General features: G+C 42.8%; 1 protein-coding gene across 8 annotated transcripts; it reads left to right on the forward strand.

The window, feature by feature from the left end:
• The first annotated feature begins 887 nt into the window (after nt 1-887).
• Nucleotides 888-25090, forward strand: KCNA6 (potassium voltage-gated channel subfamily A member 6). Of its 8 annotated transcripts, XM_030478588.2 has the most exons (6): nt 1227-7601; nt 7910-7996; nt 9564-9760; nt 11658-11899; nt 20389-20561; nt 22732-25090. In XM_030478588.2, exon 1 carries the CDS (start codon nt 1463-1465, stop codon nt 3017-3019), a length of 1557 nt encoding a protein of 518 aa, XP_030334448.1. In that variant the 5' UTR covers nt 1227-1462; the 3' UTR covers nt 3020-7601; nt 7910-7996; nt 9564-9760; nt 11658-11899; nt 20389-20561; nt 22732-25090. The 8 variants fall into 8 exon arrangements, with proteins under 8 accessions (XP_030334445.1, XP_030334448.1, XP_030334446.1 ...); XM_030478586.2 differs by lacking the exon at nt 20389-20561; XM_030478591.2 differs by lacking the exon at nt 20389-20561 and having other exon boundaries at nt 9585-9760.
• The last annotated feature ends 46999 nt before the right edge of the window (nt 25091-72089 follow it).

The raw sequence follows: 72089 nt of genomic DNA on the forward strand, positions 1-72089 counted from the left end.
GGGCAGAGCCAAACAAGACAGCCACAGTCAGCTGGTCAAAATGTCCAGAGTCTGTAGTAACTGAATATTGCCAGCTAGTTAGAGAGGAATTGGGAGGAGGGGTAATAAGGGGAATGTTTTCTTCTAGATCTGTGCTGCTAAGACATAGTGTAGGCTAAGCATATGGCTCACAGCCAGCAAAGGCATCAGATACTATCATGCTAAAAGCCTGCTTAATAATATTTAGCACCGACAAAGAGCATTCAAGGGAAAAAAAGGCTTTTGTCCTGGGCACGATGGAAGCAGCCTCACCTGTTAGACCCATTTTCAGAGGGAGAAAGTACACTGTCATGACTCTCTCCTCTCTTTCAGATGCCAAGCATGACAAGACGGAGCAAGCCACAGGTTTCTAAAGCCAAAAGAGCTGGTAGTCTGGTTGCCTGTGAAATTCAGTTTTGGCTCCCAGGGAGACTAAACCCTGACCGTGTGGTAGTCAACAAAAAAATGAGCAAGCTCATGGTACCTGGGAGAAGGGGCAGCTCTATCCACCCCAAATGAGAGGAGAGAAGCTGTTTTTACCTGTGTCTTTCCCCAGCTGCACTGTTCACTGTGTGACAGGTTGTCTCCATCTGTGGATGGTCTGATGCCACTGTCGCGCTTGCATCATATGGCAATGACATTTATAAAGGGAGGTCCGCGAGCCACCGGCATGGAGTGACTGCCTCAAGGTCAACTACAGCCTCCGGCACGGACAGGAGCAACACTGAGGTCTCCAGACTCCCACGGCTGAGCACTGAGCACTGACCGGAGTGGGCGGCGTTTGACAGTCCCCGTCGAGGTTTTGGCCGAAGGGCAGGGGCAGATTTTCCAGGTGGAAGGAAGGGTGGGGGAGAAGGAGGGCGGGTACGGTGCCACCCCTTGGGCAATCTGTTGCGAAGCGCCCGTCCGGCTAGCTGCAGCCCGCAGCCGGGTCCCCTCGGGGGTACTCCCCCCAGAAGCCGGGCGGGAGCTGCCGCGGCGAGGTCCAGAGGGGGGACGAGCATCAGGCTCCGCGCACGTCCACGGGTGGGTGCGTGCATCTCTCTCTATCTGAGCGTGTCCGTGCTGGCGCTGCCTCTGTCTGCCTCCCTCTGTCCTTCTGTGTGTGGCTGCGCGTACCTCTTCTCTCCCTCTGTGTAACGTGTGTGCACTTGTACACCTCCCCCCTTCTCCCCGTTCTCTCCCCCCTCCCGTGTGTGTGTGTGCGCGGCGGGGAGGGCAGTGCCGGGTGCGCCGTTCAGCAGCGCGCCAGGGACGGAGCCGGGACCGCGGCCGGAGGAGGAGCTGCGCCGAGCCGGGAGCCCCGCGGAGCCGCCGGCCGAGCGCGGCCGCACCGAGGTGCAACAGGCGGGGCGGCGGCGGGCGATGGCAGCCGGCGGCGAGGCCGCCCACTGAAGGCGAAGCGGGGCGAGGCGGCGGCGCAGAGCGGGGCAGAGCGGGCGGGATGCGGGCGGAGGAGCCGCTGGCGCTGGCGGCCCCGCGGGCCGGCGGCGGCGAGGCTGAGGCGCCGGGCGAGGAGCGGAGCGGCGGGAGCTGCTGCAGCAGCGAGCGGCTGGTGATAAACATCTCGGGGCTGCGCTTCGAGACGCAGCTGCGGACCCTCTCCATCTTCCCCGACACGCTGCTGGGCGACCCCAGCCGCCGGGTACGCTACTTCGACCCGCTCCGCAACGAGTACTTCTTCGACCGCAACCGGCCCAGCTTCGACGCCATCCTCTACTACTACCAGTCTGGGGGGCGGCTCCGCCGGCCGGTCCATGTGCCCCTCGACATCTTCCTGGAGGAGATCCGCTTCTACCAGCTGGGCCAGGAGGCCATTGAGACCTTCCGGGAGGACGAGGGTTTCATTCAAGAGGAGGAGAAGCCCCTGCCCCAGCATCACTTCCAGCGCCAGGTCTGGCTGCTCTTTGAGTACCCCGAGAGCTCCGGGCCAGCCCGGGCCATCGCCATTGTCTCCGTGTTGGTCATCCTGATCTCCATCGTTATCTTCTGCCTGGAGACCCTGCCCGAGTTTCGGCAGGAGCCCAAGGGCCCCCAGCCCGGCTTTGGGGAAGCGGCGCCGCCCGGCGACGAGGCGCTGCTGCTGCTGCCACCGCCGCCGGCGCCGAGCGGGACTCCGCCGCCCCTGCGCCCCGCCGCCGGCGCCGGGCCCTTCTTCACCGACCCCTTCTTTCTCATCGAGACCCTGTGCATCATCTGGTTCTCCTTTGAGCTCCTCGTCCGCTTCTTCGCCTGCCCCAGCAAACCCGAATTCTCCCGCAACATCATGAACATCATCGACATTGTGGCCATCATCCCCTACTTCATCACCCTGGGCACTGAGCTGGCCCAGCAGCAGCAACAGAAGCAGCAGCCTGGGAGCAGCAGCAACAATGGGGGCCAGCAGCAAGCCATGTCCCTGGCCATCCTCAGAGTCATCCGCTTGGTCAGAGTCTTCAGGATCTTCAAGCTCTCCAGGCACTCCAAGGGGCTGCAGATCTTGGGGAAGACCCTCCAGGCCAGCATGAGGGAGCTGGGCCTCCTCATCTTCTTTCTCTTCATTGGAGTGATCCTCTTCTCCAGTGCTGTCTACTTTGCGGAGACTGATGACCCTGACTCCCTGTTCACCAGCATCCCTGATGCTTTTTGGTGGGCTGTGGTGTCCATGACCACTGTGGGCTATGGGGACATGTATCCCATGACAATTGGTGGCAAGATTGTGGGCTCCCTTTGTGCCATCGCGGGTGTGCTCACCATTGCTCTCCCTGTCCCTGTCATCGTGTCCAACTTCAACTACTTCTACCACCGAGAGACTGATCATGAAGAGCAGTGCCAGTACACGCATGTCACCTGTGGCCAGCAGCAGTCACCCTTCTCTGAGCCCAAGAAGGGGGACAGTAATCAGTCTCTCAGCAAATCTGAATTCCTGGAAGCAGAAGACCTGGAGTCCATGAAATATTCCAACTTCATTCCTCCCAACAACCAGGGGTATAAGGAGAAGAAAATGCTGACAGAGGTGTGATCAGTTTTGTTAGCCTGGGTCCAGACATGGAGCTGCAAGCTGCTGCACAGCCGTCTTCCTACTAGCAGCTGGATCTATTCAGCATTTACATGCCAGACTGTGAACTGTGATACCATAAACAGAATGATTGTGATAATGGGCTCTTCTGTCCTGATTTACTGTTTCTCATTACCGTGTGCAGTTCTTGCTTTATTCTATGGAGTGCTAGCTGTCATCCTCCACTCCCTTGTGAATTTCTTTCTCTGTTTTTGAAGACTGCTTTAATTCAACATTTGCTGTGAAACTTAGCCTATCTACTCCACTAGCAGAGAAGCCCTTGCCACTACTTCAGCTGAAGGATTCAGCAGGGAGTAAACAGTTAAAGGGGCTACAAACATCTGGCTCAAGCTGTGCCCTTGGTTCCTGTGGCAGTGCAGTGCCTTGTCTGTGGGATCAGTCACGCCTGCCATGCCATTGCCTTTGAATAATGGAAACGCTGTAGCCAGCATCACAGTGAGTTCTGCAGCTGTAAGAGAAAGTCAGCAAGCAGATGCCTGCCTTCTTTGCAACCCTTGGCATGCTGAAGATCCTCTTGGTTTGTGTTTCAAGAAAGATGCATAGATCTAAAAGCTCTTTGCTACTTGTGACCATATATGATTTATCAAAAACAGGCTTATAGAAATCAACAGGCTTGGTGAAGATTTTCTGTGTTTTTCAGCTTATTTCAGCCTTATTTTTGCCAGTGTCCTGATGTTAATTGGCTTTTATTGTGCCAACTTAATCTTCACAGTGGTAAGTGCCTTCTGACGCAAGGCACATTTGAGTAAGTTCATTTGTTATCTCTGCAGTTTATCTCCACACAATATCGTTTAATGAAATGTGCTTTGTGCTTCAGATACCCAGTTCTGTAGTAAGGCATGTGAGAGCAATTTACTCCACTGTGTTTTTACTGAAGCATTTGTATAGGTTAGGGAAGTTTGCCTGTTGGTATTTTGTTGACATGGCTAAAAAACCTGGGCCACAGGCAGCTGCACCTCTGCTGTCTGAATCCTGCACTGATTTAGCAGGTCACAAGCATAAATTGCCCCAGGGTAAAGTGTGTCAACATTTGAGACTGAGATTGGCACAGATACAAAGTTCCCTAAGCCATCTGCACAAACCCAGCAGCATACCCCAGACCTTTCAAATGAGGGGAGAAACAGCTAGCCTTGAAGAGATGCTTTTGCTGCATTACTCATTTAGCCAGTTCTGGGTATTTCATGGTCAGAAGGCACAGGAATGTCTTTTGCATGAACTAGGTTTTATGAGAGCAATCTATGTTAGCAATGCAAAATGCATAGCTTGTCCTGCAGTGCTGGGTTTGCCAAGGGACCAGGGGGTTGCATCTTAAAATGCACATCTTGCTTCCTAGATCATTTCAGTTTTTTTAATCAGCTTTGCCTTACCCCAAACTTTAAAATGTTCCGAATGCTGCCAGCAGGCGAGAAGGAGAAATGGATGCTTTCAGATTCTATGGGCAAATTTTCCTGCAAGGGAAAGTCTTTCTTGTTTTAAATCTAAGTGTAAATTCTGCATTCACGTGTGTGCATGTGTATGAAAGCAAAGGCAGCCATTAATGCCTTGCATCATACTGTGTGATATGCGTATTAGAATGTACTACATATTGCATGTGACTCATGTAATACATAAACCAGACATAATATCAAGGTGCAAAATATATAGAATACATTTTATGTATATTTTATGCTTTTCAACCATAAGGCTAAGAATGCTAAAAGCATATAATTTAATATAATCAGAATAGTCTATAGAACTGGTTGTAAGACGGGATCTGTTTGCATCTTTGTTACCCTGCGTGTTTTTTGTTGTCTTGAGATCTGGCTCCATGCCTAGAGTGCTTTTATTGTGGCCTCTCCTCATCTGGGCCCTGATCATATGGTAGAAGTTGTTTGTGTAAATCCTAACTGCTGTATTTCTTCAGAGTCCCATTGTCTTCTCAAAGGTTTTTAGTGTACAGGGATCTCCCCTGGGGTCAGCGCACAACCTTTATATTAAAACCTCTGTTCTCTCTTGCTGAAATCAGTAGCAAAATGTCACTTGTCTCAGTTACTGCAGATCAGTCTGGGAGACACAACTGTGATGTGATGAGGGATCTATAGCTGAGAGGAGTTTGCCTGAATACATAGGTGCCTAATTCCTCTTTGTTTCATTGGGACTGAGGCAAACGTCTGAAGGTCTGGGCTTTGGGAGCCATTCTGCATCCCTTGAAGCATGTAACCAGCTGGTGGGTAAGTAATCCTGATGGATAAGTGGGACTGAGGAAGGGTTAGCACAGTGGCATCTCTGTAAAATGTTGTCTTGGTCATTGAGTTAGTTTAGTAAAAGGCTGTTGTTGTTCTGAGTTGTGTTTCAGGATCACTATAATGAAATCTTTTATGTGAGTGCAGGAGAGCGACTTCTTTTCGCATTTTGTGTTGCTCAAGCAGATGTTCTAGAAACTAGCAAAAGAATGTGCTATTTAAGAGGGATGTTTCAAGGCTCCTGCTGTCTCCTAGTAGAATGCCCATGTTTGGGGTTATTTTATGCCTGAGTATATCAGCTGATAAAAGTTTCCCCAAAGTAAGATATAAAAAACTGAGGTTAAGCACAAGTTCAGGAGGAGCCTACGTCAGAAAATTCCTGTGCTCATTTCTTCCCTTGGGCCTGACCCCATTGCCCCTGCCAGGCAGGAAGGAGCCCTCCCTGCTCATAGCAGGTTGTTCTTCCAACCACCATGACAGACGGCTGGGCACGGAGCCTTCGGCAAAAGAAAAGATGAGAGATAAGTTACTGGTAGCATAATCCCAGCATGTCTTAGAAAGATGAGCTTGGAAAGAGATTTCCTGCTCTCAGGTGAAATTCAGCACTGAGTTTGTAGCTGGAGTATTGTGGTTTCTGAAAATCTCCATACAGACACATGCATGCTTGCAGATGCACACACAAATCACTGCTGCGAATGAACTCTGTTGCAACCAGGCAGCTTTGTGTAATTTTTGCCATCCACATTTTCCAGTTCTGAAAAGAAAGTGCAAATGAAAATGTGAAAACAGGAATGGTGTTTGCTCCCTGGGTTTTCTGTGTTAGAGCCAAGAGAGATATAAAAAGCCAACAGAAGCTTGGAAACTGTAACCTTGGGACTTCATTTGGCCCTGCAAATCCTTCTCTAAGCACCTTCTGAAAAGCAAGGCAGTGAAATCCCGGAGTAGGCAATAACATTATATGCTATAGAACTTCTGGAATTCAATATTTTTATTAAGGAGCCTTCAGATTTTGTTTGCAAGTGACTGAAGGGACATAGTGGCACCACTGCCACTGGCTTCAGAGAGGACTTTTGTCGCCAAATCACAGTGTCGCTTTCAAAAATCTTACCTCAAGTTCTCAACCCTTAGCACTCATTCCTGGATGTCCAGAATCCAAATCTGTCTGTCTAGCTGTTTCCTTCTGAAGGCAGAGCACATCCTCATGAAGCAAAGTAGGCACCTCCAGGGACTTGTTTCCATAACAACCTCCCAGACTGTTTCTCTTTAGCCTGTGACAGTGGCTACAAGCAAAAGCACTCATTGCGTATTTTCAGCTTTCAGATGTTAGCACCTTGTCTTTATAGCTGTTTCTTTGCTTACTGAACATGATCCCACCACCTTATATCATGTACAACTGTCCTGTCCAACTTCAGACAGACAGTTGTCAGCATGTGAAAGCAAAGAGTGCAAACCAGGAGATGGGAAGGGATTGTATTTGTATATCCTTGCACAGAGAGAGGTGGGGAGTGTGTGAAGGACAATCTGAGCACTCACAGTCAAGGATCTGAGGGGCAACTGGCCTGTGAATGTAGAGTCAACTGGGTGCCCAGTGACAAGGAATACAAGCTAAAGCATCACATTGAAAAACCCAGAAACTCCCCTTTCAACAATCTTGCTGGGAAATAGTTTTGCTGTGGAAGAGTCCATGGCTCTTTCCCAAACCCTTGGCTGTCCTGCAACATCAGTTCCCCAGGTAATTTCCCCATGGGATGTTTTACACCAAAGCAGGACAAGGCAGAAAGCATCTCACTGGAGGTGGGGAAGGAAGGAAAAGAAGAATTTTACTGAGGACACCTTTTTTTTTAGTCCGCAACTCATTGACCACATCAAAGACTGTAAGTGTGAAAGGCATGAAGAGCTGTTTTGTGATATTTCAAAGCCTGCATTACTGGTGTATCCCTGCACTTACCTCCAAGATGAAATTCCTATTCTGCTCCTGCTTGGAAGAAGTCACAGTTCAGGATTTCTGAGTAATTTTCTGGTTTGGCCCTGTTCCTTTTGATCCAGCTTTCATGGATAAAAATTCACTGCTACAGGAGCTATGGAGGTGAAGGTGACCGGACTTGGTGTTCTCTCCTAGGCCCCCTTGTTCAGTGTACAGAGATCCCTATGGAGGTGAAGAAGAATGAGTATAAAGGAAATTCAGGGCAGCAAAAGACAGGGTAAGGACTGAAGTGTCTTCCATACTGTGATGGAAAAAGCAGCATCAATCCTAAAAGCAAAGGAACAAACAGCTCCAGCGTCTGCTGCTTTAGCAGAAGTAGGTAAGGTTTCTTTTTCTTCTGTGAAATTAGTGACTGAGAGTTTCTTGGGATTATTGAGGAAGGATTTCCTAATTAAGATTTGCAGCCTAAAGGGAGAATCTGGTTCTAGGTGAAAAAAGAAAGATAATAATAAAATACATCAATGTAGTATGAGCCAGATTCTCACCATCTGCTGATTCAAGTTGGCAAAACTCCTTTTAGTCCAACTACCTTGGTTTATATTGGGCTCCAACTTCAATCTTTTGCATCAAGTCAAAGCATATGTACTATTTTTTAAAATGCTTATTTTTGTGTTTTCTTTTCTTGAGGTCCTGTTTATATCAGCGTAAGATCTGCAGATCACAGCAGGAGTTAACCACAGCATTCCCAAAAGCTCTTATGTGACTTAAGTCCAAGTAAGTCTACCAAACTTAGCAAAGTTAAGCTTCTCTTTATGTTTACATTGACAAAAATAAGAGCAGCAGCATTTTATTTATTTATTTATTTTCTCAGTGATGGAGATGTGCATACAAATTTGTAGAGAAGTTTTAAGACTAAAAAAGATTCTGCCCTCAGCTGCAGCCCTGTAAGCACAAGATACCTCTATTCACATTGCTGTAACCCAGAGCACAGTCTGAGCTCTTCATCTTTGCTTTTCGGTGCTCACACTCTAGACAAATCCTATTCTGGAGACAATTGTATCCATGATATCAGCAGGCTCACAGTCAAATCCCTGACTTGCAGTCATCTGCTTTATGCATAAAGTTAAGGAGAGGAGCAGGTGCTTGCACAATGAAAAGACTTAATCCTCTGATAAAATGAACCTGTGAATGTTGAGTGTCCTTAGCTGCCACCAAAGACAGTTGGTGATGAAATTGCATGCCAATTACAAGGTGGAGTTATTCTTCTGCAGAGTCAGGTCTTAAATAAGGCAAGACTCTAATCAGGGAAATAAACCCAGAAGAACGTTTTTGGGGAATAGCAGACAGGGACTGCAGTAACTGTGATTTTCCAGTGCAGCTTATGCTATTACTACAAATTAATTCTGTATGCCTTGCCTAACTGACTGGGTTTTACTTGCTCAAGGGAAATCTGGGGCTTGTTGGCTGGTGCAAGAGCTTAAATATTATAGCATAGTTTTAACCTTTGGGAAACCCATAACTGTGATCTGTGTGGGGTTTATGTTCTGAAACCATAAACATTCATTGATAAACACTCCAGGAAATAGCCATGTTGTCTGTAGTGCAGATTAAAGAGGGTCTGAAGTAATAGATTGAGCTTCCCTGTATACGACTTTTTCTTAATGAAAGAAAGGCAATGATTTATAGGAGCGAAAGTGCTCATCAGCTTACTGGTCACCCTAAAATACCAAAGCCATGTTGTCTATTCATTAAAGACAAGACTCATGGGAAACTTTTGTTGTTTTACAAAATGTAATTGAAAGTTCAGTAAGTCCTTCTTTGGCTTCACTTCCACTAAATGAATACAAAAATATTTACTTAGTGGTGTAAAGTTTCAGAAGACCCTGAGTCAAAAACTGCTATAAATCACAAATTTCTCAATTTAATTACCAAATGTAGCCACTAAATAACCAAATTTAAATGGTATTGTAGCCACTGCTTGTTTAAAGAGAACAGGGGTCCCAATTCTGCTCTCTACCCAAGGCTAGATAAACATATCCTTAAGGATATGAATGGTGTGATTCCTGATTTAGGTAACTGTGAGAGAAGAATCAGTGCCAAAAAAGAGGGCTGTAAATGCAGATGTGTAGAGTAGATCTCTTTAGGTGTTGTACATACACATTGGTCCATTCACCTAAAAGGCTGTATAACTTTTACACCAACAGAAGATTTCGCTTTTAGAGTACATATTGGTTTATTCTCTTACATTCTCTGGAGATAAATTAAATGGTATTTTACAAGAAAACAGGAACATTACTGTCTCCTCTTGCTGTTTGTTGATGCATCTGTTGTTTTCAATTAGCTTGATGGCATCCATTTTCAGAAAGCAGATGCTGCCCTCTTTTACACTGGTGCAATTCTGGAATAACTCCACTGACGTCAGTGAAGTGACTCCAAATTTATCCCTGGTGAAAGCAGAATTGGACCACAATCTTTTTGTTTGCTTATCCACTCTGGTGTTCTCAGGAAGGTGCACCATTGCCATACCATAAGGGGAAGGTGAGTGCCTGTCTGCTGTGCCGTGCTCAGCTATTTTGTGTCCTTGACATTGCACTCACATGCCTGGCTGGAGCAGAATTCAGGCTGGCGTGGGGTGTACATGGTCACCAGATTGCCCATGTTGAATGGAGCAGTTGCTGGCCCTAGATTCCTGACCTCTTTCCTCTTCCGATTTCCATCAACTGCCTCTTGCTTGGATATGTTTTCCAAGGAAAGAGAGTTTTTTAAGGTAAACAAATGTAATTGCAAGTCTTCAGTAATACCATAATAGAAGGGTAGCAGAGGTAGGTATGGAGACAAACTCTACCCCTCCTACAGTTTTTTGCTACTATGGCTATGTGAAAATTGTTGCAGTCCTGGCAGGTTGGCTATACATCTGTTGGTTTCAGAGTCTCCATTTTCAGGGGATACTAACTTTAAACAAATTTGGCTACTTCTTTCCTGCTCTATCTCTGCTGATCTCAATCATGCCTTCCCTGAAACTGGACAAAGAAAGAGCTTCATTTAAAGGCGACTAGCATGCTGTATGGAAAAATACCACTTCAGATGCGGAAGATGAGGGTGAAGAGAAGATACACAATAAGTAAAGAACAGAGTAAATATACTGTGTGAGAGAGGAGGGAGCTTCTTAAAGGAGTTCCTCAAGTATTAGTTCTAGGATTGTTTAAAACATTAGTGGTAGAGCTGAGAGTATGAAATTTAGCAATGAAACAACTTAAGTATCATCATCAAGATTGTGGATTAGGACACAGAACTAGATGACTGAATAATCGACTTAAAGAAATGGAAATATATTAAACAGCACTGAAATTAATGTTGTGATAGGGATTTTTGTGGCAAGCTTATCAGCTGGAGAAGTCAGACAACAAGAAGGATTGGGGATGCTAAGATCAGCCAGAGTGCCAGTGCCACTTCTGAACCATCGGAGTAATGCAGCCATAAAAGCTGCAGATGCAAGTCGTCTTTGAAAGTCTCAGAAGGAGCACATTCAGTGCCACCTGGAAAATGTTAATTCTGTAAGGCCTTATCTGGAATGCTGTGTGCATTTTTGGTGACCTAAATTTGGTCAGGAAAGATGCGCAGAAGAACAGCAAGAATGATCAGGTGAATGGAAGCTGCTTTGCAAGAGGCAGCTGGAAGAGCCTGACTTTTCTAGGCCAGCAGAAGATTGACAAGACCTATAGTTACAAAAATACTGGGGGCAGAGTAGCCAAAAAGAGGTAAGATCTATTTAAACTGAAAGGCAGTGTTGGTATTTGACCAATAAAGCACAGTCTGGCCGTGAATAAATTTATCCTGGAAAGAAGAGAATTTCTAATGTGACAGAGAAGGAGAAATGAAAGCTCATTTCAGGTTGAATAGGAGAAATGAAGACAAAAGACATTTAATTTTTTTTGTTTTCCAGATGGACTTTGTTAAATTTATGAAAGGGGTAATATGGAAGTAGTTACATGCAATGGAAACAGCCTAAGTTCAGTGACTTGTCTATTAGAATCCTCTCCTACACCTGAGATGTGTTTAAGATGCTGAATAGATGAGAAATTTGAAGATCTTCCCTCATTTCTTGTGCCCTCCCGCTCAGCCATACTGCACCCATTTAGCTATGGAATGCCAGATCCTGGTGATGTTATTATTTAATAGTCAGGGGGTGTGGGTAGGAGGGAGAACTAGGGGAGGAGCTGTGAGTCTTGGGAGATGTTTTTTCTCTATCGCACTGGGGAAGGCGAAAGAAGTCCTAGGAGTGGGTAGGATGGGCTAGAGGGTACCAGATCACGCTACGAGCTAGTCTGGAGGCAGAGGGTAAGTTCATGCCCTTAAAAAAAACACCAGTCTCTATTCACTGCTCTTCTCCTCAACCTGGAACCTCTGCTGACCTTGTCTGGTCTTTTCTCCCTAGTCATACCTCTCTGTGATGACCTTCCTTCTTCCTGGGAAGTCCTCGCTACCATGAGCTCCCTGGAATCATTGGAACAGTGCATTGCACCTAATTTTGAGAAAAGTCTTGAGCCAGCTCTACTACAGCTTAACCAGGTTATCTGATTTGGATGCGGAAATCAACAGAAATGTATGATCTTCAACAACTTTTGTTGAATGGAAGGTCAGAGCAGTTGGTAACAATGGCCACTCTGGCCTGAAGAGGTTAGCAGAATAATTTCCTATTCTAGGCTCTGTTGTGACAGACAGAATAAAGCTTCACGTTTTCTTGCTTACCTCTTTCATTTCATACCGTGGAAAAGTCACAAAATACCCTGTTAAGCTCAGCAGATAGAATAGACATTGACCAAGGTGGAAGCTTCACCCATCCATCCAACTCCATGTCAGAAAAGCACCAAGAAGAACCTGTCCTTATACTTTGTTCTTGAGCCTTCTAGCTTGTTGCTGCTCTTTGTTCACTTTTATGAGGAAACCATTCTCTTGTGATTTGTATCTATATTTTGGCTTGCTTGTTCTACTCTTTAAGAGAAGAAATAGCTCTGCTTTTTCTCCTTTAAGTAAAAACTAGGAAAAAGAAAAGCACAGGAGATTTTACGGATAACGATGCAGATTATGAAAGCATGTGGATATGTACACCATTTGAGCTTTATCAATTACATTAGAAGGATGGTGTACACAAATCCAGTTGTCTGTAAATTGTCTTAAGGGCTTGTCCCCAGTGCTAGGCATAATTTCTTGAGTTATGGCAGTAGGCCAAATTAGAAAGGAATCAGAAGAAATACAGAATGAGGCAATGAGTTTCATCTGAACCATGAACGCAGTGTCACATCTGTTTCTGAGCTCAGTTCACTTTGAAATCGATGAAAGAAACCACCATCAGCATATGTCTATGTGCTTCTTAATTTATTGTTGTTATATCATGTGCAATGCTGTAATGTGTACAGCGTTGGTCTTGAGGCTTGTAACACGTTAATGGTGAAGATCCTACTGCAGCAGTCATCACACAAACACAGAGCAAAAAGCTGGTCAGAGGGTTTGTACGATTAAAATGGTGTATACCTCTTTGGAGCTTGAAGATGTCTCCAATGGTGAGAGAGCATTATTGCATTTTGATTTTATAATAGGAGCAGAATAAGGTACAGTTAGCTGTTGAGAGTGGTGGGAAAGCAAGCATCTAAATGAACAGAATCCATAACTCTTTCTTTAGCGCTGCTTAACAAATTTTCATATTCTTTGCCCTGGCAACCATATCTTTTAGCAAGGAGGTGTTGACTTTGACAGGGAGTACAGTTAAAGAGCACAGGAGCAAATCCTACAAGTAAATTTATGTTGATTTATGAGGATATGTAAGAAGCATGGGAGATGCATTTATTGTGACTCTTCAAGCCAGTCTGATTTATTTATGCATAAATAGTGTTTACATATATTCTCTTTTTGTGGTTTTGCATTGCAAAATAAACAGTTCAAGAAGACTCTATCCAGTGTGTGAAACACTAACATGCTCTTAACTTGTGACCGGGTTCTGACCCTATTTGCCCTTTCCACCATCCAGTTTTAAACTTTCCTTAGTCAGGATCTGCATTCTCATAATGGGTTTATATTTTTAAGGGTAGAGCTGCCATTAGCAGTAAGGAGCTCTGTGTACAAGCTCTCTTGTCAGTGATGGAGGAACAGCCCTACTTTGTGTTTGAATCCCACTTCATCATCAGTACATAAACCAGAAAGGTACAATATTTATCTCTTGGTCCTGTTTAGTGTCAGACGGCCAAACTTAGAACCTCTACTTTATCACTGCAATTTTATTTTTTTAGATAAATACCACAGATATATTGTATATTTCTCAAGCTCTCAATTATGCTCATATTTTAATGTATCCAAAATAGTGCTGTCAGGTACATTCCTTTTAGTACTGTGGACTATAGTCTTTTATGCTTATGAAATAATACCCACAAAGCAATTGATCTTTGTAGTCTGTCCTTGCAGGTGGCACAGTGACTTTCAGAAAGATTTTTTGGGGTATTCACAACTGCTTATCCATTAGTCTGTTATTTGATGATCTAGTACAGTTTTCTGTGGTGGATTACAAACGTTTCTGTTGGATGCATTTCCATGAAAAGATGCCTCTTCCTCAAAATCAGCAATATTTGTGAGAGGAGTTCCATTTCAGCTCATTTTGGTATTTTTTAGAAAATGCATGTTTGGAAAATTTTGCAATGTGCGTGATCATTTTCTTAATGTTCTGAATGTTTTTTGCTTTTTAAAATTATCTTTTTAAAGGAAATATATGTAAAGAAGGTAAAATATGAAATTTTTTGAAGCAATGTAGTGGTAGCCATTGGTTGTTCCTGGTTACAAAGCAGTGTGGCTCTGGTGTCAGCTCCAATACTTTCTTGAATTCAGTGAGGTGATATTCAGATGCTCCTAAAGAGATGAAACGACAGACCAAATGGTATGGGTACCTCAGCATGTATTAGTAGTCACAGAAGGGATGTTCCAGTGCTTTGGCTATTGCTGAGGCAAGCCAGTTGTTCTTTTCTGCAACTGGAAAACCTGTGCAGGTAAAAAAGTTGTTTAATGAGTCCAGACTGCTTTTACAATGCAGTCTGACTTGCTGGAATGTGTCATTATGAATTCTGATCTGCCCCTGTTTCTGAGCTCCCCCTGTTTCCACTCAGCAGGTGATCTTTTAGGATCTTTTTACTCATAGAATATGTAATAGGGAAAATAAAGAAAAAAAAATAAAAAGAAAAAATGATTACTGATAATTTCCTGGGCATACTGGGAAGAAAGAAAGTAGAAGGTGCTATCTGCAGTGTGCTATAACTCATCTCCTTACTTACCTTTTTCTGTTGGCTCTTTAAAAACCAACTGTGGGGATTTGTGAACTGCTATTAGCTAAGTGGATTTCAGAAAAGATGACTAGTGAGCTCTTCTTTGCATAGTAACCGTTAATCACCATTTCAATAGAAGATGTCTGAATACATATTGATCAAGCCAGCTGCAGCTGCAATGTAACTGTGATGGGTTTTGGAGACTGTTGCAGCTTTCCTCTCTATTCTCTATCCCCCAATCATGTAACTTACTCAGCACAAAAAACACCCGCTGGTACTTCTGGCCCTGGCATTTCTGCTTATTACTGAGTTGCAACAATCAAAAGGTTGTGTGAGGTTTTTCATTAGTTAAAAGACCACTTAATAAGGAAGGTCTTGTAATTAAATATTGGACTTGGAGTCAAGGGGGTGGTCCCCAGTACTGTCACATGGGCTTTGGATGTCCCACATATCTCAGTGCCTCAGCAATAAAATCATAGAATCCTATAATTGTTAGAGTTGGAAAGGACCTGAAGATCATCTAGCCCAAACCTCCCTGCCATGGGCAGGGACACCTCACACTAGACCATGTCTCCCAAGACTCTGTCCAACCTGGCCTTGAACACTGCCAGGAATGGAGCATTTACTACTTCTTTGGGCAACTTGTTCTAGTGCCTCGCCACCCTCGCAGTAAAGAACTGCTTCCTTATGTCTAATGGGACAGTATTATGTCATTTAGTTGCTCCTTTTCCCTAAACCATTTAGACAGGGAGATCTTTTTGAGTATGCCCTATCTCTTAACTAATACCTATATAATATCAGGCACAGATGGGGACTCCTGCTCCCTGAGACACTGTGTGGTATTACTGTCATAACAGTAGTAACTGACATATGGAGGGAGAGGATCAAACCAACACAGAAAAACATTTGGCCCTGTGCATGGTACTCATGGTATATCCAAATGCTAGCAAGTCCTGCTGTTACCTAGCTTTGTGTTGGCTTTGGGCCAGTGCTTTGGCCATGCTGATCTGATTTCTGCTTTTTTCAGGCTCAGACCCAAAATACTCAGTGCAATCCCCTTATTCATGACTCTCTGTTCCCTTACAGGCTGCCTTATAATTAAAGGCATGCAAAATATTTCTATCTGACAAAGCCCAGAGCTGACTTACTGCAAGGTAAATTGAAAGCCCGTTGAATGTGCCACAGAGATAAGAAGCTGACATCAACTTCTCACAGCTAGTCCAAAAGAAGTAAATTTATGCAGGTTTTTCTTTTTTCACCCCTTGAATTGCTATCGGGGAAGAGAAAAAATGCTGGAAATGGGAGGAGTTCATCTCTCTCATATATTTGTATTAGCTCTCCAAGCACGAAGGTGATTTGGATGCCAGCAGCTCACTGGTACTGAGCAGTCAAATCCGCACTTTGAATCTGGCAAGATCTTTTTTTTACAGATTTTCACTGGCATTGTTAAGAACTAATCCTCTTAAAAGCTTTGCTAGTTGTTGTTCCTTTGTGGCTTTTCAGAGGTATACGAGGATACATAGAATAGCAATCATGGCTCTTCGTGTTTTATATTTAGTCATATATTGGTGATTCAGAAACAAGCATATGTGAAAAGGCCGAGATGAATCCTCTTGCAAATTCCTTACTGTCCTATAGTGTATTTAGGTGCCTGAGTCACATTTTTGGAGAGGGCCAGTTGTCATGTCTTTGTGCCCACTGTAATGCATGAAGAGTTTTCTTGATGGCTGAAATATTTTAACACCTCTGCTGACGCAGAGTCAGTTTCAGGCAAGTGGAGCCAAATTCTCAGCTGGTATTCATACATCAGCACAGTTTTCTTCTGATGCCAACTAGGCAGGGTGGTACAAAGTGTTTTAGAAGTCTAGTTTTTGAGCTGGTCAGTTTTCCATATGGTTAGGAAATGAGACCTGTTATTTTGAGAATTCAGTGTTTTGAAGCATAACTAAAGTTCCTATTTGCATGTTTTTGAGTTTTGGCTGTTGAATCTGCCACAGCGCCATACCAATCTGGAGATAGACTGGTGCTCACAGAAACATTCTGGGTCCGGATCTGACGTTTCATTTTTCCCTATGCCTCAGTTTCCACAATTGTAGAAGAGAAAGTCGTCTTCTCCTCAGCATGCAGTTGGGTGTATATCAGGGATAAGGATCTATAGGAACAATCAATGTGTTCATTGGTAAACTCATTTTTCTCCAGATAATACAAATGACCCTTTTTCCTACAGGGAATCATAAACAGATGGTGTGAGGCAGGGATGGTTTGCAGCTGGGGCACCTGGTTACTGTGGGATCTTCAGTCAGCTTCTCCATAAGCCTCTTGCCAATTTCACATGGTTGTAACTTCCATAAAGGGTATCATTCTTTTCACAGCTGGGAACAGGATAAATGGGATGTTGACCCTCTTTACTTGCTTCAGTGACATTGTCTCTGATAGTATTTCCCTGTGCCCATACACCTCTTTCCACCAATAATCGTAAACCTGACAACTGGGTCTTCGGGTGACTATAGTGGGAATACACATACTTGACTAATCAGCCAGGCATTCAGAAGATACCAAAAATCTCACTCCCAGAAGTTAGCATTTTAAAAAATGCCTCTTAAAACCTGAACACACCATGGCCATTGTGATTTTTTTCTAGTGATTTTAGTGAAACAGAGCTGGACTAATAGCAAGCACATTTGAAAATCCTGCCTCTTTCTCTAAACTGGGTTAATACTTGACAGCGAAAGAGCGACTGGAGCAAAGGATCCTTTGAACCCAAATTACCCGCTTCTAAGGGACCGGTGAGCTGTAAATGAACTTGCTGCTTGTATTTCTCTTCATCAGGGACTGTAGTGATAGGACAAGGGGTAATGGGTTTAAACTGAAACGGGAAGTTCAGGCTAGGTATAAAGAAGAAGTTCTTTACTGTGAGGGTGGTGAGGCACTGGAACAGGTTGCCAAAGGAAGTGGTAAATGCTCCATCCCTGGCAGTGTTCAAGCCCAGGCTGGACAGAGCCTTGGGCAACATGGTCTAGTGTGAGGTGTCTCTGCCCATGGCAGGGGGGTTGGAACTAGATGATCTTAAGGTCCTTTCCAACCCTAACTATTCTATGATTCTATGTATTCTATGATTCTATGATTTACATTGATGGTTTTGATCACACTCCTTGTGTCCAGGCAATGGTTGCTCTGGTGATCCCTTGAGTATATGACATGCACCATGCCACCTCCATTCATACTTCCACGTGTGAAGTCCACCAGACCAATGCCTTCCCTCACAGTGCTTTCCTTTAACTCCATGACTTCATCAAAGCATGACAACTTTCCTACAGATTGATCTGGTTGCTTTCAGTTTATTAATGTTTTATGCCAGCTGATGTGTCTCAGCTATGAAGGCAAAATTAAATATTGCTGCATATGTGGGGCCAGAGTTAAACCTTCGGGAGGAACAGGGAGAGAGAGATAAAGGAAAGCTGAGACACAGGTGCCATGGGGACCCCTGGGAGGAGGGAAGAGGTAAGGAGCAAAGATGTCTGTTACCATTGCCACAACCATGGCAGCAGTTTCCTCATCCCCAAGCCCCTTTCCACACTTCTTGTGAAGCAGCTGCAATTGTACTTCCCAGGGCTTGGGTATAAGCAGAGCAGAGGGCAGGACCATGGCTATTTTGCTGTCCCCATCAGCCTGTTGTCCTTGGCAACTGTTCTCTTTGCCTCTGCTGCAGACCCAGCTCTAATATTTTGTTGTGATTTTGTATGCTGGCTCCCTGGGTATATCCATACTGCAAAAGAAGCATTTAAACCAACAATGAAGATGAAACAGATAAGGCTTTAACAAGGGCAAGCAACTGAAGTTAAAGCTGATACAGAAGGTTAGACTCAACTTGAGTAACTCTCAAGTTGCTTCATCAGCTCAGATACTTTAGGCTGAAATAATTGACCTCAGTGACTCCTTTCAAAAATTTTGATAAGGACAAGCATATCTTGTTGAATTTTAATTTAAAGTCATTGACTCTGCAGTTCTCCCAGAATATTTTTCTTGAAGGGATGCTTTGTGGGTCTAAGGAAAAATCTAAACCCTGTGTCATAGGATCCTCAAACAGTGATGAGAAGGCTTTGAAATCTGATCCACAGTCCAAATTTTAATGTCTGTGGTTTGTCTCCATTTTTGATTTATAAATGGGAGAGGATCATGAAACTGTGTGGATGCTGTATCAATTGAGCTGGAGCATATGTGCCAAGTGTGTCCATGCATGTTCATGTAAAGGCTTAAGCTCCCTCCACTCAATGCTGGACAGCTGTAGGCCGCGCAAAGTCCAACCTTTTGCAGTGATCTTAAGTAGAATGCAAATTGTGTAGTAATAAGCAGGATTGTTAACTGCATTCGTTTTGTACAGTACTTTGGATATAGAATTACAGAATCACAGAATGGTCAGGGTTGGAAAGGACCTTAAAACATATAGTTCCAACCCGCCTGCCATGGACAGAGACACGTCACACTACACCATGTTGCCCAAGGCTCTGTCCAACTTGGCCCTGAACGCTGCCAGGGATGGAGCATTTACCACTTCTTTGGGCAACCTGTTCCAGTGCCTCACCACCCTCACAGGGAAGAACTTCTTCCTTATATCTAACCTGAACTTCCCCTGTTTCAGTTTAAACCCATTCCCCCTTGTCCTATCGCTACAGTCCCTGATGAAGAGTCCCTCCCCAGCATCCCTGTAGGCCCCCTTCAGATACTGGAAGGCTGCTATGATGTCTCTATAGAGCTTCTCTTCTCCAGGCTGAACAGCCACATTTTCTCAGCCTGTCTTCATATGGGAGGTGCTCCAGCCCCCTGATCATCTTCGTGGTCCTCCTCTGGACTTGCTCCAACAGCTCCATGCCCTTCTTATGTTGAGGACCAGAACTGCACACAGTACTCCAAGTGAGGTCTCATGAGAGCACAGTAGAGGGACAGGATCACTTCCTTCGACCTGCTGGTCACGCTTCTTTTGATGCAGCCCAGTATACACTGTTATTAATTAGTTTCAAGGTTACCAAATGCAATTTATCGGCAGCAAAAAGAAGCAGTTGTTCTGGAGGTTGCTGCGTAGCTACCAGGGTAACCCTTTTCTGGGGTTAACTTACTGTTGTTTATTGAAGCGAAATGCCCACAGAAAGCAGATGGTGATCTTTCTGAGCAAAGACACACAAGATCAGCTGGTGTTCCGGCACGGGAGAATCTGTAGAATTATGCTGAATTCTAGAAAGCCTCAAAATTCAAAGGAAAAAACCTGTGATGTGAAAAAGCCTGCCTTATACTGACTGCTGCTGTCAGGAAAAGCCGCCAAAAGCCTATGGCGAGTTTGTGGGGTGGCACAGTGCCATCCTGTGGGCCATGAAGGTATTTGACAAGACAACACTCGGATGTGCGACCTGCACTGCGATAGGGCGTTGGCAGCTTATGGCAGAGGTGAGTTATTCAGGAAGTATGTTTTAGAATTTCTAAGCATTTGCTGGATTATTAATGTACAGTATGGATAAAAGGAGATCCTAGATATCAAATATGGAATATGTAGACTCTTTCCCTCTTTTTCCAGTGGAACATCTCTACTGACTTTGGGGAAGATCCACATCAGACACATCAGTATAAAACTAAGAGTAGAATCAGACCAACAAACCCCACTGTGGTTTGTCATAGGTTCAATTAATGCAGCTGTTGCAGACATCTGTCGGTGCCTTTGTTTGATGGGGTCTTTGAATTGTCAAACTCCAAGCAATCACTAGTAAACAGTTATTGTTGCTCTGAATTTTTTGAAAACCATGAACTAGCCTTTGTATGTCTACCAGCTTGTTCACTCTCCATAATCCCTGGATTGGAAACTTCTCTCTCCAGCACAAAAATCTGCAGGGAAAAGCTTACATTAAAGAAACTTCAGTGAGGGAATTTTGCTTTGAAGATCAGCACAGATTTAGCCTGCAAATCGGATTTCTCACAGTTCTGGTGAACTCGAAGCAAGCAGGCCATACATTTTGTTGGCAGAGCTGTCTTAGGAAACTTTTTGAAAAGTGAGTACATTTTACAAATTCCTGTAATATTTTACACATCTCTAGATATCTACAGTCTGCTTAAATATGTAGCTTCTGTGTGGCTGTGAATGTGTTTATATGTAAGCATGCAAATTTATATATTTTATGTACCAGTGCCATTTTCTCCTTTCTGAATCTAGGCAGAGCTCTTGACAAATCTTGTTCACTTTGTAGGCTTCTCCAGTCTCTGATGTTTCTCCCACTTATTTCTTTCTCCTCCTGTGGGCTTTGGCAATATTACAACCAACCTTATGGTCTAGGGCTTTCTCACTGGTACACTCTTTTTATAGCCAGTTCTTGCCTTTTTTTTTTTTTTTTAATTTTTTGTGGCTACTTGAGACATTGTCAAGCAGTAGCAGGAATTGCGGAAGCACAAGGACTAGAAAGTGTAGGGTCTTCATACTGGATTAAGCTTCTTTCACACTCTTGTACTGAGTGGGAAATGGAACTGTCTTGGTAGAAAATACTGTGTAAAAATATAAATGGTGTAAATTCCTTGCAATGTAAGGCTCGAGCTATTCATGGCATTTAGGCAGGCACATGCTTAACTTCTTTAAGCTTGTGACTAGCCCTGTTGACTATTCACACAATTAAATTAAGTCTGGACCTCAGAATTTTTTTTAGGACTCAGGAGTCCTGAAATGATTAATTTAATATCATATCCTAAGCATGCATCTGTGGTGGGTTGACCCAGCTGGACACCAGGTGCCTGCCAAAGCTGCTCCATCACTCCCCTCCTCAACTGGACAGGGGAGAAGAAAAATATAATTAAAGGCTCCTGAGTTGAGAGAAGGACAGGGAGAGATCACTCACTGATTACCATCATGGGCAAAACAGACTCAATTGGGAAATTAGTTTAATTTATTACCAATCTAATTACAATAGGATAATGAGAAATAAAAACATCTCGCATGTTCTCAATTCTCTCTCCCAGTTGCAGTTGCGTAGTTTTTGTTTTGTTTTTGTTTGTTTTTTTTTTTTTTCCATCCCTTCTTAAAAACGGTATCCCAGAGATGCTACCAACATCACTGATGGGCTTATCCTTGCCCAGCGTCAGGTCCATCTTGGAGCTGGCTGGAACTGGCTCTGTCAGACATGGGGGAAGATTCCAGCAGCTTCTCACAGAAACCACCTCTGTAGTCCCACTACTGCCAGAACCTTGCAAATCAAAGCCTAAATAAGGTACCCATAGGAACACATAAGCTCCATCCTATGTAAAGAAAAATGCAATAGGTAGCTTTTAGGGGAATGTTAGACTAGAAGAATTGAAGCTTTGCACTGTTGCTGTAAAGAGGGAAAAGGAACATAAGTGTTGCTCAAGTTATGAGGAGCTCTTATATGACTTTTCAGATTGTAACAGACTTTTAGGAAGGATCAAGTGCCACATTTATTTCAGTCACTTTTGTCTTCCTTTTCTCTCTCTTTTGTTGTGGAGGACTGCAGGTGTTTTTAATAACTTATAAATAGCTCTTTAGGTTTCATGTGTCACCAGTGCAGATGGATCTAGATGCAGCTAGAATGAACTGCATCAAAGTGTGACAATGAAGAAGTGTCTAAGTGAAGGAAAGTCCTTGCAGACCCAACATGGTTTCCGTTCGTTGTCTCAAATTATTTCAGATCTGGTTAAAATAAAAAGATTTTTAAAAAATTCCACTCTTGCTCTGATAGGCTTTCCTGATCCTGGCACGGGGGAAGAGGCTTCTAAGCCAAATTGTTAATATAGATCTGTCTTAAAAGGACTTAAAATTAGACACAAAGAAAATGGCTACAGGAATTAACAACGTCCCTGTTACAGTAAAGGTCGGGCCTTGAGTCTCCATTTGTGGAGATGCAATGTATCTTGACAAACTTTGTAACCTTCTAATATGCATATTTCATCTCCTGCAAGAAGAGATGTGTATAATTCCCATCAGCCGTAAGGAAAAATCCCCCATAAATCAAATTCCACTAGGCGTCAAGTTAAGGAAAGAATTGTAACGCTTTCCATTGTAGCCAGCTGTAGTTATGTTTACAAGATATATCAAATTCAGTCTCTTCAATCATTCTTATTAAGAAATGAACTCTTAGGTTGACATGCCTTAACTGTGATCCATGCAAAATAATATATTCTGGTTATTTTTTTAACATGTAACTGTTTTTTCCTTACTAGGCTGGGTTCTGGATGCTGCAAGGCTGTCAGGATGCTGCAAAAGACATTGTTGCATCTTCTTACCGCAGAGTTGGAGAAGTTTCTCTGTGTGCAGGGAATACAACATGTATGGACAGGAAACTGGTTTCCTTGGTTTGTGGTTTTCTTGTTGCTGTTCTTTTTTAAGGGATTAACACTCTTAGTTTCAGGAAACTGAAACTAGATTTGAACAGGGATTGGAGGGAGGAGGCAGGGTGAATCCCATGCAAGAGTCAAATTTGTCTTGTTTCTGGGAGAACTAAATAAAGCTGAATTCAATTGCCAGTGGCTAAATAACAGCAATTTATGAACTGTTCATCAAAAGCCCCAGTCAAGCACTGAGTACTGTGAGAAGCTGGAAATTGACGCTGGGCACCTCCAAAAGACTCCGTTGCTGAAACTTATTTTAAACCTTTTTCAAGTGGAGGATCTAGTCCTGGCAAATGCATAAAGTCAGCCCTTTTAAGAGCAAATAGCTTTCTCTAGAGAATCTAACAAGCAGCTAAAGTCTGTCCGTTTGTCTGCCTGTCTTTTGGCCTTGGATTACTGTGCTATTTCAAAGTGTGTTTTCATAACTCATAAGTGGTAGATGTTTCACATAGCTCTACAAGTAGTAATCATGTTTGTGCGTAATATCCAATATCTAAGGGATGGGCCCAAACCAGAAGTATTTCTTGTTTACCTATGAAGTGTCCTGCTTTAGCGTATGTACAGTCAGTTCTTGTGGTGAACATGTGAGTCCATTGCTGCTCTAAAGGAGGTAGTGACTTAGTTTCAGTGGCTGTAGAGAGTTTCACTGAAATAGCACTATTTGTAGTCTTTCATGTGATTTAGAAGGCACAATAGCAAGACAGTTCTGAAAATGTAATATAATTGTTTGCAGAGTTCTAAGAAAATGCTCTGAAGTCTTCTCCCATTGTACCATTGTGATAAAAAACTGTTGCTTTTCAAGCTCCACAAGTCCATGCTGTGTAGTGCTGAAACTGATAGAAAACCCAATTAGCACTGGAAAGTGAAGGGCAGAGTGGGCTACTCTGGCCTGGAATCCCCTCCCTTTGGCAGTAGGAAAGGTCAGTCATGCAGCCAAATGCCTGTAACCAAACATGGATCCACCCTGTGTGTGTTGCCAGCTCTCTGCATAGGAGAGTGGAAGGATGGGTAGAAAGAATGGATTCTGGAAGGGGAGAGGCTGAGAGGAAGAGTGGAGTAAAAGATACCCTGAGCATGACAGCTGGGATTTTCGGAAGGTACTCTGCTGGATGCTGGGCATCCAACTTCCCTAAGACTCTCTATCAATACACTCTCTACATTTTCATGAATGGCTTTTGGCCTGTTTGTCAATCCTCACAGTCATTGTGTGAGGGAGAAGAGATAGAAGGCAGCTCACTCTAATTTGGCAGCTCTTGGCACCTGGAACAGTCTAGGACTGTAATATCTCCTCGTGGCTGTTGGCTGAGGGTCTGATCCTCTGATGAGCTGTGACTTCCTTACTACCAGTGACTCAAAACAGGTTTATAGGACTGGGCTTACAGAAGGCCTAAGGTGCCAGATCCAAAGATGTTTTTGGAGCAGGTCTGCTTAGTAGTCCTCAGTATGGATATGAGCACACAGTTCTTTGGAGGCAACATTCACTCCACATTCATATTGTTTGGGACTTTTCAGAGTGTAAGATGCCTTTAGTAAGGTGTGAATATACTGCAGAAGTCTGTGGGTACCTTTCAGATATATGGCAGGCAGGTCAGAGACTTTAGACCATACTGTGTGCCAGCACAAACAGCAGGGATGTTAGTTACAGGATAGCTTTGCTTTTGCTGTGAAACCTTGCTGAAACGATGCATTATCTCAAGGAAGACAGTTGGGATTTGCAGGCCAGATCATGTGAATAAAGAATTGCATATCCCCTATTGAAACTAGTCTGATTTATACAGGTATGGTCCAAAATTTCTGAGAAATTGTGGATGGTAGGGGTTTTTGTTTGTTTGTTGCACCGAAAACTTGAAGCCTTTCAAATAAAGTATGTGAGATAAACAGATGGAGCATGTGCTTTAGGCTGTTTGCTGGATTCAGACTTTGAGCATACAAGTGCTTTGTAGACAATACTACACAGTAGTAGAAGAGGTTATTGGGCTTGGAAGTTGACCAAGGAGACAGGACTCAGCTGAGCTTTGAACAGCAATCATTGTCCGTTTTGGTGATGCCATAATATGTGCTTGACTCGAACCCAATGTTGCACAGGCCAGAACGTGATGAAACCACGTAACTAGATATTTGTGATTGTTCCTACCAGTGTGATCCACTGTTAAATAGGCTAGACATATGAATAAAATCAATATTTTTTAAAGTGTGGTGTGTTTTTTATGTCAAAAAAACCTGGTTGCATTCTTGGATTTTATTATGTTCCTATGAAATACTTGGTGTGGAATGAATACAACTGTGAAGCTTGCTTAGAACAGTTCACAGCCACTTGCAGAAGTGCACCTTTTCCTCCTCAGAGGCGATTACTGTACACTGGCTGCTACGAACTCTGTCCCTTCCCTTCTTGCCTCATGGCCCTACAGATACCAAAGGATGGATGCTTTTTAAAGGACTTTGTCCTTTTCTATACAATGTGTGGCTTCATTCCAGCCCTTGCTCAAGAAAAGATGTTTTTGAAGGTACCTCTGAGGTGCTTCTGCATCTCCCAGATTCTGGATCTTGTTGAAAACCTAGGCAAAATCAAGCTGGCTTGGGCACTTTTCTAAGCATTGCCATCTCCCAGGAGAGCTAGTTTGCTCTATCAAACTCACCGCATCTGGGAATGTTCAATGGTAATCTCCAGATTACTCCTCATATCTTTTGCTTACTGCTTGACTTGGCAGCCACAAAGGTAAGTCCATGTACATGGAATTTATCCACTGGGAAGGCATTCTTCTGCTTTACAATCACACTGAAAAAGGGTGATGAAAAAATAGTCAAGGAAGATGCCAGATTCTGTTTCCGTCACTAGATGCAGTGGTCCGTATCTTGCTAAATGAAGCAAGGGCAGCAGTTCATGCACAGCATTTGTTTTAGCTTGACACTGTGACAGCACTGTTACTAGTGAGTATATGCGTTCGTCTGCTCCCTGTCACTCATCCAAAGACCTGACTGTATCCAGTCACAACCTCATACATCATTATATAAGGTCCTTGGCTGTCTTTGTAGTTCCTTGAACCCTAGACAATCTCACTTTCAAATTTGACTTCACACTTATCTTTTGTTTGTCTTACGAAGCCCTTGTTCTCTGAGCTACCTTATTTCAGACCACAATCTCAACCTGACCCCACTTACCTACTTTCTTTCCCTTCTTCTTTCAGTTCAGATAATTCTTGACTCCTTTTTGGAGGAAAGAGGAAAGCTGCTGTCCTAAAACCCTCTAAATTCAAGTGAATGACACATATGCCATTGAGGAACCAAAATGTCTCTTGGTTCCCATCATTATGGACACCATCACTGCAAGCCTTGCATCAGCAGTGGTCAACATCTGCAGCAACATGTAGCAATTAGATTGTTCACAACTGCCAAAGCATTTTACAGGTAGATGCATTATCTTTGGGTATGTTATAGGCAATACCATCAGATAAATCATCTCTTCAGCCAAAAAATATCAATTATAATCAGGTTCAGGTTATAATTCAGATCTAGTCATGTCCAGTGATACAAATCTCCTTATATCCCTATCACCACCACCTCTATCCCTTTTTTGTTTATTAAGTAAAACTCAAAATGCTCCTTGGGAAAAAAAAAAAAAAAAGATTTTCTATGAAAATGCCCATTTTATCCAGCAGGAAACAAAGATCTGAAGTACTGCCAAGGGAGGAGTGATCATCTCGTCTTTCTCAGGCTGCATGTAGGTGGTCATTCATCAGAAGTCTAAGTGGATGATGAAGATAAAAGCATTTTTAGTCAGGCTGTAAGCTTAGCCCTGGTCTCCACTCCTGTAAATACTTATAGAATAAAAATGCCACCCCATAGTAACACATAATTTTGCACAGAACCACTGATGTGTAGTGATGCTGTATTATCAATGATCAGTATTTCCTGCATGCTTCACATTCATGCTTATGAGACCCTTAACCACTCTATCCTTGCATGCCAGCACCATCCCTAATTCTACATCCTTATATACTAGGACAAACTGTGTTCTTTTAACAGGACGATGTGACATGCATCCAAGCTTATGGACGCAATCTGATATTTACTACTCTGACAAGGTAAGCAGCCAGAAATTGAGGCTAGCTGTCTAGTTGCACAAAAAGAAGGGAAGGACACATTTTCATTTTCAGTGTTGCTGAGGGAAAAACATTATTACATTAATTACATGGCTTCCTTCTGAAATCTGGGATTCAGAGAGTCCTGGCAAAAGATAAAGCTACTCCAGGACTGGGTATGTGAGCCTCAGAAATCGGTCTTCCTACGTTTCCTCAAACATGATGGTAAATTTCGTGGCACCCTTTTAGTCTGACTTACTGCAGCATGACTGCTGTAGGACAGATGAGACAAAGAATTTTTTGATCCAATCGGGTTTAGGTTAATTTGGGGATGTCATTTTTGGAGGAAGGATTGAGGAAGGCATAAATCGTGCACAGCTAACAGGTCAATTGAGCTACATCTGCCATAAAGGCTCACAAAGCTTGTGGAGTATTCAATCATAACTCCATTCATGGGTAATATAAGTATAAAAGACACAGCAGGAAGAACGAGTAGCAGTGAGGAGTACAAATGTATTAATTTTGAGTACAGCATTTATATTTGCTATCATAATTGGCACATTATAATGATTTTCTTAGAAGTGAATTAGTGATCCCAGTAGAGAATACAATTTGCAGAGTCATTGAATTAGAAGAAATGAAATCAAAGACAGTCTAGCATCTCTCTTATTAAATAACTGTGGCAGATATTGTGTTGCAGAAATACAGAATGAATGCTAACAAATCACCAGAATTGAATGGTGTTCACCCATGACTTTCAAGAGAAACGGTGGAATTACTTATGGCATTATGTAATTCACTTAAACTTCCATTGGTTCCTGAAGTCTGCAGAGTAGCAAGCATGGTGCCATTCTTTAAAATGGTTGCCAAAAGGGTATTCAAGGAACTGGGGTGTGGCAAATTTTGCATTTGTACTAGGCAAATTAATAGACAATATAACAAAAAATTAAATCAATGAATGCCTGATGAACGCAAAAACTTACCTTGGGAAAAGTCAACATGGTTTCTGTTAAGAAAGATTTTTTTCTTAGAAAACTAATTCCTTTGAAGGGGCAAACAATGATAATGGTGAGTGTATTTGATTAGGTTAGATTTCCAAAAGGCTTTAGAGGGAACTGTACAGCCATGGGATAAAAGGGAAGATCCTGGCATGGTTACAAATGGGAAACATTAAGCAGAGTGTCTGGCCAATTGATGAATGGAGAGAAGTCACTGTCAGATGGGGGCTATCCTAAGACTTGTGCTGTTCCACACTTTCATAAATGACCTGGCAGAGGGGCTGAGCAATGAGGTGATCAACTTTGCTGATGATACAAAGCTCTTCAGAGCAGCAAGGAAAAGGACTGACTGTAAAGAGTTGCAGAAGGACCTTAAAAGGCTGAGTGACAGCACAATGAAAAGGCAGGTAAAATTCTGTGCTGGTAAATGTAAAATGATGGGTATGGGGAAAAATGATCCTAACTTCAAAGCAATAGGCACTGAGTTGGTCCTTGCCAATCAGGAATGAGACTATGTGGTTATGATAGATATCTCCATCAAAAATCATCTCAGTGCTCAACAACAGTCTAAATAGCAAATCAAATGTAAGGCTTTGCTAGGAGCTTGAGTACCATCTGCAGTCCTAGTACCCCATCTTCAGGCTGTAAATGGAGAATGTTTGGAGAATGCAAGGAGGATCTTCAACATAAACAACAGCTCTGAGGAGTGAGTGAGTGGGCTGGTACCCTTCCATCTGGAAAAGAGAGCATGGTGGTGGAGAAAGTAAGACACAGGTCTAATTATGAATGGCATGGAGAACTTGAGTGGGGATTAAGAGTTACCTGTTTGTTTCTTTTGGGGTAACTAGACTTGGAGCAATCAAATAAGGCAGTTGGGATCCAGGTTCAAAACACAAAGAGGGAGATGGTACACAGAGAGAAACAGAACTGGGGAGCTCATTGACAAAGGATGGTGAGGAAGCAAGAAATTCACATGGAAATAAGGGGAGACATGATAAACACTAGTAAAAGAGATTGATTGCAGTTTATTAAATAAAGAAAAACTTCAGGTTTGGTAGACCCTGAGAGCTAGAAACAGTTAAAAGATGGGGGAGTGTCATATACATTTGTTCTGTTTTCACTTTTCTTGAGATGTTTGCTTGAGGTCATTCCTCAGACTTGCTAATATTCATTCAGAAGATTGACAGAAACACAAAACATTTTAGACTAAAATCAGACCAACTTCAATAGTAATTGGTATTAAATGGGGTTATATATAGCTTTGACCCTTTGAGGAGATCTAGATCTTACCTTTCCCAAGATCTGATGGAGTTAGATTACTGTTTTCCAATCTTTTTTGATTTGCAGATCTTCTAAATATTGTTGGTTGATACAAGAATAGCAGTACAGTAAATACCAGATTACTGAGAAATGGATATTTTTTCTTAGTGATCTTAACAGACTCCTTAAAACTTGTCCACAGACCCTTAAAGAGTCATGAACAATAGCTTGATGGGTACTAGCTGCCTTGTGTAGAGTTCACCCTTACTTTTCAAATTTATTGTAGGCAGCAGACATCCACTACTGGGAAACTGGCAAGTTAGTAGACACAACAGTGAGACTCTGAAGTTCATGGAAAAGGGTGATGGGAACTGCTCACCAGAGAAAGATGGCAGCTCTGCATCTCTCTGTCTTTGTGACTTGGCCAAATTTGTCTTCACTTAATACCATGTCCAAAGAATTGAACTGAAGTGATAAGGTTCTAGGTGATACCATAAGGTAATCATAAGGTCTGTATAGCACACTCTTGCTCTTTTAAAAGGGAAAAAGTCATATTCCACCCCCAGACCAAGCCAAGCCAGTGTGACTGGTGTGTTTGCCTCTAAATGGAGCAGGCAATCTGCCTGTGTATTGATTTTGTGCACATTAATAGCTCCTAATAGCTCAGGCCATCTCCTGAGTAGCAATTTGCATATTTGTAGGGGAATAATTTCCTTGTGTATTAATAGAAAAATTCACCCTTTACAGTATGTTTTGCTGCTGACAAGAGAATGATCATTTGTAATGAGCCTTCTGCTCAAGTTTTTAGTAAATCTGCAATTCTGAACCCCCCTCCTGCTTACCTGCTCCACTGTAGTATCCAAATTTTGCAGCCTACTCACTTAACTCTACTGTGGATTGAGCTAAGACAGACACAAATCCCTTTGTCCATCCCTTTCCCTCTAGGCACCATGTAGGGAACAAGCTCACCCACATCAGCTGTTGCACAGTGCTTCATTTTTCCCTCATGTATTTTACATCCCCTGAGCTTTCTCTCTTCTAAATGGCCCTGCCTTTTTCCAGCTCTGGTCCTTCCCGTTGCACTCTGTAACCCTTTCTGTATCCCTTTCTCTCTGGCCTGGCTAAATTGGGATGAACACAGCGTTCCAGGAGAGGGCGCAGGATGCATCTAGAGATGAGATTGAGACAGTTTGAATGCCTGATTTATTTATATTTTTTTCCTTCTTTTTGCTTTTTCTTTTATCCTTTTCCCCTGCAGTGCTGTTTCAGATGTGTAAATACTTATCCCTACAGGCTCTGCCTCTAGGACACACTAGATTTTTCTTTCTCCCTTTTTAGCACAGTCTAAGTAGCTGTCTGCTTTCTTTTTGTCTTTTTTCCAGCTGTTCATGAATTAGGCAGTGTCTATGGAGCTGCCCATGTATCTGTCCTTATGGGGCACAGCTGTTTTAAAACTCCTCAAGTAAGACAAGGAAGCTGACATGACTGCGGTTGTGAGTTTGGGTTTGATCCGTATTTGTTTCTCCTTTACTAACTACATTTCAATGGTAAAAGGTAGGTCCTTTGCCTCGCTGGTGTGGGATGTCAAGCCGTTGCTGATGGAAGTGTGAGGTGTCTGCCTGCTGAGATTATCCTCTTAGAGTAACTTGTGGCTTTACAGGACAGGAAAGGTGCAAGGGTGACAGTGGGAGAAGAGCCAGTTGCATTACAGGGCTGCTTTGCCAGTAGGTTGAGCTTCCACTGTTCCCTTTCCTTTTCTAATTACATTACATTACATGATCATAGCAATCCTTTCTGGCTTTAAAACTGATGGCAGATGTATTCCCCAGATAATGAGTCTCATAAAAAATTATATGAAATGTCCCATTGAATTTGATAGCGGGGGTACTCTTCCAATTTAAAGGTTATAGGATGACGCAAAAAAAGCTAAAGAAAGGTTATTCTTTCCCATTCACCCTCTGGAACTTGGGTAATTATAGAGCTGACCTTGACAACACTAACGCATATGCTTTTAGATGACTGAAAGGAAGCTTTCTATGGATAGGGAAATGCAGGAACTTTCCTTATAGACAGATTTGTAGCCTAGAGATTTTGCAGCAGGTGCTGTTCTGCTTCTTTGACATTGAAGTCTTTATTCCTCTTAGCTGTGGATGATGGCTGCATGGACCAAAGCCCTGATCTGACACCAGCCACTGTAGTGGACCTACAACTTTTCTCTAGGGCAGTAGCAGCAGATACCTTTGTTATGGTATTTGACAAGTCTTTGGTCCCACAATCACATAGGTGTTTGAATACAAACATTCTTGCTAAAAGCCAGGAGCACAAGTGTGGCCCAGGCTCACATTCAGCAAGAGAGCACAAAATAGCTAGACCCTTCGTGTCTTAATATATCTAGTGTCGAGAAAGAGTCTTTTTCTTTTCTGCTGCCACAAATGAACTTAGTCAGAATTTGGTACTGTGGCCCATAACTGGGGATGCTAGGGACCACAGCAAAGCAGCTAATGAATAGTCAGGGAAGGATGTGCGCTAATATGGGAAAGGTGTGAACTCTTAACAGGCACCCAGGTTTTAAGGAGTGAAATTCTATTTAGTGCCACTAGGGGACACCCAAACTGTTTCCAGCGTGTAAGAAACGGCTCCATAACCTCGACTACCTTGGAAATCAATAAGTGGGAGAAGGAAATGTATTCGGAGGGAATAGAGGTAATAGATATTTAGGCACATCTGAAATCTTTTCTTCAAGTTACAGTGGGAGTTACGTGAATAGAATCATGTGTATACAAATTGAATCAGTGAATGACAATAAACTGAGCTGATGAACTCCCTGTGTCTAAAAGCTGTAGCTTAGTGTCAGAAGTGGCTGGTTCCTGTGGGACAGGATTGACGTCTCACTGAAGGAGCAGCCACATCCTATTGTGAGGGCCTGGAAAAGCTACGCTGGTATGAGAGAGACAAGGACATATCTAGAGGCTGAGAGAAGGGGCTGGTGGGACGTTCTAGGTTTTCTGCTCACCGAATAGCTGATGCTAGCCAGATAAGTGGACCCGATTCCAGTTAACATCGCTTGTATAACAAGAGAGCAGAACAAATCCACCAAACTCAGTCAGAGCTCACATCTGAGGTGTGCTGGGGGTGACATAGTAATCAAGGTCTCATGTGGTGATCCAGGGATTGTTTTACTCTAGAAAAACCAAATTGTTTCAGACAGGGAAGAATCTAAGGATGTGAAGAAGTTCTCAAGGAACTAACAAGAAATTGCTAGAGTTTTACTCCAGAAGTCATGCCAAGTAGGGATCAAAGCTTTTTCTTACCTAAGCCAAACTAGGCTACACCAAATGCATCAGCAGTGCTGCTGCTGAATCTGACAGTCTCACCACAAACACTTTCATTGGGGTTGATGTGGGAAACTAATTTCTCTCTGACCTCTAGAAACATGCCCTGTGTAGTGTCTCAGTTCTACCAGGAGGACTGCGATAAAGGTGGTTATCCTGTCATTGTCTGAACTGAGTCTTTTTGCTATGATTAAGCTGACAAAGGCTGTTAATTAGAGCAACACAAAGGTTTTTGCTACGAACCAAAGTATTTTTGTAAGGGCACATGAAACATGTCCTCTTAAGACCCATGGCAGAGCTTTGTGTCCAATGGTCTCATCCAACACATGTGGGACTTATGCCCAGGATTCATTCTGGGGCTGTCTTTTTGGTCCTTGCCTTCCCTTTAAAGACTGCAGTGGCATGAATGGGATATGAGCCAGGAAAAAAGTTTCCAAACAATTTCCTATAGAGACTGGAGGTAACTTCTTTCACAGGGGCTGGTCAGGGATGCAGTTAGAGGATTCCATGCTGAAAGGCCGTGCACTGGGATGGCTTTCCTTCCCAGCCAAGGTCAGGCAGGTGCTGCTTTTCCCTTGGTCCTGCTGACATGATTTCCTGAGTGATTGCTTATCTGTTTCTCAGTGTCGTCATACCTGCCCACCTGAACATCATCTGTATGCTGCTGGCATAAGGACTTGTTTCTGCTCTTCCAAGGGCTGTATATCAGTGTTGAATAATGCAGCCAGAAATCTCTAGAGCTCATGTACTGCAAGTCATTAAACTGGATTGACTTTGGCTCTATGCATAGTGAACAAGCTGTTCTTTTTGAAACAGTGATTGAGTGTCTTAGATTGTAGTAAATAGTGCCTTATAGAATAGGAATAACTCCAGTTTGCAGTGAGACAGTTTGTTTTAAGGTCTTTGAAGACACTTTCATTGCTTTCTTGGTTAAGTTATGTTCACTTCTGCTCACTGCCTTTTTGATCTCAAAGCAGGATATAACACATCTGAACATCTTTTGCCCTAGCCAATTGTGGTGCCTTTTCACCCACAGGAAGTTTCTCCAGCTGTGCCTTTGTAATCTTCAAAATTTCTTCCATCTTTTCCTCTTCTTCCCCACCTGTTTCATCTCCTTTTGCCTTAAAAACTGTCCCAAATGCTTCCTTGAGTTCTTCTCAGTGCAGGCTCCTCTTTTATTCTGCTGATTGCTTTTAGCAGAGCCAAAGATCATATTTTCATCTTGTCCAAGGGCCTTTGTGGTAAGTTAGCCCTCCCAGAATAGAAGGGACAACTGTAAAGCCGTCTGTGGCTAGGCTGTTGGGGTGAAAAACCATCTTTCTTTTGATCACTGTTCCTGGAGTCCTTCTGACTGTGAATTTTCACAGAGCACCTAACATTAACACTCATTTTTTGCAGCATCAGGAAAATATCTGAGGACTGAGATACCTGTGGCAGAGGAGAAGCAAAGAATGGACAAGTGAGTCTTCTTACCAACCTTTTTATGGTTTGGGATTTCACCTGCAAAAAGCCACACCAGGCTTCATAATTCAGAAAAACTGTATAGGTTTTTCCATTATTTTTCATTGTTTTCCCCTTGGTTACGTGCCATATTTAAGTATAGTGAGGTTTCTCAGAAATAATTCAGCTCACATGTTCTATGTTTGGTTTTTGCATCTACGCAGTAAGCTTGATTTTGAAAATCCATGAGAGAAGGCCTTGACGTGGGCTGAAAGGTTAACCTCTGATGCCCAACAGTGCCAGTCCACTGTGCGTGCTGGGAATATCATTCTTTTGGCTGGAAGTTCTGCAGAATGGAGCTCTTGGCACCTATTAGTGGGCAGGGAAAAGGTGGTCTGGAGCTTTGCGAGATACTGCATGTGCCTGTGGACCTGCTGGAGAAGGGTGGCTGCTGCAAGATGGAACAAGTGACCAGTGAATTGCTTCAATGTTTTTCAGCTTTAAGAGTTTGGGGTATTTTTCTTGAAATGAAGTTACATTGGAGGCAATAAGCCTCAAGAAGAGATGCAAGTAAATGGCATTTGATGTGCTCAGGAGGTGAAGCCACCCTGTCTTTTGCAGGGTCGGTTAGTACAGATGAAGAAAAGAACTGGTGTTTCCCTTGGGAGAGCTTGCTCCATGCTCAGTGAAGCTTCCTGTTCCTCTGTAGCGTTTCTCCCAGGAGCAATGAGAGCTGGGGCATGGTTGAAGTTTATGTAGCCCTGCAGAGGAGCCTGTGAGGGAGGACACTGCCATGACATCTTTCAGCTGCCTGGATCTGCTGCTCAGGGCCTGCCCACCCTGTGAAGAGGGCAGCAGAGATCACAGGAGGTCTGGAGACTGTGTGACACTTCCATGGCTCCAGAGGTAACTCGATTTTCTTACGGATCTGGAAAAAAAAACCCCAAACAACTAGGGTAATCAAAGTCCAAGGAAGGAGACCATAGGCAAGAAAACCTGCTTTCTTTTGCATCAGACAGCATCTGGTCACAGGAATAAGATAATCCCATAAAGGAACTGCTGTCACACCTTCAGGAGCCACCATTAGGAAACCCCATGACCCGGAATGGCACACACACGAGGCTCAACTTCTGCTGAGTCCACTCCTTGGTAAATATCACACTATATTTGAGAAAAGTATATTTAGTAAGTGTTCAAGTAAACAAAATAACAAAACATCTACATTGAGCAGTTGTTTGTAAAGCAGCTGCCAAAAGCGAAGGCAAAACCTCATTTGGCTGAATTTTGCTGATTTTTGCAGCTATCGTAAAGGAAGGTGACTCCCTGAAGGCTCATAACTATTCTGCAAGGTGACAAAGTGGCTTTTCTGGGGGTGTACAACCTGCCCTGTACCAGCAGCTTGCCTTTCTGTTGCAGCCTTAACAAGAAGTCAGGCTAGGTTTTGTTCCCTCTGCAAGTCTCTGAGAGATGGATTGGATTAGGGTGACCATGGCCATTTTAAATGGCTCACCTTTTCCACTGGTGTCTTCTCAATTAGTGATACGAATGAAATCTGGCCAGGGGTAATCTGTGGGCAAATCTCAGGTTTGGCGGATGTGCCAGGATTTTACCTGGTGGGAGTCCAAAGTCCACACATCGGTCTGTACTGACTTCTCCCTGCCCCAGTACATCCCACTGACTTCAGCTGTCAAGACCTTTCCATACTGTTTGTTGGCTGGTGCCAAGGTAAAGTTGGCCAGCTAACCTGGAGACCACCTCCAGTTAGCTTCCAGCAAGGTTACTGGTGCAGCTTTGGCCACCGGAGGGCTCCAGTTTTATTTCACAAATATGACAATATGATAGTAAAAATTACCCTTGCAGTGGGTCAAAAGGGGGGTCTAAAATCCTGCAGAAGCCTCATGCCTTATCCTAATGCTCGGCATGCAAATCAAAAATGGGATGTCCAGCTTCCTGCATCATGAACAATCAAGAATCTGGGACGCTTGCTTAAAATTATTTGGGTTATTACAATGATTTTCTCAGCCTCCTGAGGTCTGTCTCTGTTCCAGTGCAGCAAGGATGTGCTCATAAAATCCCTTTTTGTGTGAAGGGGCATTGGCAGGGGCAGGGGTGTGTGTGGAGGGAGAGGACCATGGGAGAAGCAAAGATAGATTCATGCCACACTGTGAGATGCTTGTCAGGCACAGCAAGGGAGGGAATCCCCAAATTGCACCTGCTGAAATCTGTTAAAATCCTGCCTTTTCCTCCCTTCTCCCCTTATTGAGGGACCAGTACAGCACAGGAGGGAATCAGAGAGGAACCTTTCATTCATTGCATGGCACTGCAATGGATTCATTGCATGTCCTTGAAGGAAGCCCAGGTTTTGTAGCTGACCCTGAGCTTTACCATCAGGAAAGTAGGTTGTTTTTCTTCTTCTTTTTTTCATTTTCCTCTGCCTCATCTCCAGTCCTATTTTTAGAGCTTGACGTTTTCTCAGGGGTTTCACAGTCTATTTTTAAAAGACTTCGCAGGCTGACAAACCATTGTTATTTTCTTTAGGGTGGTGTCAACACGGTGCCTATAGTAAACGAGCCCAGCATTTGCAATAGGTAATGTTTTAAAGCAGAAAAACATTACTGTTGAATATGAAAAATGCTTTTGCAAATACATCCCCACTGTGCAGTGCTTTATCTGCACAGAGCATCCTTTTGCTTGCCTCATGACTTTCCCCTTTTCTGAAACAGCATTGGTCTGACCGTCAGATTGCTCACTGCTGCATCAACCTGATCTGTACATTATCAGATCTTCTAGAGTGACTGTAAATCAGGTTTGGTCCAAGTCTTGCAGCACATTTAATGTTTTTATAACGCTCTTTTTCTTGTCTTTTTTATTGGGAATGAGTTAAACAGTCCAGCTCTGAAAGCAATATAAGGAAGAGTTTGAAGGGCTTAAAATATGAACACTAGCAAATATTTAGTAATAACCATCATGATATCATCAATTTCAGTGGCATTCGCAAATGAATCCAGCAAAATCACAGCTTCTTTTTACCTATGGGGGAGAAAAAAACTTAAAAAAAAAAAGGAAAAAGGAAAAAGTCAGGAACAGTTATGTAAAGATGTGGGAGCAGATGTACTGCTGGTGTAAGCTGGCACTGCTCCACTGATGTCAGTCAAACCAGTTGATGTGGGGGAACATTCGTCTGCAAGGGAAGCTAGTCTCAGATTTGCCAGCAAGCTATGGTGGCTTCATAAGCTACCACACAGCAGCTTAACACAGTATTTGCTCATATCATGCTCTGAGCCCCTCACAAACATGATGGACAATGTATTGAAGGTCTTTCATTGATGCTTAACCCAGTGTCTCTTCTATACTACCTACTGCAGACAACACCGCCCAAGAAGACAATTCCTGCTCTTCAAGCCATGTGCAGTGGTTCCTTGAGCTGTAATAGCTCAGCTATGCCTTTGAGCACCGAGTCTACAGACCACAGACATGTGCAGAGAGCCTCCTCAATCAGCATCTTGTGTGAATGCCATGGAAAGACATTGTGAGCCACCCTTTCCCAGAATTGCAAGGGCATTTAGGAACCTGAACTTCCTTGTTTCAGTAGAATTTGAGATTGTAAATACTTCTGCAAATTTGAATCCTGGTGTGCACTATGGGTTCTGGGCAAGGAAATAAGACACAGTACACAAAAATGGCTCTGCTATTTTCACGGTCCTGGCTCTCAGTCCTTTCCCTGAACGATGAAGCATCCAGGAGCTTCACAAGCTGGTGGTAGTAATTTCAATTATAAGCCTCCAAGGGATTTCTTTTCCCTGAATTTGTCCAGCTTCCTGCTGAACCCTTGTAAACAATTACTATCTACTACATCCTGCAGCAAGGAGTCCTACAGCTCAGCTCTCCCACGTGGAGAGTTACCTCCTCTTCTTTGAAACTGCCACTTTATTTAGAATCATACAATCATAGAATCGTAAGGGTTGGAAAGGACCTTAAGATCATCTAGTTCCAACCCCCCTGCCATGGGCAGGGACACCTCACCCTAGACCATGTCGCCCAAGGCTCTGTCCAACCTGGCCTTGAACACCGCCAGGGATGGAGCATCCACAACCTCCCTGGGCAACCCATTCCAGTGCTTCACCACCCTCACTGTAAAGAACTTCTTCCTTATATCTAGTCTAAACTTCCCCTGTTTAAGTTTGAACCCATTACCCCTTGTCCTACCACTACAGTCTCTAAGGAAGAGTCCCTCCCCAGCATCCTTGTAGACCCCCTTCAGATACTGGAAGGCTGCTATGAGGTCACCACGCAGCCTTCTCTTCTCCAGGCTGAACAGCCCCAACTCTCTCAGCCTGTCTTCATACGGGAGGTGCTCCAGCCCTCTTATCATCCTCGTGGCCCTCCTCTGGACTCGCTCCAACAGCTCCATGTCCTTTTTATGTTGAGGACACCAGAACTGTACACAGTACTCCAAGTGAGGTCTCACGAGAGCAGAGTAGAGGGGCAGGATCACCTCCTTCGACCTGCTGGTCACGCTTCTTTTGATGCAGCCCAGGATACGGTTGGCTTTCAGGGCTGCAAGCACACACTGCCGGCTCATGTTAAGCTTCTCGTCAACCAACACCCCCAAGTCCTTTTCTGCAGGGCTGCTCTGAATCTCTTCTCTGCCCAGCCTGTAGCAGTGCCTGGGATTGCCCCGACCCAGGTGTAGGACCTTGCACTTGGCTTGGTTAAACTTCATAAGGTTGGCATCGGCCCACCTCACAAGCGTGTATTTGTTGCATTCTCACTCATAACTTGGCTTCACTGGATTGCTTGAAGGCTCTAAGATGCCTACCATTTAGTTTCTGTTCAACATAGTCCCATCTCAAGTTTACCAGGAGACCTGTGAACTTTTGTGAACCTAACCCGAGACTTGCGTTTGTAACCAAACCAGAGGAGTTTTGCCCAGGTTTGCGTTTCATGACAGATTCCTTACACTCTTCTTATAATCCCACCAGGCAAAGAACCATCATTTGAAAGCCCCCAAGAGAACCACCTGACTTCAAGTTATTTTGGCATCATACCCCAAGCTCTGAGAAGCCACCGACGCTGGTTCACGCTCTTGGCAGCTGAGCTGGTTGTCTGGTTTTGAAGGTACAACTGCCATAGCAGATGGCTGTGAGGTTAGCAAGGAATTTATTCAGAGCTATGCATAAACCAGGCTGTCTTTCCTCAGCAAGAATGGCAATCAAGAGCATGCTCACATACCCACCCACATCTGCATGCTGACATCCCAGCACTACATGGTGACCGAGGAGCGGAGGAGACAGCCTGTCTGTCACACACCAACTCTTCTGTGCTGCTTTACCCCACAGTCTGTGCCAGCTCAGCAGGGCTGTTGGCTCTGTCTGCACTTGCTGAACAGTGGACGTGTTTCACGAATACATGAACCTGCTCTGTTCAAAGGGGAACAGGGCTGAAATAGTGCAGAGCTTCCATCTTGGGCATATGCTTTTAGATACCCTTCATGACCATGCCCAGTCAGCAGTCCCAGGTTGCTATTGCACTTCCACTGCAAACTAGGTATCGGCAGTTTGTAGCACTACTTTTCTGAAGTACTGGTTTATAGGAATCTCAAAGTTTGATGGCAGTCAATGGATTGGGACAGAAAGGATAGGAATGATTGACTCTTTTCCTGGGAAGCACTGCTGTGTTAGATGCTGGCGTTGCAGTGAAGATGACTGAACAGAGACAAAGCTGTAAACCCTCGAGAAGGTTCCTCTTAAGTGTCTGTAAGAGGTAATCATCTCCACAACGTGCTGAAGCAGAGGTGAATGACCCTTGGCCTGTGATGGCTCAGCAAAGATACCCGCAGTTAATGGGATCTGAGCTGCCAGTTCCTTGACTTCTTTCTCTACCCCCAGAATAGCTGCATTAATTTTTATCTTTAAACGTTCCTGCTACATGAGATAAAACCCACCAATGATACCAGCTCTGAGTCATGCCAGCACATTTGTATGCTGGTGTATTTAGGAGTAAAGTTGTTTGAGTTCAAGAAGTATAAAGCAGCACTTGATAAGTGAAGTAGTGGTACTAGTAGCTTATTTAGATAAAGGAAAGGGAGGTGTGTTATGCTGTCAGTAAGTGCTTGGCACCTTGCAGTGTTGGCCCCAAGTGGAGTTGGCCCAGGCTGTTTTAAGCTACTGGATTTCCTGTGAGTTAAATTTCTTTCCTCAGACTTGGAGGACATATCAGTGTTATCTGCCCGATGGGAGGCAGGTTTAGATAATCAAGTGTACTTTCCTGCAGTAGTATCAATATCTGTCCTTATTGCTGTGGCATTTGAAGTCCATATCTGCTAAGTGATACGACACATATCACCTCTGTTTGTCCTTTTCACCTGCGGTTGCACAATTAATGACCACTGATATGGGATCAGTGCATTATTGGATCATCTAGCAGTACTAGCTGGGTGTGAAACCAGCTATGGATGTTTATCACATTTCTGCTGAACTATTGATAAATAGCAGACATGGCAGTTGCTTTTGGTAGTTGCAGGAAGAAGGGTAACACCTGCTCTCACACAAAGATTGACAAGACGGGGTTAATCTTGTACATGTTGGGGTGCATTCGAATCACAGAATCACAGAATGGTTTGGGTTGGAAAGGACCTTAAGATCATCTACTTTCAACCTCCCTGACATGGGCAGGGACACCTCACACTAGACCATGTCACCCAAGGCTCTGTCCAACCTGGCCCTGAACACTGCCAGGGATGGAGCATTCACCATTTCTTTGGGTGCCTCACCACCCTCACAGTAAAGAACTTCTTCCTTTTGTCTAACCTAAACTTCCCGTGTTTCAGTTTGAACCCGTTACCCCTTGTCCTATTGCTACAGTCCCTGATGAAGAGTCCCTCCCCAGCATCCCTGTAGGCCCCCTTCAGGTACTGGAAGGCTGCTATGAGGTCTTTATGGAGCTTCTCTTCTCCAGGCTGAACAGCCCCAATTTTCTCAGCCTGTCTTCAAATAGGCATAGCAACTTTATATGCTTTTGTTATATGGTTGTGCCTTTTTTGCTGTAGCACCAGGACTCCTAAAAGCAAATTTGCAGTGTCACTACACAAGGTACAAGCTCTTCCTATGTACTATTCTTGTGCCTGCAGTATAGTGGGTGTGTATCAGAGATACATGTGAAGTGTGGGTGGAAACCTGTGAGGCATCCCTTGATCTGGAATGCCCTGGAGTTTTACAGTCTCTAACTGGACCATGCTAACATGCTAGCATGCCAACATGCTAGCACTGGGACATGGATTTAGGGTCATCCTTAAAGCAGTGGCCTAGCTGTTGTTTCCCAGGTCCCTATTTTATTCCACGAAAAAATACTTTGTTCCACAAAGAAATGATCTCTCTCACCAAAGCAGCGCTTTGCCCGTTCAGCCCTGGTTCCCAGTCTCTCTTTGTCAGACATCTGCATATAACCCAGAAGTTCACTTGCTCCCCTGAAGTACAGAAGAAAAGTCTTTCATTCAGTTTCTAACCAAGCTCTTTGTTCAGATTTGTGTGCAAACAACCTCTGCATGTCAGACTGCAGTTTCTGGGTTACTGCTCTGCAGAGCCCTTGCTGGTGTTCCAGGGGAATTGGTTAGCTTCTAGGTAATAGGTTACCTCTTTGCTTCCAGATGCCAAAAAGCATGGAAACCAGCTAAAAATACATTTCAGCCGATACCTCATGTCACTTCTACATGTGAGGCATTTGTGCAGTTGCCACAGGGATGTTCAGCAATTGCACAGGGGAGGGGACATAACCCTGATTTTTGTGAATAGAGGGGGAGGTACCCCTGAGAAAAATCCCTCTGTGATAAGGCTGTGGTGCTTTGATGCCTGTGTTGAAAAAGCGGGCAGCTAAACACTCACAGATTTAGACCAGCCAATCGTGTGTGAACGCTATTTTTGGAAAGCACAGTGCAGAAATATGGCACATGCATCACATGTGAATTGGGAAAGTGCAATCTATTTTTGGAGTCTGTTTGCAAATGTGCTGAGTCAAGGTTTGCACACAGAGCAAGCCTGTACCTAACATCTCTTAAATCTGCTTTAGCAAGGTTTTTAGCTTTCAAGCAGTTTGTGGGTACCACAAAATCCTTTCTCCCTCTGATTTTACTAGCATCTCAGCATTGCAGAGAGATTAATTAGAAAAGCCAAAAAAAAAATTAATTGAGAAAGGAAGCCTGTAAGAAAAGGTGAAACAATTTAAAGTTGAAGGGGGATGGGTTCTGCAAAAGTAATAGCTAGGTAGAGCAGAAACACCAGAAAAACATTAAAAAGTAAGAAAAGGCAGGAATGGTTCTGAAAGAAGGTGGGAGATTCACATCTTATTCTATCTTTGATAAAGCAAGCCCATATGCAGGGAGCAGCCCCGGAGAAAACAAGAATCAAAGAAAGAAACCTGAATTTGCATGAATTTACATTGCATGAATGACAGCCAACCCTGGCTTTGTGAGCATAGAAAAAAAGCCCCAAGGTTACCGGGACTCTCAGGCTGCACAGCAAAGGTATGCTAGCTGAGGATAAAAGCCTGGCTGGCTGGTGGTGGTCCCAGCGGATGGACTCTATTCTGCAGGACATGACCTTCTGCAGACTGCCTTCCAGAGCAGTGATGCTGTCCTTGCAACTGATGGAAACTAAAATAGAGGTCACTATAGGGTTAGAGGTTTTACCCAGCAAGGGATACTTCTTTATTGATTATTTCCAGGAGGCAAAGACCTCAAGTATTGGAGACAATTAGGCTGCTGTAGACTGTTGTGGTCATCAGGGCGGACTTTAGGTCCTTGTCTTCTGTCCTGCCATGCCAGTGACACCACTGTATTCCAGTGTTGCAATTTACCTTCTGCTGGTGGGAAGCAGCAGCACAACTCTGCGGAGGGGGTGGGAGTGAGGTGCTGCGGGGAGGCTCTGTCCAGTCAGGTCTGGCGCTGGAGAGCTTTCTTGGTCCTGTGTACACAGAAATGGGGTTGTAGGTATGGAGAACATGGTGCTAGCACACCAGCCAGAGAGTGGGGCTGGAACATGGCTGGGCAGAGGAAGGGTAGGATTATTCTTTAAGAGCAGTTAATCATAGCCCACAAAACACAGGGTGTGTTATCCCAGTGTGTTGTCACTGCCTCTGAGAGCTGGATAAAGCATGACATAGTGAGGCCAAGTGAACAGCATGCTAGGGCTGCCTGCTCAGTTGTCCAGCAAGGGCAACACAGGTGAGCAGAAGGCGAGCTGGGCTCTTTCTCTTTACCTGCCTATTCTTACTTTCCAGCAAGTCTCCTGACTTGTGGGTAGATGTGTTATGAAACGACAAAGTAAGCCTAAAGAAAGCTGCGCTGCTCTGGAGAGGTGAACACAACGTACCTGCAGCTCGCTGGAGCCATTCCCACAGTTCAGGAAAAGGCAGGCTGGCTGTTTGGAAGGACCAAAATGTATTTCTGTTCAAATGGAACCCAGAAGGTGAATGGAGCAGGGTGATATTTACAGCTTTGGCTCATACAGCTCTGGGTGGAAGGGAAGGCATTATACTAAACAAGATAGGAAGGACAGCAACTGCAATCTGAGTATTGGTTTGTTGGTGAAAGTCCAGATGAAGTGCAGAGCAGAAACATCCTGTATCCTTCACATCAAAACCAGCCCTGAGATTTTGTAGCGATGCTGTAAAGCCCTTGTCCTGGTGAGGTTGGCTGTAGAGGTTGGCCCTAGTGCCATCTAGTGATCTAAAAGCATAAATAGGTGGTATTCCAGATGAATGACCATGCTGCACTGCAACAGGTGCTCTGCACGGTTCAGTCAGGAAAAGCAGAGAAGCAGCCCATGTTGATAAGGTAGATCTCTATTAAGTGGACAGCAGTTTCCTGAAGGCCAAGTCTAGTGATGTGCAGAAGAATGGTTTGACACCAGACTTGTGAACAGCTCAGCTGATTTCAGCTGAGTCCCATGAAATCTGCACCACTGCAGAATGTGCAGAGCTCTTGTGTTCCCAAAATGTGAGCAGCAAATGAAAACCCTTCTGTTGCAACCTATATGAAAGGTGACAAGCTCTATCCATGAGCAGTAGACATTGGGTTTTATACATTCCCCCCAAGTCTTCTGAGGTCGCAGGTGTAGAAAGATTTGACTAAAATCCTGTTGTGTTTTCTTCTGACTACACTAGATAACCCCAGAGGCTGCCTTTCAGAGATTAGCAGTGCTTTCTGAAGCCCATCAGTTGCAGTGCTTGTCCAACTCTTAACGTAGCTGCTTAGCACATGCACAGCATATTGTCTGTAGAACTGTGGGTAGACTTTGCAGCAGCAAGGGAGAAAGACATTAGCCCTATTTTCCTGCTTCCCTGGCAGGAATGGCACTGCCACTATGTATCCTCTTACAGGCTGCTGGGGACACATGAAGAGCTTCAGCAATGTAACTTGGAAGAGCCTTGGAGCACCAGCTGTAGAGAAAAAGGGAGCACCTTACCCTGAGACAGCATCCCTCTTGTGCTGAGAATAGCATGTAATGCAGCAGGGTACAATGAAGAGGTGGGATCCATGCTGATCTCTGTAGGGGGGAAACTGTTGACTCAATTTGTTTATTCAGTTGCTAGAGGCATAGATGTCAACATAGAGACAGATGTTAACATAAGAATTGACACATACCTGTAAACAGGGTAAGACACCGCATGAAGCATGCCTGGCAGACTGCCTCTTGTGTGTGCACTCCTGGTGTCTCTAATCCTGATGGAGCTAGACCCACGTGGGCCTTTCTGGGCATTTCTCTGCCTAGGTATATGTGGTTAGGAAGATTCTGTTAAAATGACATACATTCCATTTTTCCTCCTGTAATGAGAGAAAACAAGAAGTCAAATTCACTCCATCAAAGAAAAAAAAACAAAACGGTTTGGAATACACAAGATCTCAAGCCCCAGTCTTAAAGGCAAGCCTGAGTTTAAAAGCAGAATGGCTTAAAACAAGAGTAAAAAATGCAAATGTTGATGTAACTTCCAAATTTGGAAAGTGGATAGCAGCCAAAGAAATGCCAACATAACAATGCCCACAAAACAAAACAAATCAGAATTCCCCTCCAATTTTCAGTGTATGCTAACAAAGACTTGAACGCATATCCAAAATCTGTAGAAAGGCAGAGGAAAGTCATGCAGGTCTCCACTTTCAAGCAGTTCTACTTGAAAACCTTTTTTCATTTTGTCACTGCTCTGTTCTTCATATAACCAGAGAATAGAAAGCAGCACTTTTCCAGATCTTAGTCTGGATGGTTTCTGATTAAAACCACTCAGGTTCATAACCTTCCTTTCTGCAACCATAGATCCTGAACCCTAGAGCCTAGGATGACCAACTCGGTTCTGTTGGAAATCTGAGCAGTCATTTCATTCAATACTCAGCTCATGTCCAGTGAACTTCGATAAACCTAACCTGAGATTCATGCTTGTAATCAAATCTAAACGGAGATCAATTTTGCCTGGGTTTTAGTTTCACGGAATAAGGTGCCCACCTTCCTACCTGTATTCACCTTGACCAGGCAGTGGAATGTCTGGCTATCTCCTTGCATATCATCGGTTGCTTTTCAGGTTACGTAGCCAGTCTCCTTGTCCAGAAACTAGTAACCTACCCATTTGTGCTTTACTCTCATAGAATTTGCTTATTCTGGTTAGTGTTCCCTGTAGCTGATGTAATCGGCTCTGTTCAAGGAATGACTCTCCACCCAGATGGTAGCAAGCCTGACAAGGACTCTTTTCAGAGCTATGTACAAATCATGCTCTCTTTTCTCAGATGGATTAGAGTCAACAGCATCATAATTGCAAACCCACACACCCACCTCTGCAAACTATCATTCCAGGCCTGTGCAGAGAAACAGAATGCCTGCCTGACCCACACAAGTCTGCCATGCCAACAAACCTCACAGGCTGTAAGCAGAATTAGAGATAATAGATTGTTAGCTTAATAACAATTCACGTAGTGTTTCTTGTTCATAGCATCAGAATGGTTATTTTCCACTGAACAAACTGAGGTACAGCAAATCAAAATGCTTTTTAGAGGTCAGGCATGCATCCAGGAACAGAACATTAGACAATGACTGTGCCATATGGAGAAATAATGATCTTAGTGTTAATTCAGTGTCTTCTATATTGCTTTGCAAAAATAATGTGAAAGAATACTTGTGTTTGCATCCTCTCTTCTCTCAGATTGTTTTAACAGTCTGACTGCTTATGTCTGAAGACGTATGCCACATCTCAGGGGACTCTGGTGCTCACAAGTAGGTGATTATGAATAAATTGCTATTTAAACTCCTAGTTATGTTAGCTTGCATAGATCAGATAAATAAATTACACGGTCTGTTCTGTTTCTGAACTGCTGAATGTCTCAGACTCTTGCTGGCCTGGAAGAAATAGTCTAATCAATACATTTAAAGTGGACTTTCTTTGGGTATTGTGAATGTCTTGCTTTGAATGTATTGCTTTTTTGGATTGTCTGACCACTAGACTGCTGTTTTTGAGAAACTAGTTAATTCCCAAGGTTTAAAACCAGAGTTTGACTAATAGGTCTCAGAAGCAATAGGGCACTTTGGTATAGCATTTTGGTTTTCAAAGCAAAGGCCATTCTTACTTCTGTTAATTTCAGTTAATACAGTGGTAAATGTGTCCCACTGGGCACATCCCTCTTGTGGGGACATAGTAAAATCTTCTGGTCCTTTACAGACAGCATCTCTTCTAGAGCAAGAAGGTTTGAAATAAATCAGCAGTGAGTTTCCTAGGGTATCCCAGGCAAGAGTAGTGACTTACAGTCATGGCTCATGGCATTGTCCTGAAGCAGTAGCAGAAAGCCAAAGCAGGGACATCCTCGGCAATCTCAGATGGCATCAGATGTCCATGATTAAGCAACTGAACTGAGCCATGGAGTTCCCATTGATAACCAATGGAGGCAAGAGAGACCCTCCGCTTGTCTGAAGCAGGTTTTATCTGGTGGACAGCTGGGATACTGGACTCCAGGAGCCTGCGCTGGCTGGATTTCCTCTGATTGCAGACCAAACAACCAGACACTGTCACAGTCATGTTCTCCATCTTGAGCTCAATCTTTCCCCAGCTGAGATGGCAAATGAGGTTGTGTAAATATAATCATTCCCCTGTTCTCATTGATAAAAGAAGGAAGAGTGGAAAGAAGGAAGAATGAGATGCATAGACTGGTAGCAGTCTGGGGAAGGTGTTTTGGAACATCACTGCTAGGCATCCCATACAGGTTGAAAATGCTAGTAGGTACTTTAGTCCGATGTGCACCTGGAATTTCACATATATAATAAAGCCAGCTATAACGGCCCTCTTCAAGACTAGGGTTAAAATATACTCTACATTGTGAATATCCGTTGGCTGTGTGTGGTTTTACACTGAGAATTATAACCTAGCAAAAAATATATCGACACCGTATGCACAGCATAAGTCATACAGTCTACTACTAGTGATGGTAATGAAATAGGCCATTTGAGCATTACACTGGTTTTGCCTGCTGGGTTATTTTCTCAGATGAATATGTGAAGAATATATGAACAATAACTAAGCTCATTTTAACTTCTGGGAAGAGGCACAACTCTCTGACGCTGGTCGTAATATTTGGTGTGGAAGTAACTCCACTGAAGCTGGTGAAAATCCAGTTTGAACCTGGTCCACAGCACATGCCCATCTCCCTTTGGGTGACAGTATTGGTGACAGCTTCTGCTGTGTGGCATTTGTGTCTGCAGGTGGCCCATTAAACACCTCTGTGGATCCAACAAAGACCACTTGAAGCACATCAGGAGCAATGTTGACTTCGTTAAGATTATGTGCATGTTTAAACAGCTGCTTGAGAGACCTGTTGGATTGAACTTACATATCTAATAAAGAGCCCTGAAGGCTGAGTTTCATCTCTGAATGTAACTTTATTTGGTTCAAGCTATCCGTCACATTCAAATAATGTTGTTGTTAGGTAGAAGATACAACTATTTTTATGGCTATGTGTAATATTTTCCTCTCTTACCAAAGCGCCTTTCTGAGTGATAAATGTGTAGGTTTCCTGCTTCTCTGCATCTGAAGGAGCAGAGGAGGCTGGATGGGTGCAGTGCCTTTTCCCTGTTTATACAATCAGTGCTGATGGAATGGTGGAAATGGACAGGCTGCAAACTGGTAATGATCAGCCTGCAGATGCCCTTTTGCAAGTGGCACATCAGCAGGCTGATGCAGAACAGGAACTTCTTGTTTACACAGCTCACCGTCTGCATCGCAGTGGCACCATCCTCCTGTCTGTGTGTACAAACTGGAATGCTGCCCCCATGAGCAGCATGCCTGTTTAACTCATTGTAGCCTTCTGAGAAACCAGAATATTCTCACTATTCTGTCCTTATCTTTTTCTTCCCTGGGACAGCTGCTGTACTCTGGACCTGCATGACACAGTTGTAACTATTTAATGCTAGAAAGATCAAGGAAACGAAGCAATAGATGGAAATGGAGAACTCATTCTATCTGGTAACTTGCTGGTTTCCCTGAGAAAAGTTTTATGCATCCAGTTGGTCTCTGCTAGACTCTTCTGAGGAAGAGCCATTAGTTAAAACAACTACTTTTTTTTCCTTAGGTAGTAAAGACAGGAATGAGTCATAGTCAGTTGTAGTCAAGTATGCAATAACCAGAATATTAAGCTGTGCCATAGACGATGACAAGGCCATCAGTTACAGGGCTCAGTTAAACACTAGAGTCCTAATCACAGCCAGGTGCCATATTAAACATGGTTTGTCCCTCTCTGCACTTACAAAAGTGATGATTATAATTGTTTCAGTAAAGATATCTTCATCAGGTAATATGCTAATGCTGCAGTTTTCCTAGCAAAGATTAATGTGATCCTCTTAATGGTTTCATAATGAAACTTAAGCCACAGGATAGAAAGGAAGTATTTCCAGATGAAGCCACATTTTGTCTAGCTGCTGAATTTTTTTCATGTCTGCAATGACAGAGAGGATTGCAAAGAAGTGTGTGTGTGATGCCTAATAGGTTAGTTGTACAGGAACTTCTTCAGCTTGGGCTCATATCTTTCTTTTCAAGATGAGAGTTCTGAAACTTGTCTGATCTTAAAACTATTTGAAACACAGCATTAGTTATCCCTCTCAGACAGGGACAGATCTATAACATCTGCAAACATCTAATTTGAGGCAGGCATGGTGGCATCTGATAGTTCCCTCAGCAAAACTCTTCCCACTACCTGCACCCATCCTTCATCTATGTGACACGGGAAGGCAGGGAGACAGTGAAGTCACCAGCTCTCCCCTGTTGGTGTCTGTTAGCTCATTGAGTTGTTGCTGTCAGAAGCATCCCAGGCTTAGCCTCTGCACAGATGGGGCTTACTACATCCTTTTCCTCTCCTCATGACCTCATTCCTCTCCTCTCCTCATTATTATCTCTGTTCTTTTCTGGATTTGGACCTGCCGAAGAAGTCTTTGCTCTTCATCGTTTTCTGCTTTTTTTTATTGATTCTTTTATATCCTTGAAAAATAATTATTCTGCACTCCATGTCTAGCTGAAAAAAATGCTCTCTTCTTTTTCCCTTACACCTGCTTTTCAAGACCTGAAACACTGACATAGCTCCAGTGTTCCCCAGTGTTCTTAAAGCAGTAAAGATGGTTTCTTTCTTCAACAATTTCTACCCTTTCTGCTCACCTCTGGCAAATCAAAGTATCTTTTTGAATGTAAAACAAGCAGTTCTTTTTCTTTGTACTGGTGAGTGTTTTTATAGCAGGGGTGCTCCCAGATTGGATTGCCAAAATCTTCAGTAAAGTGGCCCTACTTTCTTTTTCTGGAGGCTTTCATCCTTCTTATAGAAGCAGTGACTGTATGTATCTTGCCCTTAGCTTGACAGTTTGTTGGAGAAAGCAAGGCACTGGTTCCAAAGAGTACCTTTGTCAGCATTCACTGTGCCAGGCACTAGCAACCTATATTTGCAACCAGCTTTCACAAAGCAATGACTGTTTCTTTCTCATGAGGCTTCTGCTGCTACGTAGATCTGAGATGTTCATGTAGACAACCCGCAAGCCCTTCATTTACCAGTCGAAAGACCACTGGTAGGAGTAATGTATGTGGACCTGCCGTGGTCATACTGCCTGTAGTGCAAAGCAGAGGTGATACGACAACCATGTGGTGTAAGTGGTGTTCCTGTGTGCATGGCTTCACCTAGCCTTTTGTCTCTTCTCAACTCAGCATCAGCCTGATACGTCTATGTAGTAAAGGACTTTCTTGGAGTTTTGAGAAACTTTTTTCTTGTTTTCTACTCCAGCTGCAAGGCTGAGGTGCTTTCTTATGGCAACAGTTTCTCTACTACTTTTTGGTGAATATATAGACCTTGACACTCTGACCCTTCTTTCAGTTCATTTCATTATATAATTCCTACTCAACATTAACACTCAGACAGAAATACCCTGAAGAACAGGAGACAAACCAGAGTGCACGCAGCTTGCATTGGGCCCAAGGGCTCCCAGCATTTGAGTTGCTGGAAACATACAAGCTTTTGTAGACTGTTTTTTGCTTAGTGTCAAAGGGCATTTATTGTACTTTATTACATATTACTGAAAAATACAATTTTAAATGATGAAAATGTTAAATTTAAAACTTGGATTAAAATGCCAATTGTTTTCACATGTTCAACCACCTCACTATAGGTGTCTAGAAAAAAATCAAAGAACCAATAGAATTTGCGTCATCCTATGCCATTGTACCCATCAAATCTCAGCATATGCCCAAACCTGATAATATCTAATTCTCCATTCAGTTTTGCAGGCACCATAAGTAGGACATGAAGGATGACTTTGACCTGTTGTAGAGCAAATCCTGGTGAAGAAAAGATGTTTCACTTTGAAGTGAAACATGCAGTTTAAAAAGCCAGCAAAACTGCACTTTTCCTCAGCTTAAGAAAACCTGCTTGAGGTTTCTTACACTTGGTGGAGTTTACTTACCCATAGTGGGAGTTTGTTTACTGTTACACATTTGTAGAAGGTGTGAAAGAGCTTTTGTAGAAAGGATGCTGGCAGTGAGGTAATTAAAGGCAGGGTGATGAACGTAACAGGCCTGCTGTGCTAGCTGTCAGCTCTGGATGCATGGCTGTACAGAACTTGTGCTTACTACATGACCCTGAAGGCCTCCTGTCCCTAATTCTTCTGCCTCCTCCTCTCCCCTGAGACTCACCCCTGCCCGGGGTGGAAAAAGAAGTGGGAAGAGCAGACTGAGATTCCTGCAGCCATTCTGCTGTGCTCATCACTAGCCAGCTCCCTTCTTTCAGCCTGAGAAAAAGGGGTGAAGGTAGCTCTGCTGGAAGTTCCCATGTTCCTCCTCTTGTCATTTCACCCAAAAGCAAAGATACTGGGTTTATTTTTCTTTGGGGTCTGGCAACTCCCCATCTTACTGTCTGCCAGATCTTGCAGTGGAGTTTGAAGGATTACATTTGGGGGTCAATGTAAGTGACTGATAACACTGAAACTACCCCCCAGGAGAGCAGCAAGCAATGGACCCAACATGGTTTAGAGTATCATATTTGTCTGCCAAGGAATGACAACACTCTGCTGCTGAGTCTCATACCCTCTGCAGAGGGTGCTTGCGATGGGAAGCCATCCTGAGTCTCTTATTTACTTCCTCTTCATAGTCTGGCACAGCAAAAAACCTTTAGGAGTGCACCAAGAGTGTGTATGTGCATGAGAGGACTTACCTATCTTCTTCAACTGGAACTAAATATTCCACAGGCAGCATCTGAATTCCTTGGGTGAAAGACAAGAGAGAAGGCTCTTTGCAGCAGGTCGTAAGGCTTACTGGGAGCTAGAATGAGAACCCAAGTAATGCTCATCTCTAGTAGATATACATTAATTTGACCTCCACAGCCCCTCACTGAACCTCTGCCTCCTGTGTTGTTTCCTGACTTCTACCCTGCTTCTGTGAGTTGAGTAGCCTTGTTTGTACCTCATCAGTCTTGCCAGCTGTTAGAGCCTGAGCTGATGGAGGCATGGTTAGGAAAACATTGCTCTGTTTCCTCAAAAATGAGTTAATGTCAGTTCTTAATCCATTTTATGAGCACCAACTAACCTGTAATTCAGAGCTTTTGTGAGCGTACTAGCTGAGTTTGAACAACTTCTGGTACTGTGGTTCCATCCCTCACTATTCTGCACTAACCACAGCTGTCCTCTTGCTGGAGTGTTAAATTTTGGCTTTGGTCAGTGAAATTCAGTAACTCCAGAAGATCGTTTTCCTGTTTGGTCTTCTGAGCTTACATGGAAAATGGTGTTGCTGATTACCCAATATTCCCTAAAAATTTGGTGGTACTGCTATTCTAGCCCCATAGTATTAAATTAGTTTCTCTTCTACACTTTGGGGAACCATTTTGCCCTAGTCTTACTCCAGTTCTGCAGAAATCCTGAAACTCCCTTTGCAAAAATGCGCAGTTTTCATTTCTGTGTTGCACTAGGGATAGTACAATGGAGTGAGGGAGGCAAGGAAGGGTATTACTCGACTGATTTGACAGCTTCCAGGGTCATCTTCGCCACTGCTGGGGGTGGGGAGGTAGGGGGTATCACAGCTAGATGGTCCTCCATACAGAGTGCGTAGTATGGCTACTATCTCATGATATTGGATGCAAAGATACATAACCAGTTTAAATCATAGGATCATAGAATAGTTTGGGTCAGAAGGGACCTTCAAAGGTCATCATAGAATAGTTTGGGTCAGAAAGGACCTTCAAAGGTCATCTAGCCCAATCCCCCTGCAATGAGCAGGGACATCTTCAACTAGATCAGGTTGCCCAGAACCACATCCAGCCTGGCCTTGGATGTCTCCAGAGATGGAGCATCCACCATAATGCTGGGACATGCCCACACAAACAACAGCAGATTGTGATTACAGTGGTCTTTGCATAGATGAGGTCAGTCTGAACTGGAGATACATGTGCACGTGTATGTATATATATACACATATACACACATACATATATACACACACTCACACCCCTCTTTTTGTCTTCAAGCAGCTAATGTGACTGCCTCTGTAATACAACTGGATGTTATGAGCTTCTTTTGCTACTGGTTAAATTCATGGTCATTCTGAAAGAAGGTCTACACAGGTCCTTGTGTTGGAAATTAGTCAGTTCAGGCCTCAGATGTCAGATATTCAGACCCAAGTAGGTTTCTGGCAAAAGGTTAAGGAACAAAGAACCAGCTAGATATATTTTCCTTCCATTTGAGAATCAGGTAGCAGTGCAAGCTGCAGGAATCAGGACAATTCACACTCCTTTGGGAATCAGCTATCTATGTATTTTGTGAGAATTTGAGGGTATATGGAGCAAGTAGCACAACACTAGACTTCTAGGCACCCCCTTGCAATGATGCCAGAGGTTTTGTCTACTGAAAATATTTCTGCTTGTGTTGCCAGCAATTAAAGAGTTTTTGTCTTCTTCCCTTGGACTTATGCATTTGTGCCACTCATCACTGTGGTTTGTCCTGTCAGAAATGAGACCCATTTCTTTATTCCACTGAGAGTCCACTGCCAGAAATTTAATGAATATGCTCTTCCAGCTGAGGTTGTCCCATGGATTTCTTTTTTCCCAGCAAGAAGAATCTTTGTCCTTCTTAGTCGTATGTTCAAATTCATGTGTATGTGTTTTTCTGCTTCACACTAAACTCTGTTTTCTAAACTTTGCTTTGCAAAGGTGTTGTTATTACATCTTCTCATCCTAAGTTGTCCTGTGTCTGTCTTCTATATGATAGCCTTTCTTTCACTTTAATGTGTTTCAAGCAACTTTATGGTAAGGCAATACAGCAGCTGTCAAGGGGTTAATGTTTTCCCTTCTGCAGCATGTTACAGAAGTCAGAGAACAAGAAGCCCAAAGGAGAACCTTAGTGTTCAGTAAATAAATAAACAAACAAGCAAAAATCAAATAGAAAAATAAGTGGCAATACAAGAATCTCAGCTAACTTTCACTCTTCTCCAGGGCAGTTACAGATCAACTGGAAAAATACAAGCAAACATTGCCATGCAGAGCATCCCTATCAACGACAGATATGCTGAGCATGGGACAAATCTTCCTTCATTTGTGCTGCTTAGGGGGAATTGCTGAATTGATTTTAATTTTATTTTTTTCTATCTTGAAATACCTACCAGCAATAATTCACAAATACCTTTCAATTTAGAGGCCAGTAAGAGGAGATCATTTACCATTTTTTGAACTCACACCATGCTTGGACTGATGGTATCAGGCCAGCTGATAAAAACAGGGAAGCTTTCTGTGATGCAGTCCCTTTATCCAACTGAGTGCTATGTTTACGTTATGTGTTACTCCAGTGTAATACTCCTGTAAATCTACAGAAATCAATGGAGTTACATTAGCATAATATTAGGGTATCTCAGTAGTAAATCAGGCCCTGAGTTGTTGTGGGTGAGGAGTTCTGAAGCAGAGCTTCATTTCCTGCAAAGGTCAGGGTGATGGATTGTGCACCAAATTTTACATCCTCTGCTACATGTTTATTTCTGAATGGCCTTTCACAAACCAGCAAACCAGGGCGTATCTTACCCTTCCACACAAGCTAGAGCTTTTCCAAATTGAGTCAAGGTAACAAATGTGGTCCTTGATCCTCTTGGATTTGACAAAAAGGCTGTGTCTGTTAACAGCAAATCTGCGTGTGTCTGGAAGCATTCCTGAGCACTGGAAAGTCATTGCCTGCACTAGCAAAGCTCTGCAAGCGCCCAGCCATGAACTTGACCTGTCCTAACTAGCACTCTGGTTTGCATGCAGACATCCCATGCCGATGTACATGATAATTTACAAGTTACATGCCATTCAGCCATTGGAATAATCTCCCCAGGGAAGTGGTTGATACCCCAACACTGGATACTTTTAAGATGCAGCTGGACACGGTGCTGGGCTATCTTGTCTAGACTCTGCTTTTGCCAAGAAGGATTGGACAAAATGACCTTGAGGTCCCTTCCAACCTGGTATTCTATGATTCTATTATATCAGTTGGTATCTGTGCCCAAGAACACTCCTGGTTGGTTTAGTGCAGTGCAGATGTAACCAAATTATCTGAGGACAAAATGTGATGAAACAGTCAGAATCTTCTGTAGCTCACCCACCTGCAAGGATCCGCTCTGGAATTGGGGAAGGGTTTTGTTCAATATCTTCTATTCAACCTCTGCCATTTTAAAACTGTATGTTTTATAAAGCAGTTGCCCTAGCTTGCTGGAGGAGGAGAACCATTGCAAACACCTTCTCCACATGCAGGTCCGCACTCACTCATTCATGCTGTCTGCTGGGCTGGGCATAAGTAAGGCTGAGCCATTGCTACCTACTCTACCACCAAGTAATTTACCTGATCTTAGCCCTTCTTTAACACTGGGAGGATATTTTAAGCCAGAGCTCCTCTCTGCTACAGTCACTGATCAGATGGGACGTGGGTGGGTAATGGGTCTCCATACCTGACTGATGTCATTTCCCTACCTCCAAGTGTAATTAGTCCTGTCTCCCAAACATCCCTGATAGATATGCAGCATGTTCAGTTTTACACTCCTTAGCAGGTGTAAAGAGGATTTCAGCAACTAGGAAGATAAGACAGCAGTGCACATGTATATTGTTCTGGTGATGGTGACTGGGAGATCTACAGATAAAATCAAGGAGGGTAAAAAGATTGTTCCGGGAGAAAGATGGTAGCAGAACTGCATGTGAGCTCCAAGTTAGTGTGGAAAGCCAGGGGAGCTTGTACCTTATTTGGTCTAAGGATAATTTTATGGTTTGAAGGCCTTTAGTTGGTGGAAGCTTTGAAGAAAAATAATGTTTACTGAAGTCAGTCAGACTGACACCTATATTTGACTGGACTGAGTATGTGAGCAGCAAAGTTAGATCTAACAGGCTTAAATTCTACACTGAGGACTACAGCGACCAGGCAAAAAGGACCTGGGATGACTGGGTAAAGATAAGCTAGGATGAAGCTTTTGGATTTCACATCATGAGACACTATAAATGGAAGGAATTGTCTGACTTGATGTAAGCAGCAAGTGTAGAAAGGGGGTGACTAAAACTGAAGGAGAGTGAAAGGATTAGGATGGATGTCCAGATATGCCATGAATTGTAAAGGTTCATCCCACTTGCCACACAATGCTCCACTCCTTGCTCCTGCATGTAAACATCTTGTTGAAAACTTAGCCTGGGCTCCTGGACTGTACGAATAGTGCCTATAGCTAGTAAACCTGTGTCTCTGTGGTGAGGTCTGAGAACACACATTCACTTTCTTCACAACAAGTATTTTATTTTTGCAACCTCCTTTCATAATCCCTAAAGGCATTATAAGACATAGCTTGGGAAAGTTAGTCTACAGAAATTGCTCCTGCAAGCCTGACCTCAAGCCTTATGACTGTCCAAACCAAATATAAAACTCATTATTTCTTTTTATTATTATTTTTTCTCAGCCACAAAAGTGCTCAAAAGCCCAGATCATCAAGCCCTGGTATTCAGGCTGAAAATAGAGCAAACTATTCAGACTGCTTCCTTGACAGATCGCAGGGAAGACAGAGACCTTTTATTTTGTGTATTAAATACTTCTACTGTGTAAGGCTTAAAAGGATATTAACACTGAAAATCAGAGGTCTGAAAAGTTGAGAAATGCCAGAACTGGAGTAATTTGTGCTATGCAGAGGTTTCAAACCCTTTGCAGTAGGACAGAAACAAGTGGGACTGAAGATTTCCCCTGAAGTAGAAAGTAAGTTAGCCATCAGTGGCTGGACAGTAAGCAGGGATGTAGGAGACCTGGGGATGAGGTCTTGCTCTGTCTTCTCCAGCATCCTCTGTAAGAGCCCCAACCCCAGAGCCATTACTGTCTCTCCTTCCTGCTGCAGCTGCTCCGCTTTCCATAAACAATTAAATTTTCATTGAGGCAGGGACCTCAACCTCAGTTTCCCACATCCTGCGTGAACGCCGGAGCAACAGCACTGTCAAATCAATCTCTTGCAAAACACTCTTCTCTCTCAGCAAGTGTTTAAGTATTTATGCAGGTTAGGTAACGCTCTAGCAGGGATAACTGTGAAAGACCTGCCGTGGAGTAGAAAGTACCCTTTGGATGGGGAAAGCAGCTTTGCTCATGCATGAGAGAGATGGGAGACTCAGGCTGAAATTCCCTGCCTAATTCAGGTGTTATTCGGGAGAAATAAACCCACTTGTAATGTACATGGTGAGTCAAGGAACATATGCTCTTTCACACTCCCTTTTACCAGGCTTTTCCTCCTGGATCCAAGAGCTTGATCTCTCCAGAGCTTTCATTGAATGAAAACATTCCCATGAAAGGTTTCTTTTTGTCACAGCCACATTTTCTAACAGCAAGCCCTTTGCTGAAAACTCCCAAACAAGCAATACAAACTAGGGCTTGCTGCAGCCCAGCGCTCCAGCTAAATGAACTGCAAGCAACACTCATAAGCTAACCATCACTGCTTAAGCCTTCTGCAGGGAACAGGAATGTCATCCTTTATTGGGAAAGGCACAGCGAGGGGATCCCAGTTTTTATCTCCTGGATTTCATACCTGTGCCTGAAAGGAGAGCACAGCTTAAGGGTTGAGCCTGTGGTTGCAAACAGAATGTCTTAATACAGACTTAGTGTATCCTGAGAAACAGACCAGATGAGAGTCAGCTCAGCCATATCAGTGACTGGGTTAAATTTCCAGCATTGCCTGTAATGACCTCATTTGCAAAACAGGTTGCCGCCTCCCTGACCCCTTCAAGTGAGGGCAGAGGTTTTGGGCTGTAATAAAGGTGGCAAATTGCATCAGGGGATTAAAGCTACTTAGAACAAGAGATGAAAGGGGATACAAAGTTGTTCAGCTCCGCCTAGAGACAACCAGTGTTTCATTTATGGCTTCTGCGTGACTGTAGCTTTGTGTTTGTCAGGTCTAAACTGAGATACTCATGGGTTCTGACATGGCCACCAGGTTTAAAAATTGGCTAGAAGGAAGAGACAAAAGTGAGGAAAGCAAAACATGGTATCAGTGAGAGCACATAAAAGTGAAAGATATACTAGCAATGCAGAGGACACTTATAATGAAAGAAATTTCATGGGGAATGACAGACAATAATAGCAAATGGAGCTAAACGCTTTTACAGCTTTTCCCTGGGAAAGGCACTGGAGACAAAACCCATGTTAGGCAGCAGCATAGGGCACATCCCAATCCATCTTTTGGCCATGCCTCAGAAGGACTCCTACATCTGGACTCCTTAGTACCCCCCTCCCTCACTGTTGTACCCAGAGATCCCACTGTATAGGCAACTGTGTTTGGGCTCTCCTGTGCCCTGTGCAGATCTGGGGGCTGCTATGCTGGAGAGAGTCCATGACTTGAGCATGAATCCATTGTCAGGGCTTGAGCATGAATTAGGAGGTGGTGACAGCTAAGGTAAGAGTTAGAGGATGACACAGTGTCATGGAAGTACATTATTGCCAGCTTACTTTTATGAGGCTCAGGAAAGGAATAACGGACCTGATCATAAAACCTCAATGATCCCAAGTAACAGTGCAAATGGAGGTGACCTTTTTGGCACCAAGTAGACAACTGCACACCTGCAGAAAATGTAGATGTACCCTTGTCACGGGTTGACTGTAAAGCTAGAAAGTGCTTCTCTAAGGGCAGAGATGGCCTACTTTTCAGTTTTGAGTCTTGAAAGGACTGTTGCAGAAAAACAGACCAACTTGATCACCCTAGTGGTCAGGTTGCTTTTAACTGTTAGTGAGCCGAGACCCTGACCAGATATGCTGTTAGAGAGATCAGAGTCTCAGTTCAGACAGCATTCCCTTGGGTTTCCCACCTTCAGGGGGATGCTTTGCACAACCTAATGTTTGATATGCCCAGCTATGGCAGTCTGATGGGGACCTGCTGGATACCAGATCGGGATATTGATGCAGGTAAGCAAAAAGGTCATCCCAAAAGGGGATAAAGGGTATGCTGAGTTTAACCCTGAGAAAGAGGCAGGAAGGGAGACTGAGACTGCAAGCCAATCTGATGAATACATAAGGTGGAAGCCAGAAGACAGTGGAAGAGGGTCTGCAGCAGGGTGGGGTAGGAAGGAAGGTGAATTTGGGTAAATAAAGACCCTGGGAAATGGAAAGGAAAAACTGGGGCTGCGAACTGCTTGAAAGAGAAGGGTACAGAAGAGGGTGCAGGGGAAAGATGGACTGTGCAGAGCTGAACCTTTGTATGGCTAAATGAAACACCTGGGACTCAGAGGAAGAGCCTGAAGAGAAATTCTGGGTATGCAAAGGAAAGATGGCAATGCTGGAAGCATGTGGGCAAGAGGGATCAGCTCTTGCAGGGCATGCGTGGATGCTACTGGCTCAGTCACAGTACTTTTACCCTCATGAGTCTGAACAAAAGCCGAGACACAGAAGTTTTATCAGCCCCCTGCTGTTGAGAAATGCCTTTGAAACCTACTGATAAAGTGTTTGGTGTATTCACCATCCAGGCGACTGTGCTAGGAGACTAGTATCTTCAGGCTCCTTTGTTTCCAGAGAGAGGGTCCTCTGTGGTGGGGACAGAAGAATGGGGATGATTCAGTGCAAATAAATTGGACCCTAGCTTTGATTTAACTGCTGGAGTATTTGCTTCTGTTATGGAAAAACAGCATCCTCATATAACACTAAGCTACAAATATCCCCTTTTCTGTTGTAGCACAATGCATCCCATACTTCCTGGATTATCTATTACAGCTGTTTGCCAATAGTGGTTAATCCTTTTATTGGCATTATCTGCCTTGAGTAAACAAGGCACGCAAACCAAAGACCAGGACAAAAATCTTCCTAATCCAGCCTAGATGTAAAACTGCCATGAGGAGTCTTGTTCCCACTGATGTGAGTGATAATTTTCTTGCTGGCTGTAGTGGGAGTAGACTCCAGTCTTTCTAAAAGTAACCTCCAGAAACAACATCTTCAGAGAACATTTTTCTTTTCCCCTAAGCCACAAAGTTGTTGTTCTTCAAGGACAAATACACAAAGTCATTAGTTAAAAATGCTGCAAGAGTGCTTCAAAAGTTCACTCTCCAGGAGAGTGAGCAAAGTACATTTCCTTTGAGTCTCAGGCTACACATTACCTTTACAGAAAGCTGCAGAAGTGGGTACAGCTCTCCCAGGACCTGACAGCAGTTGGTTTATAAGATGTTTTTTAACTTTCCTCAGAGCTTTGAACTTCAAAGGTGTCTTTGAGTGCCTGCTCTGAAATTGTCCTGCAGGTGGGACAAACTCCTAACCTTGGCAGGTAGTAGGCATCTGATGGAATGGTGTCTGTGCCATGCAACCCTATAGCCGCAGGTCAGAAGGCCATGTGGCAGGTGGTTCAGAGCCTCTTTTCAAATGGGCTGCAAGCAGTTGAGAGGGCAGCGCTTAATTAATTCAACAGTGAAGCTTTCGGCACATTTTTTATGCTGCTAGTAATATGCTAACATTTTAAACCTTTACCTCTGTGGTTTTAATACTGTCAGGATCTACACCCACTTTTGCCAAAAGAAAAATTCATTACAGCTTTTTTGTTGAACTTGCTTTCTCAGAAATCAACACATCAACACCCCCTTCCCCAAGGAATATTCTGCCCTTCAAAACCCACTTTCTCTGTGACAGAACTTGCCAGAGAAGTGTGGATTTATAGTATTTTCTGTGTTTTCAACTTTAGATAATTCTGTCTGACTGTAGAAATCGTGGATCTTTTGGCATTCAAAGCTGTTGCAGAGGGACACCTTGCACGCTAATGGAAGACTTGTACTTCCTCACCATCCATGGCTGATTAGTTGTCATTTTGGGACATAAAAACACATCTCTGGAGAATTGAGGGTTTCAGGAGTGGGAGTAATAGAAGGGAAGCATTTGCGCATGGCAGGCTGGATATAGCAAGGGCAGGGAGGTGGCAGAGGCAGAGATGCACCTAGGCACATTACATCTCAATTCTTTACATTACAGCGTGTACTGCAATGGGTAGGAATACTGGGGAGAAAAAGAGGAATCACCATTCCTAGCCCCTGTTCCACCTCCCAGTAAATGTGTCTCTGCATGAGAAAAATCTTATCATGATGCATTGCAAAAATCCCCAGAATAAGATAGAACAAGATTTTAGGTGTATTGGACAAAGCTGCCCTTAGGCAGTGTTAACTTGTCTTACTGACGTTTAAATGGCCTAAATCAAGGTGACAAAGATGTTAGTGGCGTTATGTGAAGAACTGTTCTGTAGGAATGAGTTGTTCTTTAGAACAATTTATATTCAGTGCAGAGAATTAAGAATAAGTGGGTTTAACATGAGGCTCACGTGTCATCATTTTCCAGCTCTTATTATCTGTGGTGTGACTAATGCAGGATTACTCTTCATCTGTGCTCATGACTAACTTGTCTCTGTCCTGTATCCTACTGCAGAGGCCTGTTCCAAATTGCCACATAGAACCTTAATTGCTGCTCCATCTCCCAGAGAAATGAGGCACACGTGATTTTGTTCCATTTCTCCTTTCCCATCCCGGGACAGCATTTGGGCACTTCTCGGAGACTGGGAGACCACAGATTCTCCGACAAGGGAAAACCAACTCACAAGGAGTACTGCCTGCTGTCTTGCTTTTCTCTACCATTCTCTACTGTGATTGTTGCTTGAATGCTTTTAAATTCCTCAAGTGAGTCTTGAGGATGGGCACAATTGCTCGTGTATATAATGTTGAATAAGAAAACAGTTGATGAGAGTGCAATGATTCCACAGAAGACCAATGCAGTGCTGGAATAATTGACTTAGCTGACTTTTTTCCTTCTGCTATGGGTTTTATTCTTCCAACAGATGCTGTAGAAGCTCTGGTTTTAGATGCCAGACTGATCAAAAATAATAGCAAATATGTTATTAAGTATTCATTGCTCCAGGACAGAAGTAGTGAATGAGTACTGGACTATTTCCACACTGAATTTCATAGCAAAAGGATATTTTTACATTAAAGACGACCTTCAGTATCATGAGGATGTACATAAAGTAAAGCTGGGAAAACTGTATTCTGAAGAAAGAATAACATTTTTGCTTCTACTTACTTTTGGATAACTGTTGCCTAACCCAGAGCATTCTACAGATTGAAAAGTATAAACAACATTTATTCCAACACACAAATTTTGCAAAAAACCTATACAAGTGCCTCAAGTAAAAAGGAGAAAAATTTCTTCTGAGACCCAGATTTAGGTCTGAGGCCCTGATTCAGTCAAATGCTTATTATGCAAGTTTTTAACCTTAACCACTTGAGCAGATATTACATAAATAAACTGAACTGCCCTACTACTTCAAAACAGGCATGTTCTAAAGCATTTTGGTTATCAGAATCCTGAGTCAGTCACTCAGGTCGGTCACTTAAACATGTCTGCACTCCGATTAAGTAAATCCATCCAATTTCAGAATAGTTTTTTACAGAATGATTTGCTAATGCTATTGTGCTCAATACAAAGGTTTCATGCTAGAGAATCACATATATTAATTGTCATTTAATTCCATCACTTCTTGATTAAAGTGTAAGTAGAGTCTTTGAAATTCTATCTGAAATATAGGAAAGTGGTTTGTTTGTTTGTTTGTTTTTTCCCACATGCAGTAAAAGACTGGATTAAAAACTGGCCTGACAAATCATTTAAAGGGAGGAAGGAGAAAAAGGGGGACTATTGTTCCCATTTCCATTACCTTCTGGTTTAAAAACAAAATGGCAAATTAATAAGTAAATAATCAGATGGTTTCAGGCAAACCTGAGCAGGAGTTCACTCTTTCTGTTTGACAATTAATTAGCCCCTTATCTCCCAAAGCTTAGCCGTGTGCCTGAATCATGTGAGACTTGATAGTCATGCTGAAGGTTAAATCCACTTATCAGGGCTTGCTGTGCTGAGCTTTCTTGGGCAAAGGAAAGGCAGCAGACATATAGACAGAGTTTAATGAAATGTTGAAAATGACAGGATGCAAGGAGGAGAGAAAAGAGGTGAAAAATCATATGCTGAGAAGGATATGATTGTGAGTAGCTGGGTGGTTGAGCTCAGCCTCCAAGTGAGCATGACTAGAAAGCAGGCTAATTATTTTCATTTGTCTGGCACTGTGCCTGTGTCAGATATGGAAGGGTACAAATAAAAGTTGTGAGTTGTCCAATCTCCATGAAAAACAGGCATTCCTGAGACTTAAGAGAACTTCAGAGGCTAAAAGGATAGCTGCAGATATCAGGAATGCCATATTTTGTTCTTAAATTGTATTCACATATCTTCTGTGTCTTTCCAGTTAAGAAAGACAACACTGTCAATTTATTTATTTATTTATTTATTTTAAACTTTGAAAGTTATTTTAAAATAGCCGCAGGATCCTTGTAATGGCATTTCTTTTTTATGTGATCACATGTGCAAGAAAACTGAGGCTAATTCCCACATACAGATGTTGTATGCTTATACAGGCTGATGTGTCTAACATTCAGGTATGTATCATATGATATCCATGGTTGATACACATCTAATTTTCCCATAAAACATTCTCTGTATACGTTTGGATTGTAGACTGTTTAGGCAGGGACTACTAGATCATTTAGACTTCCTGGTTGGTACCACAAAACAATATATTACAAATTTGCCACCTCACAGCAATATTAGGAATCACAGATGAGTGATCTGTAACCTTACTTTTATGGAAATGCACAAATATTCTAGGCTGTAAAAATCAAAACTGCCCGAGACAAGATATAGGTATAAATCTGTTGGTTTTGTGATTAAAAAAAAGTAATTGTTTCAAAGAGGATTCTAAAGAAAAATTTACCACCTTCAAAAACTAAAAAGGTAATTCATAAAGAGAAGAATACAGGAAAAAAACACAACAAAAAAAACTATCAAATAACCCTTACACTTTCACATGTTCCCCAGTGACTTCTTAGCTTCTTGAGGGATTTTCTGATGATAAATTCCTGCTGTGATCTAAATCCTATGGTGTGATTGTCATTGCCATCCCTCCATCAACCACACACACGTAAATGCCGATACTTTTTTGAGGCTAAAAATTGTAGATATGTGTATAATCTTCCACCTTGCCTTCAACATCTTCTCTCCTCTGGCCAGAATCAGTAGTTTCATAGGCGGATTGCTGATGTCTTAAAATCACTTTGTAGTTACACACAGAAAAGATAATGTTTATATTCTTTGTTTACTCAGTTCATTAAAAAACTTTGAGGGCAAAAAAAAAACTACTCAAGAATAACAATTATTTTGAAATGTAAAAATAAATTAACAAATTGCTCCAATCGGAAACAAAATGTTTAATTGCAGAACCAATAAATAGCAGTAATTTTATCATAGTTACTCAGATTGAAATGGTTCACACTGTTCAGCAGATAAAAATTTGGAACTCAGGGTGTGTTAGTATAAGAAAAAACACTCCATCTGATTTGTCTTAGAGGGAATTTGAAAATTCAAATAAAAAAATTAATTTTTATGAGAAAGAGTTTCTCTTTCTGCTTAAAAGTTATTTTGAAAGCAAATTTCTTCAAGGTTCTAGTATTCCCATCTCTAGATGTATACTCTGATTGTAAATACTGATATTGAAGCTGATAACTAACATTTCTGAATGCACAGACCTGAGACATTTTCAGATCTGCTCTACAACAGAGCAGACAGTCTTTGGGTTGTGGGAGTTCCTGCTCACCTGGAATACAAGTAATTCTTCTTTATCTAGCTGAAGAGAGATGTTTTGGACATCAGTATGGATGTGTATTGTTTTTGTTTTCAAAAGGTTATTTTAAAAGAATCTTTTAAATGCAAATATAATTTTCTGTTCTGGGTCACAACAAACTGAGGCCTTTTATTCTCTTCCTGTTTCCTCAGGACTTCTTTAGTCTGCTTGAATGATATTAATTTGCAAACACAATATTATAAAGTAAAGTCCATTCCAATTCAGGTCAGCAGGACCCCATTTACTTTAGCATGAATTGGATGAGGCACAAGTTTATTCTAAGTCCTTCACAGAAGGTTCAAAATCTTACTAAAAGGCCAGTGTTCAGAGCCTTTTATCTTTTCATAATCAAAGAATCATAGAATCATAGAATCACAGACTGGTTTGGGTTGGAAAGGACCTTAAGATCATCTAGTTCCAACCTTCCTGACATAGGCAGGGACACCTCACACTAGACCATGTTGCCCAAGGCTCTGTCGAACCTGGCCTTGAACACTGCCAGGGATGGAGCATTTACCACTTCTTTGGCAACCTGTTCCAGTGCCTCATCACTCAATAGATCCTGTATCAAATGTACCAGATATTCGTGCTGATCATAAAAATTACATCTCTGCAAAAAGAAAATGGAAGATGATAAAGATTCTAATAAACGCCCTTCTTTTGTATGCTAAAGGTTCAGTGCAGCACTGCCCTCTCCTCTCTCCTTTGCCTTCTTCCTTTTCCCCTTTCCCTTCTCCCTCTTTGAACTCCATGCAAATGCCCTCTGGAAAGGAACTGCAGGTTGTGTTGAAGACCTGGCATACATACTATGCACTGCAGTAGATGCATTATAATCTCGAAGCCTTCACACCCAGCAAATTCAAGAGCTCCACTAGCCTATAAACACTGGAAATTAATGATATGACAGCCTCAGGAAATAGTACTTCAGATGTGCAAGTGCCTCATGGGAGGAACTCATTACTAGAGTTACAGTAAATTGCCACTGAATGAATGCTGGAGGAGCTTCCAACACTTCATAAGCTTGATCTTGTCTGATTTCAAGGGCTAAGTGAATTTTGGCATGATTAAATACCAGAAACTGTGACTATCTGAAAAAGGCTAGGAATTCCAGGCTTGTTACATGAACTTGCAGTGATAGCAATGCATGGTATGCATTGTAGCAGCTTGCTCGAGGTTTTGTTTGTCTTAAATTAAAAGCTAGTTACTGAGCTAGGCAAGCATATACTACTGAGGCTCCTCTGACGAGATTTTAGACTGGTTTTGTATATATGTGACCTGGTGGGAGTTTGGGAAATGGGGGTGCAGAAAGGCATAGTCCAGTTTTATATTTTTGGCCCCTAGCAGATTCAGTGTATTTGACTAGATATACATCAAGAAAGAAGTCAAGCTTGAACTGCTACTTGCTTTGTTGTATGATAGACTTCCACTTTCACTTCTGAAAGTTTTTTCCTATCTTAAATCTTTGTTGAGTGACATGATAGCAACATTATCTATCCTGAAACCACCCTACCCTGAGGTGTGATCTCGATAAGCCTTTATAGACTGAAGCTGGCTCCAGTCAGCAATTAAAGTGCCATAATGTGTCTCATATATCACACCAGATTAGACTGAAGTGTTTCATGCTGGATGAAACTTCCCTCTGCAGCATAGTGGTGTTTGCTTCATTCATTATTGTTGTTTTCATTAAAATCAAGCTCTAGTTATAGGTGTGCAAGTCCAGAATTGCAATTGTTCCAGAGGGGATGGCAAATTCAATTGTACACTTTCTAATGGATGGCTGACTGATGAAGAAAAGATGAACAGTAATATTGACAACATTGACAATACATACCTTGTACTGATCTGTTCAGATTCGTAGGGCCAAACCATTTGGTATGGCTGCACCAGTGATGGAAAACAAGGGAGTTCTGCTCACTTCAATGAAGATTAGTGGTGTCCATTTCTGGTCTTATGCTTCTTAACTGCCTGTTGTTAAAGACATTTGTAGCAGAGAAATTAACTGTAAAAAAATGAAATGCTGCCTCAGTGAAATTTCAAGTGGTGTTGGGAAAACAATGGAAAACATATTAAACAGAAGATTTCATAGCCCAGCACACCCACAAATATTCAAGAATACCTGGTATTCTGGAATTTGTGGGTGCTACCAATATTCAGTGTACATTGTTTGCTCTTCTGTTAGTAAGTTTCTGCTACTGAGTGGATAACTCAAGCAATACCATGTCCTTGAAAATCTTTTTTTTTCTAGTTGCCATTAAGAAAACACGAGTTTGAGACTCCACTGCCACATTTCATGTGCCTTTAAACCAGGGCCCTGCAAGAAATGATGCATTTAGGCTCCACATTTTAATGACTAGCGTTTTAGCTCAGCAGAGGAAAGGAGAAGATGGGTATGTGGGGGCTAAAATCTTACCAACTGCTAAGCTCACTCTGCCAGAGCTCTGAATGAGAGCTTTTGTATGCATTCTCCACATTGTATACTACTCTGCATAACACTGATGACTTCAGAGGAATTTCTAACAATACGCATAGACAGTGGCTGTGATCCAACTGTCTTCATTTGTCCACAGAATTAAATTTCTGTTATTAGAAAACAGAAGAATATCACTTTTTCACATCCACCTTTCTTACAGACAAGTATTCAGATTTGTGTGTGACACCAGCGAAACAACGCAAAACTGTCCAAACAGATAGTGCAACCTACGTGACTGTTGGACCACTGCTGCAAGAATCCAGTATTCATCTGGTAAGAGACACATACTTCTACCTTCTTAAAATCCAAGGGCAGTAGGATGAAATATGTCAGAGGAAGTCTGTTCTTAACAGGAACATATCTTTTGGGCCTTTGATGAATGGCTCCTTTAGGTTAACAGATCGTGGTCCTGGTGCATGAATGAGCAAAGCCCTAAACAAGAAGAAAATGCTTCTGTGTGTCAAAAATGATACCTTTCTGGATGAGTGCCTACGTTATTTGTGCGTTGGGGCTTTTCCCACAGGAACCCATTTCCTTGGTAGTGTGGAAATGGAGCCAAACAGGGTTACTTCCAGGGTTGAGCCTGTCCATGAAGCAGACCACAGTGTTAGGGTCTGGCTGATGTGTGATGTTGACTTCAGTGAGATTTGTGTCATAAGAAAAGATTGCAAGATTTTATCCTCCTCTAGAAGTTAATTTGTCCACTCATTACTGCTGGGATTTGGGACATTATCAGGCAGATACTGACACAAAAAAATATTTTTAGGTTATTCTGGGGGCAGAACCAGTAGCCTTGTCAAAATTACACCAGCAACAGTTTAGATACATATTCAGCCCTGCCTAGGTTCACACGGGTTGCCTGCAGTCAACAGTGTTTCTTAATTTGGGGAAAACCACCAGTTCTGATTAAAAACACAAGTAGAACTGCAACTTTTCCAACCCAGCATCTGTTTTCTATCTAATCCGCTCATTGCTAACAATCCATTTGGAGTCAGATAAGATTTATTTCTGTTCTACAGTGAAAAGTTCAAGTAGAAATACAACTAATTGTTGAGAAGGAAATTTAGCCACACGTCTGTGTTAAGAATGGGCATGCAATTACGAAGATCATTAGTCACTTTGGAATGATCAACTTGTGTGATGGGGTAGCTGAGGTAGTGAATGGAAATGAACCACTGAAGAAATGGAAGAGCCTTCCATACTTCCTTAAACATTGTTTTGTTTGGTTTGGTTTTATTTTGTTTGGAAGAAAAGGGTTTCAGTTGAACAGTTCTTCCTTAAATGCTGAAATGTTCTAGGAAGTAACTCTGGTGAATCTGATCATATAAAAGCTTTTTATTGTTTTTTCCCCTCATACTTCCAAGGATGGATTCTTTCATGCTAGAATCCCATCCAGGGGTTCATCTGATCTGTCTTTAACTTCCTTCCTCTGACAAGTTATCTTCTTTGCGGTGTTAGGGCAAGTCTGTAAGTGCAAGTCCACATTAACAAAGGGATCTCGGTTTGCCATATCCTCTGTGGTTCAGGCTTTATCGTCTTGGATGCAGTGTCATGCTAATCACTTGTGGTTTAGGCAATATCTTGCTAAAGTAGCTCTGTCTCAGGCTTAGCTCACTTAGCTTCTTTGCTTAATGCCATATCCAATGAAATGGGGATAGCAGAATTACCTGACCTTGAAAGTTGGAGAAAAGGAAGGGATTATTATGAGATGTACGAATCCCTATTTGAGCAGTTAATCTCATTGTGAAAACACAAAAGATAATGGAGTCAGTCTATGTCCATGTTTGTAAGGTGCTGGAAAATGTGGTATTAAGCACATCCATTTCATTAGGTTGGTACTGAACTAGTGCACTGTGTACACTGTTAGTGGACACTGTGGTGTTGACAGCACTATCTTCCTAGTGACACAAACTGATATCCTAATCACTTATGCTCTCCACGATATCAGTTACACTTTTCTCAAGTGTTGTAGGACCATTAACCTTGGCTTACCTCTCAAATTCAATGTGGTTAATTATAGCCTAAGTATCTAAGCTTTCATCTTGCAATGGCAATTAGATATGGTAATCTCCAATCCTTTGTAGCCTAAAGTGATGCACAAGAATGTTGTGTGCTGCTAAACGGCTGCCATGTTCTGCTCTAGAAGAGGCTCTGTTTTTCACAGTGGAGATGCTGAAATTTATAAAGACAGCTATTTCTAAATATACTCAGTGTCAGTGGGAGTAGGCATATAAACAACAAATAAACATGGGCTGAAAAGTATATTGCACTTCAAAGTAGTAGAAACGTAACCATTTTTTCTGTAGATCAGTCATGAATATCATAAGGAATACAAAATAACCTCAATATCAAAACTTTTTTCTTCCTCAGTGCTCAAACCTTTGAATGGCAATTTGCTGAAGAAATTCAGGCTGACCATTTCAACTGATTTCCTCTTCAGTTGGCGTATCTTTGGCCTCTTTTATTTTCTCCCAATCATATGCATTTGCAGTCATCTGATATTGTCATCTTATAGGCAGGAACTGAATTAAACTGGTCTTTATTCTTGACTGTCATATCATTCCTAAGTGTGCCATTTTATACACCTACCCTATTGGTTCATAAAGACCTACCCTATACAGTGTTTCTACAGGGTAAGTCCTGCACACCCTTCTAAAGTCAGCACAACTCTCAACAAACGTCTTTTGTGCCCTCCTCAGTGTCATGCACTACCAGAGCCTACCTTTCTATTAAGACCTATGGTAGTGCTAACTACTGGAGATGAACTGGGAAAAAATTTTGAAACACAGACCTTATTTAGTGAATTCAGCCTCTTTTTCTTAGGATTGACTTCAACATTTACAAAACCATCTGCTGAAATTCTTAGGTGAGTGTTCAGTGAATGCATATGTTGGTCTGTGGGTGTCTCTGAACACAGGTATTCACTCTTTGCAGCAGCTCCTACAATATTTGCACTGGGGAGAGCAGCATGTTGTACCGCTAGTATTTTTCATCTTTGCCCTTTGGAAGAAATTCTGCCCTAAACCAGAAGTTGCATCTTGGTACAAAACCACCTGGGCATTCAATGAACCTTGATTATGGACAGAAGTGTGTCATCCCTTTGTAGACATCTGGACAAACTTTAATGGAAAATGAAGAGGAAAGTTATTGGTGAATCACTCCAGTCCTGTGACATGGAGAACACACAGGCTACCATGACTTTGGCATGCTTTCACTACTCTTGCCACAGACTGCTGAGCCTTAGACACCATTTGCTGCATACAGAGTTTCCCCGCACTAACAGCAACCAAAATGTAGTGGATCACTCAGTACTGATGCATGTGTTGATATCCAGATTCTTAAGGACTCATTTACTGGATTCAGGAGAAGGATCTAGTGAAGCTTTCTTCTGTCTCCACTCTATTCACCCACAGCCCTCTAAGGATTTTATAGGCTTTGCAATGTTACTGAACCCCTTTAGCCCTCCTCCACTCAAAGCATGCTGCTCTCGCTTGCCATTGTATCAACTCTCCATAGATTTTTTTTTTTTTACCTTGACTCACCATATGCCAGGATCCTTTCCTCACCTTTCAGCCATTTAGAGTGCCAAACATTCACTGGTCCTGTGTGTTTCCCTCCCCTTTCATCCTGGTCCTACTTAGCTGCTGCTGCTGCTGCAGAATGGAAAGATCTTAAAACAGCAAAACTAATGGTGCCTTTTGTGAGAATTTGGAAACACAGCCTCCAAATATCTTTCCAAACTGAAATATCTCCTTCCCGTTTTTGCCAGGATTTCCTCCCTCCCCCAAATCTAATCAAAGCGTAGACCTTTAAAAGCAGTCAGATGCAATATAGTCTAATCATCATTACTGTGTCAGAAAGTTGTTGGCATGGAAGCCCTAAGTAGCCAGCTTGGTAGTATTTATTGGGATTTAAGAGCTTACTATAATTATGATGTCCAGTAACTGCCTGGATTGATGTGTGAGTGGAGAAAGAAAGGGAGAAGCATATCTTGTTGTCAGGATGTGTACGAGATCAATAAATGGATAGATGGATAGATATTTACTCTGTCCTGCATTGTTATGTTTTATCAGCCAGCTACCCCTATCCTTCTGACATGTCTTGCAACAGTGCTGAAAAAGATTAGACCTACCTGTATATTGGGATCATGAGCAGATTTTGTTGTGACTTTTTCCAGTCTTAGTGACTTTCATTTTCACTGCCTACATACCTCCAGAAAAATATGATTTCTGTAAGACTGTCTTTTTTTAAAACTTTTTTACCAAAACAATGCTGCCTCAGCAGGTGAGTTCCTACCATATGGATGAAATTCATTGGAGACAGCACATTTTAGATGACTCTGGAAGCTTGCAGTCAGAGAAAATTTACAGCAGATTCCCACCAATGCGCCTTTCTCTCTTGAAGGTTCATCCTTCAACCCTGCCGGGGCCTCTACCCATCTATTCCAGTGGGCTGGATCTATCTCTTTGGCCCTTGCTATGGTAGAAGTGTCTTTCCTGCTCTTTTTTGAAAGCTCTAAGAAAATCTGAAATGTTGCAGGTTTTTGGGTCTCCATTAGAACCTGAGGCGAAGTTCCCCTCTTATGATCTCATTGCTTCCAGCGAGGGAAGGATTGTTTGTTTTTTTATTCTTTTTCATAGAGAAGAAAAAATAAAAGCAAAGCTTGTTTTAATGAATCTCTTCATAAGAAAACTTTGTGCTACCGTGAGGTCCAGGCTGGAGCCATTTTCAGGATGATGGAGTCGTATTATTTGGTGGACTCATCCATATTATAGTAGCACTTCTGAAGTGTAAAATGAATCTTAAACTAATGGGAAGCCCAGTAGTAAATGTCCCATATATATATTCATTTCCACGATGACACACAATACTTCTGACACACAGTTACTTCCCTTAGTCTATGAAATGGGATTTTGAAATT

The sequence above is a fragment of the Strigops habroptila genome, chromosome 3 (assembly GCF_004027225.2).
Source record: "Strigops habroptila isolate Jane chromosome 3, bStrHab1.2.pri, whole genome shotgun sequence".
Lineage (NCBI taxonomy): Eukaryota > Metazoa > Chordata > Aves > Psittaciformes > Psittacidae > Strigops > Strigops habroptila.

Excerpts from the sequence above, each read along its gene's own strand:
- KCNA6 (XM_030478585.1), top strand. The coding sequence starts at position 1,463 with ATGCGGGCGGAGGAGCCGCTGGCGCTGGCGGCCCCGCGGGCCGGCGGC.